General features: G+C 43.7%; 2 protein-coding genes across 2 annotated transcripts; both read right to left on the bottom strand.

Annotated features, from left to right (window-relative positions):
* Window positions 1-3,737: 3,737 nt before the first annotated feature.
* LOC115385646 (mycolipanoate synthase-like) lies at window positions 3,738-12,977 on the bottom strand. The gene is made up of 6 exons (XM_030087720.1): window positions 12,920-12,977; window positions 11,109-11,262; window positions 9,957-10,117; window positions 9,643-9,849; window positions 9,342-9,523; window positions 3,738-9,257 (listed from the first exon to the last, which is right to left on the bottom strand). Exons 1-6 carry the CDS (start codon window positions 12,975-12,977, stop codon window positions 3,738-3,740), a joined length of 6,282 nt encoding a protein of 2,093 aa, XP_029943580.1.
* A 33,145-nt stretch (window positions 12,978-46,122) lies between these two features.
* LOC115385645 (probable polyketide synthase 1) lies at window positions 46,123-69,511 on the bottom strand. The gene is given in 26 exon segments (XM_030087718.1): window positions 46,123-46,404; window positions 59,107-59,149; window positions 62,362-62,775; window positions 62,777-62,866; window positions 63,204-63,309; window positions 63,312-63,362; window positions 63,365-63,642; window positions 65,092-65,360; window positions 65,363-65,551; window positions 65,554-65,729; window positions 65,732-65,959; window positions 66,422-66,869; window positions 66,871-67,118; window positions 67,121-67,465; window positions 67,468-67,584; window positions 67,587-67,718; window positions 67,721-67,894; window positions 67,897-68,275; window positions 68,277-68,321; window positions 68,402-68,583; window positions 68,660-68,746; window positions 68,749-68,778; window positions 68,781-68,861; window positions 68,939-69,108; window positions 69,202-69,349; window positions 69,454-69,511. Coding segments are annotated over 26 exon segments (4,770 nt in total).
* Window positions 69,512-72,089: the final 2,578 nt, after the last annotated feature.

Raw genomic sequence — 72,089 nt, 5'->3', positions numbered from 1 at the left:
TGTATCAATGAAATAAAATAATGAAATTCTAAATGAAAATGTGTTTTAACAAAATATAAAATATATACAAAGACAAAAAACTAAATATCAGTCCTTTTTATGAATTTTCTTTCAAACCCTTTTTCTTATGAATTAACCCTTTTTCATGAAAACCTCTTTTAGTACCTTTTTAGATATTATTTACAAAATCCCAGATATATTTATATCACAACAACAAAACCAACATAAATCACATTTGTGGGCCCACACTCACACACTCCTCAAACATTCATTTTGCAAATAACCATGTTGCAGGCCTGATTCGAAGCTAGGGAGCGGTGAGGCCAGAAACTGTGGGGCCGCTTCACTCCAAATTGAGCAACAGAAAATAAAATGTGCACTTTTAGAAATTCTTTTGAGTACTCACGGATCCAAGGGGGTTAATAGGATGAATGGGGAAACGAGTGGTAGCAGTCACAAGGGAACAGAGGAGTAGATGGTCTTTTGTGAAGATGATGATGATGAGATGAAACAAACTCAGATCACTGAAGAAACGAAGCTGAAGATATCATTGAAGAAACAAAACTGAAGAAAACACTGAAGAAACAGCAGAAACTCCGCCAGGCCTCTGGTCGACGCTCCAACCGGCTCTCTCTCAGTCCACATCTGATGCAAGAATATTTCACTTAGTTCAACTCACACTTATTATAAGTAAGTGCTCATACAAGGCTTAAACTGAGCATATTGAGGCTCATTGAAATGCCAAAGCTAACAGCTAGTCGCTATGTAGCACCAGACACATGATTTCCTTTAGCACTGCAACCACAAGTTATAGCACAGAAATACACATATCTGTTACCTGATGCAGATCACAACAGTCACACTCTGGATCAACTGGTAGTCAATCTTCCATATAACTTGAATGTTCTCCACAAATCACGATGTTTCCTCGCCGATCACGGCTGACATGAGAGAGATCTATTTTTTCTTCCTGTTACAGCACCGTGCGCCACTTGTCCCGCCCCTTACGCAAAAGAAGATCTCTGATTGGCTATTAAGTCACAACCAAACCAGTGACAACAGAAAAACACCATGAGTGACAACTGAAACAAAATCAAGATAGTGTGCACATCTTTTAAGGAAACAATGAAACCAAAACTTATTCATCTCTTTCAATTTCACACATAAATGAACTTTATACATTTTACACTGTAAATACATTTCAAATGAATTCTATGTTTTTTAACTGAATGAACTTTGTGGCTCTTTTAACTTATTTACATACAAAATCACTCATTTTTTAAACATTTATGAAATCTGATTGTCTTTTTATGCCTTTTAAATGTCTTTTATGCATGTGTCTAATTGGACAGGGCTACACAAATAATGCAAATATAAGAGGGGCCGCACCTTACATTTCTTTAACGTACGTTCCCATTCCGCCATATAGATATCCGCGTAGGCCGGTGCATATTTACGGCCCATAGCGCACCCACATACCTGCAAATACCATTTGTCGTTGAAGATAAAGTCATTTCTCGTTAGAGTAAGATGAAGTAACTGACATATTTCACCATCAGGACGATTGGGATCCGGACTTTCAAAGAAGACTTTTCTAACCGCCTGTAAACCCAATTGTGTATCAATGTTTGTATAAAGTGATTCTATGTCAATAGAAAACAGAAACACATCCTCTGGAACAATCAATTGTTGAAGTTTTGAAACAAATTGATAAGTATCCTTAATGTAACTAGGGTGTTTCTTAGAAAGCGGGTTGATATAGAAATCAATGAATTCAGCAACTCTATAAGTTTCGGATCCACAATCACTTACAGTGGGTCGACCCGATGGGATTCTATGCGGAATAGTCCAAGAACTGGATGGTTTATGGATTTTAGGAAGGAGAAGTATCGAGGACGTGGCGGGTCCGGACCTAACAGAAATTGCATTTGTTTAAAAGAGATACACTTTTTGAAATACAAGGATTGAATAATTGCTTTAATCAGACCTTTGGTTACTGGCTGCAAAGGAACCTGAAGAGGAATATAATATTTAAGATTGTGTAGCTGTCTCTCTGCTTCTACTAAGTAATCGTGTCGATCCTGTAAAACTACCTGACCTCCTTTGTCTGCGGGTTTAATGATAATATCCCTTCTTCTACTCAGGTTTCTAAGAGCTTTTTTTTGGGTTTCCATAATAGGTGGACGTGCCTGAGGGATAGACAGAGTGGATAACAAGTCTCGATCTTTCTTAATACAATCCTGTAATGGGATGGAAAGAGGATTAGGGTTAGGGTTTAGGGTTAGGGTTAGGGTTTGGTCCTGACATTGTGATCATCTATCAATGTTTATAACAATAGCTACACGTGTTATAATGGCATTAAAATGCTTTATAAATGTACTTATGTTTTAACAGGGGGGCTTCAAGTAAAGTGTTCCCGATGTTTTGTTTACATTATCATCATAAAGTTAATAATCCGACTTATTGCCTAAGCAATGGTAAGAGCCTGCAGTATTTACATGTGGATAGTTGTTTGGAGTGCTTGGTGAATGTGGCAGTGTACATCTGACATTAGAGGATGGAAAATGAGAATAGAATTTGATATGTTGGTGATGTTGACCTCTCTGACACGACCTATCCTTTATGAATCACATTAAAAGCTGTTGATTTCACTTTTGTGTGTGGATTTATGTGACACACCTGAGCAGACATGTTGAAACTTGTCTAGGCGTGCATGGGTTTGAAAAGTTACTTCTTTAATCACGTCTGTAAAAGAGCACAGGCGCACACTTTAGCACTGCCATGCATTCACACTAGTACTACCCTGAGCAATGTGCATCCCAAGGACCCCTGCTGGTGCCTTAGCTGCCCCCAAAAGTGCCTGTTCACTTGAACCCGCTCAGTAATCCACACAACCTGTTTCCTTGTAGTACCCTCAACAAGGTGGATTAACTAAACATCACAATTTAACAATGTAAGTATACAGAAATTGAAACAACAAAATATAAATAAAATATGGGGGTGTCCACTGTTCCACACAGACACTGCTGTGGCTCTCACATTTATCATGTGTAAGACAAAACAAAATGAATATATTTACGTAACTGTCATTCTGCATAATACATTATGATGATATTTCAGGATGCTGAAAGATAAAACAAAAGCTGGCCTGAATATCAGCATGGAGTGGACTCTGTGACAGACAGAAGATTTCACAGTATTTATTAGAATTTGATCAAATAAACAATAAGACAACAAAAACCAAAACTGGACAGTTTACAAAAAATATCGTCAAAACCATCAAAACATGTCTATTATAATGTAATTTTCCTTTTGGTTTCACGATTATCATATTCATAAAACAGAGCAAGTAAAACTGTGACAAGATAGAAAGCAATTCCAGATATCCAAAAAATGCACAAAATAAAATAATATACTGTTCAATTTACCCCGTGTACCCCGCCGTCGCCCACAGCAGCTGGGATCGGCTCCAGCCACCCGCGACCCCGAAAGGGAGCAGCGGCAGAAAATGAATGAATGAATGAATGAATGAATGAATGAATGTTCAATTTAAGAGAACTATGAAATAAAATACACATTGTGCAAATGAAAAGTATCAACAGTCAATGGCATTAAGAATTCTTCTGTACAGTGCTCATCATATTTTTCAATAATTCAGGACCATGATGCTCTGATGACTGATTCTATATTGCTTCTGTGTGTGAGTTTATTATCTGGTGGAGAGAACATTTCTGTCTTCAGCTGGAGGAAACTTCCATTTCACTGTCATGCACACCCTGAGCTGCTTCACTCAGTATGGTGATCACTGTTGATATTGTGGCATCAGGATCCAACAGTTTCACCAAAGGCACATTCACACCTCTCTCCTGAAAGATCAGATTTTGCAGAGTCATGGCCTGCATGGAGTCAATGCCCAAGGAGGACAGATTTGTGTCATCTCCCAGCTCACCCTGCTCCAGGCCTATGGTCTCACTTAGCAGAGAGATCACATAGAGTTTTGGTGAGACATCAGTTTTTTTATCTTCCCACTCCATCTCTTCCGATTTTTGGAAAACCTCCTCAACTAATGCTGACAGACGCATTTTCAGGGCTCTATTTTGAGAGAGGATGTTATTGCGGATGTTCCTGAAATGAAACCTGCACACAGCTTGTTGGGGTCGGTTGAGCACAAGACATTGCTCCAAGCTTGTATGAACCTCAGCCACACCTAAAACCATTATGCCTTTGGCCTCCAGAAATCGCTGGAAATGTGTTTTGTTCAAAAGCAAGCCAAGGTTCATGGCACCCCAGTTGATAGACTGTCCAGGCAGCCCAAGCTTGCGCCTGTACTGACAAAACAGGTCTAAAAAAGTATTGGCTGCTGCATAGTTTGTTTGGGATGCATTTCCCAGAAAAGCAGAGATGGAGGAGTAGCACACAAAATAGTCCAACTCGCACTTCTGCGTTGCATGATGCAGATTCAGGACACCATTGACTTTGGGTCTAAAAACCTCCTCGTACAGAGATCTGTCAAGAGTTTCAATCGGCCCATCACGCAAGACAACTGCACTGTGAAACACCCCCCTAATCGGACAACTGGGAAACTTAAGGTTGATGGCAGAAATAACCTTGTGCACATGCTCAGAAACAGATATGTCACACTCCATGCTGGTGATGCTGTTGCCACACCGTTTCTCCACGTTGAGTATCTCTTGCTGTACATCAGGTTTTGGTTTGCTCCTTGAGAGTATTACGATGTACTCACCGCCTCTTTGAGAAATGAACTTGACAGTTTGAAAGCTCAGACCGGAAAGACCACCTGAGACTATATACACGGCTCTCTTTCGAAAAAGCAGTGTGTTTGTTGGCAACAGTGGAATGGCAGACAGCTTCCGGTCATCAGCCTTTCCGAGAGTCACTACAGCCAGTTTCTTTGCGCTAAAGTATGACTGTGGTTTCTCTGAATCAAGGCATCTGCTTCCAGACTTTTCACACTGAAAAGTATAGTTTCGAAGTGCAAACTTCCTGTCGAAATTCAGGGACCTCAACCAGTGTTGAATGTGTGGCTTGTGTGCTCTCAGGTATCCCTTTTGGAAGATAACTGATACCTGGATTGTCTGTACATGAACACTGTCCTTAAAGCTTTCAATCACTTCCTGAGTTTTCACACCCTCCGTTGGACATTCACAGACGATCACAACATGTTGAATGCCTGGAAATGTCGAAACTTTAGCAGTCAGGGATTCATCCAACGGAGGCAAGATGACACATGCCTCCATTTGCTCCATGTGCCTGACATCGAAAAAAGAGTCATTGCACTGTGTGCTAACTGTTACATTCCAGCCAGATTTGATACAAGCACATGTCAAAACCTTCACCAGAGCAGAATTACGCACTGAGCAAAGGATCCCTAAATTATGTTTGGCTCTTGGCAATGCTCGATGAACAATCTCCCATGTGAGGACAAAGTGAGAAACATTTGGTGTTTTTTCAAGATACGGGAACCTTTTGGTGCGGTAACAAACATCTTGTGGGACTCTCACCTTACTAGTAGCCACCACAGGATAACATACAGCAACACGGTCTCCAACTTTCAGTTTCCTCACATCTTTTCCCACTGCCGTAACAGTCCCACTGAAGTCAAGAGCAAGCAGCTTGTGTTTCTGAGATGAATGCTTGTTCCAGTACAATGTCTGACCAAATTTTAGATGTGAGGCACTGACAGGGAAATAATCAGATGTATGGACACACAGTTTCCTTGGTTGGATTTCCACCGATGTCTCACTCATTTCCTTGGCATCCAGTTCAAAGCGAATGGCACTGAGTTGAGTCATATTGCATGCATCATTTGTTTGAAAGACACATGTTTCAGGCATTGAAGAGTTGTAATGGCCCTCTGAACTGTCAGTAGTTTCTGGAGGGGTACGGACAACGGAGGGCTTCAATATCTGCCCATCTTTTACCACTAACTCTGGGTAGCTGCTGCAAGGATATGACCTGAGGACCTCAGACAGTGCCTTGATGTCCTTGGCAGAGACAGTGCTTATATCAATGAGCTGAAAAGAAAGCTCTGGTATCTCCGCAGCGAAAGATCTTGTCATCCCAACCAGAGCAAAACCTGGATTTATGTGGTCTGCGGTGATGTCAGATGAGCAATACGTTACTGCTCTAATTGAGTTTGGGAAATGGATTTGTTTCAGCTGAAGAACAATTTGGCGGAAAACCTCACAGCAGCTTGTCAAGTTCTGAAGAACAACATCAGCGCCATGTGAAGTGAGGTCTTCTTTTCCCCAGAGAAACAAGACCTCATCAAAGTTGTTCTCAATATCTGTGATGTTGAGATTTTCCAACAGAGAAGGAAACCCACTGCTCAAGATTTGTTCTGCATGTGTGAATGATATATATCTGGAATTCGAATCCAGATGCTGTTGCAAACCTTGAGCAATCCCAATAGGGTCACCGAAGACCAGGGCCTTTGGACGAGGAGCAGGACTGAAACCAGGGATTACACTGTAGACATTGTGGTAGAAATACTCTTCAACAACATGAGAGTGGCTACCAAGGTATTTGATCATCACATGCTTAACCTCAACCAACACTCTCCCCTCCCTGTCTGCAAAGCAACCACAGACCTCAAAGTGATCAGTGCCCACATCAGTGGCTCGTAAATAAACAATCATCTCCTTTTGCAAGGGTTCAAACACCTTCAGACTTCCTATTTTGGCAGGAAATCCTGGTCTACCAGCAAAGATGTGTTCAACTGTAACTGGAAGAAGCTGCATCAGATAATCCAACACAACGGGATGAATGTGGTAATCATAGAATTGAGACATCAGTTCCTCAGGGACTGAGATGGGTGCAAAAGCCTCCTTCAGTTCTTCCCCATAATGTATGTCTGCTTTATTTTGGAATACATCCCCATATTGGAAGCCCGCCTGAGAGAGATAACCATACAACTCCTTAAAGCTCACAACAGATGTGCATCGTTTCTGGATGGAGGTCAGTGAAATGCATGACTCCTCAAGCAGCCTCTCTTCATTCAAAACGACAGTGCCTGATGCATACACAGCAGAAGGGGAAAGTACAGTGAATCTGGTTTCTTGATCTTTTTGTTCAAGTTGCACTTTGAGTTCAGGAGATTTGTGACTCAACACAAATGGGTTGTGAAAACTGACACTCAGCTGGACGAAATTGAGGGGCACTTTTGGTTTTGCAGCTGCCATGAATGCAGCTAAACCCACCTCAGCATAGAAAGCACCAGGGATGATGGGTATCCCATTGTGCTTGTGCTCTGTCAAGTAGGAAGAGGATTCAGACTTCAGATCACAAGTGAAAATGTTGCTTCCACTTCCTGTCTGATGGAGCACTGGGTGGTCACTTTGTGTATTTGTCTGTGCTGCTCCAATGATAACATCTCTGTGTGAACAATCAAACTGGTATCGTGGGAAAGACAGTGGCATCGTCTCATAGCCCCTGTAGAAAGTGTTCCAGTCTACTGGAGCACCGAGTTGAAAAAGCTGAGAAACAACAGACCTGACTGATTCATGATCTTTCTTTGGCATCACAGAGGCAAGAACAGCTGTGCCATTTCCCAGAGTTTCCACGATGTTTCTTTGCAGTGCCCTTCTTGGCCCTATCTCTACAAAGACCACGCTCCTCTTATCTTTAGCTACTGACCTCACTGCCTGCTCAAAAGCCACTGGCTCACGAATGTTTCGGGCCCAGTACTTGCCTGTGCAGAAATCTCCCTGCTGAACTTCCTTGCCTGTTACTGTTGAAAACAGCTCTGCGTTAAGCTCATTCATATGCAAGGAGCCAATTGCTTTTTGAATATCTGATAGGATCGGGTCCATCATGTGGCTGTGGTAGGCAGTGGGAACATCAAGCAGGCGGAGGAACAGATTTGAACCGATAGCTGAGTTACTGAGCTCCTTCTGGACGTTCTCAATTGCACTTGCATCACCAGAAAGGGTGCAAGACTGAGGACTGTTGAAAGCAGCGACACAAACTTTACCAGCATAGGGAAGAAGAAAAGATGATACCTCTGAAACAGGCATGTTGCTGACCACAAGCATCGTCCCTCCTGTGACTTTCCTCTGGAGAGTGCTCCGGAAATATATGACTTTCACTGCATCTTCAAGAGACAAGAGGCCAGAACAGTGAGCAGCTGCAACTTCACCAACAGAGTGCCCAAGAACTGCATCAGGCTTCACCCCCCAGTGCTTCAGTAAGGTGGAAATCCCCACCTGGATGGCAAAGAGAAGAGGCTGAATAACATCTGGATTGTTGAAGTCACGACTCTCAGTCTCACTCTCAAGTGTGTTCAGAATGTGAAGACTGCCCAGACTTTGGAAACACAGCGAAATCTCAGCAATCTTTTCTCTGAACACAGGCTCTTTTTCCAGGAGCTGCTTGCACATACCGTGGTAAGTGAGACCATTACCACAGAAGACAAAAACCAACTTGGAATCTAAGGTGGCTGGGGTGACATTTTTTCCAACAGAAGCTCTCAGTTTCTCTTTAAGGTCAGTAATACACGATGCCTCAATGACTTTTCTGAATTTATGCTTGTGGTGGCTTCTCCTGCAGGCTGATGTGTAACACAATGGCTGCAGGTGAACTTCCTCATCTGCCTCCAGCTGTTTGATGGTGTCTTCCATAGTCATAGAAAGGGACTTCAATGAATTGGCTGACATGACAAAATAGTTCACTTGCCTTTCATCAATTTTTTGCTCAGCACATGGTTGCATGTGCTGTGTGACAATGGCGTGTGCATTTGTCCCTCCAAAGCCAAAGTTGTTTACTCCAGCAGTTCTTACTCTACTTGTTTTCCACTTTTCTGTTTTTTGGGGAATTTTGATGTTCAACGATTTGGCATCTACACTGGAACTGTCATCAGAGTAGAAAACTGAGGGAACAATGGTCTTATGCTTCATCATCAGGAGAACCTTGATGAGTCCGGCCACTCCAGCTGCAGATTCAGTGTGTCCAATGTTGCTCTTCACAGAGCCAACCCACAGTGGCTTTGAACTAGGAGGTCTGGCTTTAGCAATGACATTTGAAATGCTCCCTGCCTCTGTTGGGTCTCCAGCTGGAGTTCCTGTCCCATGTGCTTCTATATACTGGACATTTTCCAGGTCGGAAACTGAATAGACCCTTCTGAGCAGCTCCTCTTGTTGTGTCATGGAGGGCTTGGTGATTGGAGTGACAGAGTGTCCATCTTGGTTTACTGCTGTTTTACTGATGACACCCCAGATATTATCACGGTCTTGGAGAGCCTGGGAAGAAATATCATGGCAAAAATCAAGCTGAAAGTAACATAACAACTGTTACTGTTTAGTTTTTTTTTTGTATATTCACACCTTTTTAAGGGGCTTCAGGAGAACAACCCCACAGCCCTCCCCTCTGCCGTAGCCATCTGCTCCTCTGGAGAAAGGTTTGCTGGTGCCATCAGGGGAGATCATCCTGGCCTTGCTGAGTGCAACAAATAGTCTTGGATCAATAATGCAGCTGACTCCTCCACATACAGCCATCTCAGAGTCACCTGAAGAGAGAGAAGAATCCTTTTCCTCAAAAATGCTTGATGTCATGCTGTCAGTAATCTACTCCGCTGCTGGAGTGACTTTCACTCCAAGTTTGAGTTTCGTCAGACGATATACTGACCGAGTTTAATGGATTGGCAGGCAAGATGCAGCGCAACAAGAGATGATGAACAGGCACAGTCTATGGACAGCGAGGGTCCAGTAAAGTTGAAGATGTAGGAGACTCTGTTTGCTGCAATGCTCATAGCAAACCCTGTGCCTGTCCAGTGGTTGATCACACTCGGATGTACCTGTGCTGCGTTTGTTTCATAATCTCTGTTCATTATGCCTACAACAGAAAACAATGGAAAACATTTATTTCCTGATCATTTTTGACTTCACATATAATCCAAATTAATTTCATTGTTCTCTGAGAACATCTTGTCATTGTCTTACCAAAAAACACTCCTGTCCTTGTTCCACTGGCCTTCTCCATTGGAATGCCTGCATTCTCGAAAGCTCGGTATACACACTGCAGGAGCTGTTTTTGTTGGGGATCCATTTGTTGCACTTCACTGTCACTGATACCGAAAAACCTGTGGTCGAACTCATTGTACCTACAAATGTCCAGAAAACAATATATTAACTTTTTGTGTTGTGGATTTTTGAAATTCACCATAAATATTTATCTGCGCAGAGCAGGGGTCCAAGTAACTGATTGCAAATATTAATATTGTTGTAATAAGTAGCTTTTTTGTTGATTTGTTTCAAGTATGTAATCGTACAAATTTTAATTACAGTTTAATGTGTGCATTTCTCAGCTTCACTTCTAATAAATCCATAAATTATTACTGAGTAAAGTAATGAATTGAAATAATTTTTTAAAGGTTTTGATGTTTTTGCTTTCAGTAAGTTCACTCTGTTAAAGCGACACTAAGGAACTTTTCAACCTTAATAAAACATTTTAATATCTTTTGTGATGATACATCGATTTACAACTAGTTGAATGACCCTCTGTCACGGGCTGAGGGCGTCAGTATTGCTTTGACTTGGACTGAGCAGCTGTGACGAGGGTGGTAGGAACCCTGCACACTAAAAAACTCCAAATGTGCGGACTGCTTTGCGGCATGTGTCACATCATGAGATAACATTGTTTACCCACCATTAGATTCATTACTTCGTCGCTATCAATCCTTCACACAGCCACTGGAAACAAATGTAGGCGAGTTCAGTCCGACAGCATGCCACCAGGAGCAGCATTTTACTACGCCACGTGCTAGGCCTCATGGGAACTGTAGTATTCGGTCAGGCAAAACACTACCGCTTTTGTCCACTGGCGCGGCCAAAATCAACCAAAACTGAAAGTTCCTTCGTGTTGCTTTAACTGAGAAAGATAAAACATGCTCCTTTGTGTTTGTCTGAGACACATGACTTGTATGCATAAATCCTATATGCAGTCTAAAGTCAATAAAAAGTAATAAACACTTTACAGGTGAAATACTTAAAAAATATTCTCATGAATGATAGAAACTTCTGAAAACTCCAATGAGAACATGCACTATATTATGTTAAACATAATCTGTTTCCTGTCAGAGTTTAAAGACGTACCCATCAATGAGGGCAGCCTTGGCTGTGCGGGATTTTCCCGCCTTGTTGTCATCTGGGTCATACCAGCTGGATACGTCAAACCTCTCTTTGGGAATTTGCACAGCACAGTTTTTCCCCTCCAGTAGAACTTTCCAGAAGTTGTCGAGCCCCTCCCCTGCAAAAGAGCATGATTTAGTTTGAACAAAATTTAAACATGACTATCCATTCAGAAAAAAGGACATTATTCATTATTCAGACTCAGTGGTACCAGAGAGATTTTGTCCTTGACTTTTGAGCCATTCTGAAGATCCATGAAGGGTCTAGCAGCCTTGTTCATGGGACTGCATGTACAGGTGCTCATCAAAAAATTAGAATATCATGAAAAAGTTGATTTATTTCATTTATACCATTCAAAAAGTGAAACTTGTCTAAAGTATACATTCATTCTACACAGATTGATATATTTCAAGTGTTTATTTATTCTATTTTTGATGATTAGAACTGAAACCTAATAAAAAAAAAAACCCCAAAGTCACTATCTCAGAAAATCAGAATAATACTTAAGACTATACAAAAAAAAGTTGTAGAAATGCTGGCCAACCGAAAAGTATAAACATGAAAACTATGTACATGTACAGCACTCAGTTCTTAGTTCGGGCTCCTTTTGCCTGAATGACTGCAGCAACACGACGTGGCATGGAGTCGATCAGTGTGTCTGCTCAGGTGTTATGATAGCCCAGATTGCTCTGAAAGTGGCATTCAGCTCTTCTGCATTGCTGGGTCTGGGGTATCGCTTCTTGCTCTTCACAATACCCCATAGATTTTCTATTGGGTTAAGGTCAGGCGAGTTTGCTGGCCAGTCAAGAAAATTAATACTTAAACCAGGTACTGATAGCTTTGGCACTGTGTGCAGGGGCCAAGACCTGTTCGAAAATGAAATATGCATCTCCATAAAACTGCTCAGCAGCAGGAAGCAGGAAGAGCTCTAAAACTTCCTGGTAGACGGCTGTGTTGACCTTGGACTTCAGGAAACACAAAGGACCAATGAATGGTATTGAATGGTATTACTGAAATAAACCAAGTTTTTCATGATATTCTATTTTTTTTTTAACGAGCACCTGTAAGGATTAGTTTGATAATGAAAAGTGTATTTCACTTTTCCTGTTGAAATGTCTTGATTTGAATCAGTGATTTAGAAGACTGAGTGACGATTTGGTCTTATCAATCCTGTCTCAAGTGAACACACTGTCAAAATGCTTAGTTTCACATAAAAATTGTACTTTTTTTCTTGATATACATAGTGTAATGGTCACAGAAACAGACACATTCCTCTGTAATTACATTTACATTACACATTCAATAAACAACCACACAGAAAAAGTTTTTTTTTTTTTCAAAAAACTGATTTAAAAAGCAAAACTTCCTCATGTTTTAGATTCATCAGAACACACTCTAAATATTTAAAATCTTTACAGTTGGTGTCTTCTTCATTTTACTGCAATTAAAAAAAAAAACATTATCTCAGAATATATTAATGTTTTTCCCAATTTTATTTTCACTTGAGATCACAATGATCTTCTCTGAAATGTGAAAAAAAAAATATGATTTTTTTTTTGTTTATATATCGTGACTGTAGATATGACTGACAAAACAATTTAGTTGTCAATGATATTCAATATTTTGTTTTTCAATGTAAATTAGGGCCAGTATGGTGGTAGCACATTAGAGCACCTACTTCACATCAAGAATATTGAAGTTATATGAAGTTTGACTCCAGTTATCACTGTGCACGGTTTTCCTCTGATTTCCTGTTAGCTTGGAGTTCTGCTTACCTCCTGGAAAGTTACATCCAATTCCCACCACAGCAATACCATCATCAGCTTCTTCCATCATGACAGAACGTCACTGAGGAAAACAGTAAAAAATGAAAAATACTCTCTGCGTCTTCACAGTCATGATAATCATCCAGGTAATCGTAGGCTGCAGCAGAGCAGAAATAAGGCTCAAGAAAAGTAGTGTAATTAGATTAGTAACAGTTGAGTAAAGCAGCAGCGTTTCCTTACCTCCATCCTGCTTTCAGGTTCCCTGAGTGCTGGTATCGCTTCAGGACCTGCAAATGATTCTTATAGTCAGCTTCTCTTCTTTATTAAACATTTATGATAGATTGTACACGTGTCTATGGAGATGAATTACTCCAGTGCACGGCATTTATGGCATCTGGGAAATCATAAGTAGAGGTTTCATAAGTGAGTTATATGACAGAGGTCAGGTCCATTAAAGTCTGTCAACAATTTTTTTTTTAACCAATTTCCAATCCTGTCACATTTTCACATGTGATATACAAAAATGCAGCATATTTTCCATCCGTTGGAAAAAAAAAATTGATGTTGTGATTAAAACATTAGAGGTAAACGGTTAAGAAAGAAAGAGACAGAGAAAAAAATGCAATCTTGAACTCAATCTATAGTTTTCACATGACTTTACAGCTTCTATTATACAATCTGGCCCTTTGATCACAAGATGCAACAATGCACATGTGTTATCTTACGATAACACTGGGAGAATTCCTGTCACTGACAGTGGAGCAAAGTATCAAGATGAACAAATAGAATCTGATGAAAACATGTTGAATAAGAATACTGCACATTCAAGATCATTTGACCATTTTCTGTTCTCCAGTGTAAATTCAATTCAATTCAATTCTGCTTTATTTATGAAGTGCCAATTACAACATAGTCATTTCTAAACACTTTTACAGAGGAAACCCAACAGATCCATATAAGCATGCATAAGCGACTGTGGAAAGGAAAAACTTCCTTTAACAGGAAGAAACCTTTGCAGAACCAGGCTCAGAGGTGGCAGTTTTCTGCTTTTCCAATTGGGGTGAGGGGACAGAAAGAGAAGGACATAGAACAGACAATTTCTTGTATCTACATACATTTCATGTATAAACAGAGACTAGGCCGCAAGCAATCATCAGTGACACGTAGTACTCTAATGAAATTACATTGAAACGAGAGAAAGGAGCAGAACTGGGGGCCGGTTCCACATGGTAGGAGCCCGGGGTTAAGTAAACGCTTACACCCACTGGGTCTGGGTTATCTTTATCAATCAATGGATCAAATGTTTTGATTGATGTCAGATTAGAAACTGATTGCATTCATTGAGTCCAGGTTGTCTCATTAGATCAATGGATCAGCCGCGATTGATGCTCTGTATGTGATCCCTCACTCACGGCTCCAGTACGCCTAAGAGACAGCCTCTTCGTCCAGGGTTTTGGTGTTCTGACTTTTTAGTCTTCCATAGTGGAATGGACCATCAATCCCAGAGAGGGAGAGAGAGAGAGGGAAAAAGAATTAGCAGAGAGATCATTTTATTTTCATTTACCGTATTTTACGCACTATAAGGCGCACGTAAAAGCCTGTAATTTTCTCAAAATCCAACAGAGCGCCTTATAATTCGATGCGCCTTTTTTGTGGGAATCACGGTAATCACCCTGATCACATGAGCAAACAACCCCTGCTTGCTAAGCTGCTAAGCTAGCTAGTTTAAACAGAATGGAACACATGAAGCTTCAGGCACATTCTCCGCTCTCCCAAACGCGGAGCATGGCACGCGGCTGCACAGCTGGCTGACGTGGGAAGTGGCTGGATGCCGGGCGGCAGCCTGCACGCTGCGACTCCGAGAACGGCCGACCCCCGCCCGGCAGCCCGCCCGCCGGGATCCCGGGAGCGGCGGGACGGTGGGGCACTTCACTCAGGAGACCGCAGCTGGCTGAACCCCGGTGACCAAGCGAGTTAGACCAGTCGTGGCCGCGCTCTGAGCTGCACATCCGTGAAGAGGAGTGAATCTCAGTCAAACTCGCTCTGATATGTCGCTTTACTCACACATTTCAACTGAGAATGTAACCACCTACACTGCCAATATGTATTTTGCTCATACTATTCTATACATCCTATGCGCCTTAAAATGTGGTGCGCCCCATGTATGAATTTTTTTTTTTAATAAAAGTCATTCATTGACTGTGCGCCTATTAATCCAGTGAGCCTTATAGTGCCGAAAATACGGTAAGTGAACATGAGTTCACAGATTTGCACAATCAATACACGACTCCATCAAGGTCATTTCCCAACACCACCTCACAGAAAAGTTACATAACAGCTCCTGAAATACAAGATAGGGAGAGGGAGAGACGGGGAGGGAGAGAAAGCGAGAGAGAGCTAGCAAGCAAGCTCCCGGCTTAAAGGGAAAGCCTGAACCAGCTCTAACTGTAAGCTTTATTGAAAATTAATGTCTTAAGCCCAGTCTTGAAAGCAGAGACTGTGTCAGCCTCCCTTACAGACACTGGGAGCTGGTTCCACATAACAGGAGCCTGATAGCTAAAAGCTCTACCTCCTGTTCTACTTTTTGAGAACCTCGGAACCTCCAGCAGACCAGCACTCTGAGAACGAAGCGTTCTCCTGGGACAGTATGGGACTAATAGCTGTTTAAGATATGATGGGGCCTGATTGTTCAGGGCTTTATAGGTTAAGAGGAGGATTTTGAATTCTATTCTAGATTTAACAGGAAGCCAGTGAAGGGAAGCTAATATTGGGGTGATATGATCTCTCCTACTGGTTCTTGTGAGAACTCTTGCTGCAGCATTTTGAATGAGTTGGAGATTTTTAAGGCAGTTATTGGAGCCCCCTGATAACAAGAAATTACAGTAGTCTACTCTGGAGGCAACAAATGCATGGATTAATTTCTCAGCATTGCTTTGAGTCAGCATGTTCCTAATTTTAGAAATATTACGCAGGAGGAGTAGAAAGATGTGTAACACAATGACTTTAGGTGACCTCCGCAAAGAAGGAGGTCTGGCAGACCTGTTTAATGTGGGAGTTGAAGGGTAAGTCCTGGTCAAAGGTCACTCCCAGATTCCTCACAGTGTTACTGGGGGTTAAAGCAACACCATCCAGGGTCACTATTTGTTTTAATAATTTTTCCCACAGGTGTTTTGGGCTGAATAAAATAAATTCTGCTAAAAGAAAGGCAAATGAGTGACAATCTGAGTAACTGTCTTGTTTCTTTCTTGGCTGCATTCATTTTAAAATCGACTTATTATGCTATTTTTCAGTCACATCATATAGGTCACGGACGCCCAAAAACATAGTATATAAGTTTGTTTGCCCCAAATTTGTCCTATGTTCAGAGTTTGAGCGGTCTAAAAAGTGGCTCTGAGGAGCCCTCTTCAGAACAGCCTGTTTTTGACAGCCTACTTTCTGTGATGAACTTGAACGCATCTGGTCACGCCTACCTCATAAATTCACTGTCGTTGAGAAAGCACCTTACAGGAGGTGACACCGGAAGTTTAAAAATAAAACACAATGCACGACCTCATGGACGTAAAGTTTTTCCTATATGTTGTTATTAAGCCGCCTTGGGAGGCACGACAATCAGCTCAACAGGGTCCCAGACAGTAGCAAATGCGGAAATTACCATTTTAATATAGAATAAACCATACAAAAGTAACTATTGGATAAAGAAAAGCACTCATTGGAGATCGAAACATAAACCATGAACTCATCCTTGCTGGAAGTACTATAAATTACAGATCAATGTGGCTGGGATGAGCAGAGCGACCTTGCGTAAACGAAATGAGGTGTTTTTTTTTTTTTTCTGTTTATATCATGTGTTGTTCGTGTGATATCGAGAGCACGAGAGCCTCTCAGAGGAACAGCCCTCCCCATGACCCACCTGAAGACGGTGGATGAGCTGACTTTATAACACTGGCGATGGATAAAATATACAGCCGAAATGAGGGACCTCTCCAGGGGCCGGCCAAAGGCTGGATCCTCTTCTGGGGGGGAGTGGTGTTCCTCTTCCTGACGTCAGAAAGAGGAAGATTTCAGAACCGCGTGTTTGAGTGTATATTTTCTTAAAAGTGGAGTGCACAATTGAGGGAGGTGACTGAATTTTTCACTTCTGGGGGATCATACAGAGGCTCTGGGAGGCAAGATGACTGTAAAGACACCTTTTTAAAGTGAATTTTGCATAATATGACTCCTTTAAGGCTGTCACTTTAATGCAATAATTAGATTAATAAATTAGACCGCAAATTAACACATAAAAAAATTAATCTAAGATTTTCCATTGCACAATACAGTCAGCATGCTGATGCATAATGCCCCCTTTAAGATCGAACTTCGATTTTTTTGCAACTTTTCTACATCATCAAATCTCCACCCCTTCAGTTCCGTGTTCATTCTTGGGAAGAGACAGAAGCCGCAAGGTGCTAAAGGCCTCAGTATGCTCCCCGTCGCCGCGACGGCGTTCCTACGACATCTACGCCATAGCCCTACGTCGGGCTACGCCGGGGCTTGACGTGCACCTCCCGAAAATCGTGACTTCGGGCCGAGGCAACGCGTGGTGACGTGGACGTCGAGGGCTGTGATTAATCCGCTTTCGCGTTGTTTATAGAATGAAGCAGAACTCACCCCGAATGCTTTTCTGATCCGAACAGTGCTTCGGGAGAAATTTAGATCCAAAATTGAGTGGCGCACATCCCTATACTGTTAGCAGTGTTAGCACTGTTAGCAGACGGGGCTATGTGTATAGCCGCTCCTAAAATGGCTTTAATCGTCCAAAAGCTAATTAGTTTCACCAATATTTCATCATGGTCCGCTCACGCCACTCCTCCACGACAGCCCCGTGTCGCCAGATATGTCATATATGTAGATATATGTTCGGTAAATGTACGCCTGTCTAGATATGTACGTCTACAAATCTATGTCTATAGATCTATGTCTAGGTAAAGCCGGAGCTACGGAAGCCGCATTGTTGTTTTGACTGCCTAGTGGCTTGGCGGTGAAATTGCGGAGGAGGGTGTTCCCTTGACGCAGAAGCAAGATATGTTCAGTAGCGGCGTAGGGTTGCCGGCGTAGGGTTGCCGGCGTAGGAACGCCGTCGTGGTGACGGGGGAGCATACTGAGGCCTTAAATCGAGGGGATACGGCGGATGGAGCAGCAGGGCCATGTCGTTTTTCATCAGGAACTGTTTTACGCGCAGAGCCCTGTGCGTAAAACACTTCCCACTCTCCCACAGCGCTGGCCGCTTCAGCCTGACCGCCTCCCGGAGCCGCAGCAGCAGGGATGATCTTCCCAAACAGCCTCCATCTTCCTCCAGCTGCCTTTTCAGCTCCTGGCACATGTCCACGCCAGCCTGTTTCTGCTTCGTGGTTAAGAGGCGCGGGACCATTTTTGCATTTTTCGAAGGAGGGGGCGGGCCTGTAATAACATAAACACTGCCTGTGAGCTGTCTGTGTGTCTTTGGGAGGTGAAATTTTTCAATTATCCTTTTTTTTTTCAGTTGCTATAGCGACATAGCGGCCAAAAGTCTGAAATCATTCTTGTTTTAATTTTATAAACACAGTCCGGTTACTTTCCGGTTCCCCCTCATACATATAAGTGAACATATACACGAGATGGATCACAACTTACATCACTGTCTAAAAACAAAACAAGTCAGTAAATCAAAGCCGCTGGCTCAATGCTAAATATTAATGGAAACGCCATTAACATGCTAACGGTATTAGCATCTGCGTTGAAACTTCAAAACAAACTGGCAAACTCACAAGTATCAATTTCACCTCTATCCTGAACATCAACTAAGTATACTCGAGTACATACAGGCAGATATTTTCGATGCGTTGTTTGAAATGAACCTTAGAAAAACAAACACCAGCCACACTGCTCAGTCTTCTTCTCACACTGCTGTAGGCTTACACTCTGTCCAACTCACTATCTCCCCCTAAGGGGCGACTGAACCACTGCATGCAAGCAGAGGCAGCTCTTGCGTTATTTTAAAGACACACACTGTTAAGCGACTGCCAGTCTCGCGATACCCGGCTTATGTCTGCACAATCGATTCATCCAAGGATTCATGGCAGATTTGTATCGATTGATGAGGCTGATACCGACGCAGCCGCATCGCTCTCTTGTCAAACCGGATATCCGGTCGTATCGGTTTATCTTTCACAACACTAATGACAGCACTAATATATATATATATATATATATATATATATATATATATATATATATATATATATATATATATATATATATATTAGTGCTATATATATATTTTTTTTTCTTTCTTTCTTTTTGAGGTTATTCTGATGGAAATTACAGAATTATGACTGTGCAAGTACTGAACTGTGTGTGTAATATGTAACTTGCGAGAAAATAAAACAACTATCAAGTGAACATTACAAATGATTAGGTAGTGAAATCCAAATAACTGAAATCACGTTTTCTTTTCAACAGTGTGCTATGCTGAAAAATATTGGTTGCAACTTAATACCGAATAAAAAAACAAAAGAGCTGGATATTCTTAATGATTTCAACTGACAGCAATATCCAGTGGGAAAACAATGCCTCTGCCAACGTGATATGATGAACTCACAAAAATTATAGTTACTAAATGTAACTCCAGTTCTACGAGTGTGTGCATGCCCACCTGCGGGCTTCGCTATTGGTACTCTCCCTGGCGCCAGCCAGACACTGAGACAGATCAAAAAAGCTACCGCGCTAATCCCTGGCACACTGCCACGCCCCTCACCAAGGGGATATAAGCAGCACGGCACCACACAACTTTCTTCTTCTGAACAGCCCAGCAGAAATCAGAATCAGAATCAGAATATGTTTATTGTCATCATACTGGTATAACGAAAAAGCTTACGCTTCCACTGGGCGGTGCTGCGGAAGCAGGTCAGCTGGGATTGCAGGTAGGTGGGCACGCACACACTCGTAGAACTGTAGTTATATTTAGTAACAATAATTTCTATTTCGTGTGATGCTTAGCCCACCTACGGGCTCTGCTATCGGTACACTACCAAGCTGAGGCCGTAGGGGTAAATGTACCCCCAGCTGGACAGGTTGACAAGATTGGCGTGAAAAAGGAAGCAAGCAGGCTGAACTATCAGTACCACCACACCAAACCTCCAAGACACCGGCGGCAAGCAGCCTCGCACTGAGGCGCTGACCACAGACGTGTCTGATGACCACTGTAACACAATGGCACACATATGCCGGCCAAGACTCCCAGAGTCACCACGGCAGGCAACAGGACCACACACGGCCTGAATTCCCCCCAGGGAAGCAGCAGCCGGCCAGGTCAAGAACCAGCAGAATTAAGCAACAGAACCCCTGTTTTCACCGAAAAGTGACATGGCCACAGAATCTGCGCACATATCCATCAGACAGGAGTGCACAAAAGTGGATGCAGAGGCCCAAGAGGCAGTCTGGCAGATGTCACCCACTGTGACACCTCTGCACAGAGCCGCAGAAGCGGCCACGCTACGTGTAGAATGACCGCGAACCACTGCAGGAGGCGGGCGGTTCCGTGCCTCATAGGCAGCCACGATAGCGCCACCGACCCAGTGGGCAAGGCGCTGGGAGGACAGCAGGGCACCACACCCCCTGGCTCCAAATCTCACAAACAGCTGGTCCGTAGTATGGAACTCGCTGCAAGCTCAACATAGCAACGCAGAGCCCTGACCGGACACAGTAACCGCAGCCGTGGATCGTCCACAGACGAACCAGGCGAGGAGCAATTTGCCATGGTCCGGATTAACTCTCGACCGAAAGTCCGAAGTGATCACCTTGGGATGAAGAGCCGGGTTAGGCCAAAGACGAACCAGTCCCCCATCCTGGTTAAAGGTCATGTAGGAAGGGTGAACCGACAGGGCGCAGAGATCCCCAACCCCTTTGGCAGAGGCCAGAGCCAAAAGAAGGGCAGCCTTGAAGGAGAGAAAACAGAAGTCTGTCTGCTCCAAAGACTCGAAAGGGGGCCCCCTCAGACCATCCAGCACGGTGTGGAGGTCCCACGGGGGGAACTACATGCCTAGGCAGATGCCTCAACCTACACGCCCCTCGCAGAAAACTGCTTCACCAGCTGGTGGCTGCATGCCAAGAAAAGCCCAAAAACCTTTGTGGCCTGTCGTGATAGCCGATCCACCACCGTGGGAGTGAATGCAGCATGACCGCTATCCAACAAAGTCTGCAGAAATTCCAGAACACTGCCGACAGTGCAGGAGACCGGGTCCATACCCCTGTCCGAGCACCACGACGTGAAGAGGCGCCACCGAGATCTGTAAGCCTTGACAGTAGAGGGGGGCCCTGGCGCTCTGGATGGTGGACACCACAGCTGGGGGGGAGATCTACTCCAACTTGTCTCACCCTGTCAGCATCCAGGCCAGGAGTCTCCTGCCCAAGACGGGTGGGACCGAAGGGCGTCCATCGCCTGAAGTAGGGCATCGGGCTCATCAGGAATCGGCCAAGGATCCCCGATTGCCAGCTGAACCAGGTCCGGGTACCACCTGGTGCTCGGGGTGTCCAGGGCCACCACTATCACGTGGACCCTGGATTGACGCCCTGCACCCTCACCCTGCGCAGCAATGGGGTGAAGAGGCGGGTTGGAGGAAAAGCGTACAGGAGGTCCGGAGGCCAGATCCTGTGCGCAAAAGCGTCTACCCCGAGAGGGGGTTCGTCTGACAACCTGAGCGAGAACCAAAGTGGGCACTGTGCATTCTCTGCACTGGTGAAAAAGGTCCACCGCGAGGGGGCCCGAACCTGTGCCAGAGTCGGGCTGCCACTCGGGGTGACAGGCTCCACTCGTCGGAGAGTGGGTCTCCCCAAGACTGTCTGTCTGCGCCAACATTGAGAACCCCGGGCACATGTCGAGCTCTCAGAGAGGACAGGTGCTGGTCTGCCCACAACAGGATCTCCGCCGCCTAGCAATGCAGGGGGGAGATCTCGTCCCTCCCTGCCTGTTCAGGTAAGCCACCACCATTGTGTTGTCTGACCTGACCAACACATGACTGCCCTGCAGTCTGGGCTGGAAATGGCACCTGCTGCACCGCAGTCATTTCCAGCACATTGAGGTGAGTGGGTGTGGAGTCCCAGACACCGCCCACTGCGAGGTGGCCTAGAGAGCTGCCTGCTGAGCTGGAACGAGCGCGCTCTTGTCAAATCAAATCAAATCAAATCAAGCTTTATTTGTATAGCACTTTTTCACATTAATAAAAACAACGCAAAGTGCTGAACAGTAAAACAATAATAAAAACAAGAGTAAAAACTGCACCATCAATAGGTATACACCACACACACACACACACACACACACACACACACACACACACACACACACACACACACACAAACAGACACTCCCAATTCTTTGTGCACAGCAAAGCAGAGGAGACATGGCATGGCACTAAGCATCATGGGAAAACACTACCAGTGGGGCCGTCCACACCAGGAGAAGGCAAAGGTCATTAATACTGGGGCCCCAGCGCTCGACCGCCGACCCCGTCCAACCAAGGGGAACCCGCACACCGAAGTGTGGAGACCCCCAGGCCAGCCAGGACCAGAGGAGTTGAGCGCAGTGACCCCAGCACCGGACCGGGACGAACTCCCAGTGTGAAGGACCCCGCTCAGTAAACACTGGAGTTAAGCAGCTAAAAACATAAAAAGACATGATACAAAGCTAATAAAAAATAAGTAAGATAAGATTATAAAGTAAAAAGGAAAAATAAGTTAGAACTATATAATAAGAATAGAAGAATAAATAGGATAAGTATATTAAAAATTTAAAAAGACAAAAAGTAAAAATAAAAATGATGGAAATAGGAACTATAAAAGGTCAATTAAAAGCCAGATTAAAAAGGTGTGTTTTCAACCTCCCTTTAAAAATATCAACGGTCTCTGCGGTCCTGAGGTTCTCCGGCAGGCTGTTTCACAGGCAGGGACCGCAATGGCTAAAGGCCGCCTCACCATGGGTCTTGGTTCTGGCCTTTGGAACACACAATAAGGCACTGCCAGAGGACCTCAGGGCCCGCGAGGGTCGATAGGGTAAAAACAGATCAGCTAAATAAGAAGGCACAAGGCCATTAAGACATTTAAAAACTAATAGGAGAACTTTAAAATCGATCCTGAAGCGGACAGGGAGCCAATGCAGCGACTGTAAAACCGGTGTAATGTGGGCCCGCCCCCTGGTCCTCATCAGCATGCGTGCGGCTGAGTTTTGTAATAATTGCAGGTTTGAAATGTTCTTTTTGGGAAGACCAGAGAGCAAGGCATTACAATAATCTAATCTACAGGAGATAAAAGCATGCATTAGGACATCTGTACTGGCCTGAAAGAGAAACGGGCGGACTCTGGCTATATTCTTAAAATGATAAAATCCAGTCTTCATCATTTTTTTAATGTGTGAAATAAAATTTAGCGCAGAGTCAAAAATCACGCCCAGGTTATTCACTGATTGTGCTGGTTTAAAATCCCGTAATTTAGGTCAAATTTTCTCTCTCTGACCTTCGGGACCGATAACTCAAACCTCAGTCTTGTCCTGGTTGAGCTGTAGGAAATTCACTGCCATCCATGGCTTGATGTCTGAAATACAGTTAAAAAGGGTTTCTATTGGCCCTGAGTCATCAGGAGAGACGGCGATGAACAGCTGAGTATCGTCAGCGTAACTATGGAAGCTGATGCCGTGTCTCCTGATGACGTCCCCAAGTGGAAGCATGTAGAGATTAAAAAGTATGGGACCTAAAATTGAACCTTGGGGAACCCCACACCTAATTTCATGGGTTCCTGAGGAACAAGTATCCATACCTACATAAAAACATCAATCTGTGAGATAAGAACTAAACCAGATAAGAACAGTACCAGAGAGGCCCACCAAGTGACTCAATCTATTTATTAAAATGTGATGGTCTACTGTGTCGAAGGCGGCACTTAGGTCCAGTAGAACCAACACTGTGAGTTTTCTGTCATCTGAATTCCACCTGATATCATTTAAAATCTTTAAAGGTGCCTTAAGGAGTTTGCACGTTTTATGCGAAACAGCGCCCCCTGCAGGCCTTGGGCGTAACGCAGCTTAGTGAAAAACTCGTCCCTGTGGCTCCCGTGCACGGAAGAGGGGGACTCCGTCTTCGCTCGTTTAGAAGCGCTCAAGTAAGATTTAAGTTTCTTTTACCTGGTGGAGTCTGTGTGGAGCTGTGGCAATGCTAGAAGCCAGTCTTTTCTTACTTTCTGGAAGATCCTGCTCAGTTGTTGCTCACTAAGCATCTGGCGGAGTAATGGCGGACATAATGAAAACTAACCAGTCGGAGCACGCATTACGTCATTCCTTTCAAATTCTCCCCCCAAAAAATGTGGTGCCAGAACGGCACTGCAACTTTCAAGTGACAATTTAGCGCTGTTACAGGTACTTGTAATGAATATGTCAGGGCACATTGTACACATCATTAAAAATGTGGAACATATTTATGGTGGAAAATAAGTATTTTTAAGGTTGTAAAACTCCTTAATGCACCTTTAAAAGGGCCGTCTCGGTACCGTGGTTCACTCTAAAACCAGACTGATGTCTTTCTAAAACGTTATTGATCATTAAAAAGTCATTGACTTGGTTAAAAACCAGTCTTTCTAAAACTTTACTTAAAAATGGTAAGTTGGATACTGATCTGTAGTTATGAAGAACATTGGGGTCTAAATTGCTCTTCTTCAGAAGGGGCTTCACCACCGCCGTTTTAAAGGCAGTGGGGAAGACATCCGTCTGAAGAGAGCAATTCATGATATTTAAAATCCGTTCCTCAAGGAATCCATAAAGTGATTTAAAAAGTGGTGTGGGAATGGGATCTAAAAGGCAGGTTGTTGATTTTACTTGGGAGAAAACTAGACCAAGAGTCCTCGCATCAACCAGGTCAAAACTGTCCAGTGTTTCCTTCGGCATGGACAACGGTTCAGCTGTGTTCACTGATAAAACCTGTTGGGGTAAAAGACTAGACCTGATGTCCATGATTTTAGTTCTGAATTGTGTTGAATAATTATATTGTATTCTTCATATTATGTTTATCTAGTATTCATTATCTCATGTTATTTAGTATTATTCATATTATGCATGTTTTTGGTAGTGTGTGTACTCATGTGTGGAAAAAACAATGTTTTCTTTCAGGTTTGCCTGCCTGTCATTTTTCATTTTTATGGCAGCCTCTTGGCAGCTGGACAGTTTGCTTTTTTCTAAAGCTAAGACTACAGGTCAATTGCCTCTCTGTCTCCCTCTTGCGCAAATGAGGCTCATTGGACAAGGAATGTGACACTATGTGAGTTGTTGCACAACACCTGGCATTTGGGAAGGATGGATGGAGACTTGATGGAGACTTGATGGAGGCTGATAGGGCCTCCCAAGGGGTCACGGACATTGACCTTTGTAGGGAGGGGGGAAGAGAGTCAATTGAGAAGCAACGAATGGTTTTGAGCAATTGTGTCTTGACGAAGAGTCAATTAAGAAGCAACGAACTCCCACAAAATAGTATAAATAGATGGAGCGGAGAGCGATCGGCGCGTCAGTTCTTTTTGGTCTGCCTGACTGCCGGAGGGTTTTTTTGGAAATAAAGTCCTCTTTTTGCATCCTGACTCCGACTCTGCCTGATTGTTCTGAGGAGAACTACGATTGAAGACTTCAAGAACCAAGTGGATATAATTGAGGATTTTACTTTTTTTCTGGAATATATGTTTGGGGTTTTTCTTTTGCATCGTAGCTGGCCTAGGATACTTTTTAAATAAAAATCCACAACAAGTGGTCTGCAAAGTCTTCACAGAGAGCGTCTGTCGGCTCCTTAAAAGCTTTATTAAAATTAGTGCCAGTTAAAATGTTGAAGGTAGAGAAGAGGAACCGGGGGTTGTCTTTATTGTCTGAAATAGGCTGAGAAAAGTGGGAAATTCGGGCCTGTTTAACTGCATTATGGTAAATTTTGAGTTGTTGACGTAGAATCTGATGATGTACAGTCAACTTGGATTTCCTCCACCTTCTTTCAGCTCTCCTGCAGTTTCTTTTCAGTTTGATGATTTTATCGTTTTTCCTCCACGGGGGTTTGGAATGGCCCTTGATTGTTTTAGTTAAAAGTGGAGCTACTGAGTCCAGGCTGGACTTCAGTTTACTGTTAAAATCGTCAACGATAAAATCACAGGGTGCAGGTAAAATCACCGCAGGAGTGCTCTGTAAAATCTCTTTAAAATCTGCAGCCACTTCAGAAGTAAGGTAGCGTCTCCTCACTGTTCTCACCGGGGCTTCCTGCTGGTTAAAACTGGTGATGTTAAAAAACACACAGTAGTGGCCAGACACAGCCAGGTCAACAACAGAGGACACACTGATGGACAGACCGTGGGTTATAACCAGGTCCAGGGTGTGTCCTCTATTGTGAGTTGGCTGTGTGACATGCTGTTTAAAATCTAAACATTTTAAAAGGTTTAAAAAGCCTCTGGACATAGAGTCTGAGTTATCATCTACGTGTAAGTTAAAATCACCCGTTATTAAAATTCTGTTATATTTAGAATGAATTATTGATAAAAGTTCTGAAAATTCAGTGATAAAAAGACTAGAGTAATGAGGGGGTCTGTACACTGTTAAACACAGGATCGGGGGACTGCTAAAAACAAAGGCGTGGTGCTCGAAAGAGGTAAAACTATTAAAAGCTACAGCACACGCACTCATAAAGTTTTTTTTAAAATGGAAGCAGTCCCTTCACCCCTCTTACCCTGTCTGGCTGAAGATAAAAAGTTAAAACTCGATGGGGAAGCCTCAGTGAGGATAACAGGTGCATCAGTGCCAAGCCATGTCTCAGTTAAAAGCAGACTGTCTAAATTATTGTCTAAAATGAGATCATTAATAATAAAAGATTTGTTTAAGAGAGAGCGCACATTCAGCAGGGCCATATTAATGGTGGTGGGTGGGCTGGATGTGCACTCTCGGTGAAGTTTCACTGTTAAAAGAGTCCTTTTTCGTTTAAAAACAGTCCGGGGGATGTGGTGTCTGGAGGAGGTGATGACAGGGATGCTATGTACAATGTGTGGTGTGTCCGGGGGCAGTGAAGGTGTGTGAGGGGTGTGTGCGGCGTGTGGTGGATGGGGAGGGCTTGCAGGTAGTCAGTCAGCGGGGGATGTGTGGACTGCGTGCTGAATGTTACCCGCTAAAATGGAGCTGCCCAGCGTGCTCGGGTGGAGTCCATCCTGGTGATAAAAAGCTGGGCGGTTCCAGAAAAGATTAAAATTGTCGATGAAATAAAAACTGGAGGCTGTGCAGGAGCGCTGAAACCAGGTGTTAAGGCTGAGCAGTCTGGAGAAGCGTTCAGCACCCCTGGAGAAGGTCAGCAAGGATTTCAGGAAAGACAACAAGGCACAACTGGATGCAATGCAAGAGAATATGAATGGCATCGGCAGGAGAATGGACGAAGCAGAGGAAAGGATTGAATCCATGGAGACACGCGTCCAGTCAACAGAGGAGATGCTAATGGGGCTAGCTAAACTCCACGCTCAGACCGAAGCTAAGCTGATAACCCTGGAGGGACAATCGCGCCGTGATAATGTGAGGATATACGGCGTAGAGGAGGGAGCCGAAAGCAGTTCGCCATCTGTGATTCATTTTGTGACAACTTTACTCGAAAACGGCCTAGGTCTCTCTTCACCATCAGGGCTTGCTATTGAGAGGGCGCACCGGGCACTAGCAGCAAAACCACCAGCAGGAGCCCCACGAGATCATTCGTGGTCACGTTTTCAAGTTACACAAAAAAGGAGTGGATCCTGAAAAAGGCATGGGAAGCAAAGGATTTTGACTTTCATGAGAAGCGGGGGTATCTGGATAACGATTATGCCCCAGAGGTGCAGCAGAGACGAAAGGAGTACAACGCAGCTAAGGCAGCGCTCTGGGAAAAGAATATTCGCTTCCAAACACCGTTTCCATCCAAGATGAGAGTGTTCTACAGTACAGGCACAGTGACATACAACTCTGCACAGGAAGCGACTGAGGACATGGTGCAAAGGGGGATATTAGACACTCCCATCAAAAAACCGATGTCACTTTTCGATCAAATCCGACAATCCACTTGGTGAAGGAGCGGAAGAAGAGGGCTGTCACGCGAGGATCCCAGCATTGAAAGAGTTAAGGAGAGGCTTCAGGCTTTCCGACACCAAGAAGATTTGCCATAAAATCTGACATTGGATTTTTTTTTTTTTTTTACGAGGTAAACTTTAAGATAGTTTTAACTATAGTTTTAAGTTTTATAGAAGTTTTAACATAAACGCACTTCGAATATTTTGGTTTTGTATTTTTTGATGAACACTTTGCAATTTCTGCTGTTATTATAATGACTGGGGGCGAGGACATAGTACTCCGGTAGTTGGGAAATCACAACAACATGATCCCTTCAGACTCATGTGGTACTGGCCTACTGGCTGAAGAGGGCGCTCCTGTACAACAAGACGTACTGGCCCTTCCCCTTCCCTTGGCCAACTTGATGGCCTTCTCTTTAGAAATCCGTGGACTTTATGTTTGTGTTTTATTTTTTGTTCTGATGTTCTTAAACTAGTTTGGTTCTGAGAGGTGTACTTATTATACTGGGTTTACATACAGGAATGATCCCTTACACAAGTAATGCAGGGTGTCAAGCCAACTAAAATTGCAACTTACTGTATAATGTAAATGGTTTGGGGAACCCTATTAAGAGAGGGAAAATTATGTCAAAACTTAAAAAAGAACAAATTGAAATTGCTTTACTCCAAGAAACTCATTTAAATCAGGTAGAGCATGATAAATTAAAAAAATGGAGATTCAAACAGTTTTCTTCTTCTTGCCCACAAAGTTCTAAAAGAGGTGTTGTAACATTGGTTTCAAATAGATTAAACTTTGAGTGCACTCAAGAAAATAGAGACCAAGAGGGTCGGTATGTTTTGATTAAAGGATATTTGCAGGGTGTTTAAATCACTATTATAAATGTGTATGTTCCCCCAGGATCAGAATGGAAATTTTATAAACAAATGTTTTAACCTTATTAATGTAGAGTCGGAAGGCATTCTGGTTTTAGGGGGAGATCTGAATATTCGATTGAACCCGTCCACAGACTCATCTAATCCACAGATTGGGGGGTTAAATAAAACTACAAAAAATATCAAATCATTAATGACTGAAATTCGACTCTTGGACGTTTGGAGAGAATTTAATTTAACGAAAAGAGATTATAGTTTTTCCCATCCTCACAATTATTATTCTAGATTGGATTCTTTTTTCATGTTCCGAAATGATATGCACAGAGTGTTTTCTTGTAAAATAGGCATTATGGATCTCTCAGATCATGTCCCAGTATATTTGGAAATAATTTTTAGCAAAGAAAAAAGGGATACTTTTTGGAGGCTAAATACAAGTATTTTACATCCAATGAGGGAGAAAATTAGGGATGATATTAAAAATTATCTACTTGACAATGACAATGGCCAAGTGTCTCCCTTAATATTATGGGATGCACTTAAGGCAGTTATGCGGGGTAAGATAATTGGATGTAGTTCAACTTTGAAAAAGAAACAAAAGGAACATTTAATGGAGCTTCAAGCACAATTAAAGAACATGGAAAATGTTCAAAAAATAACTCCAAAGAAAAACTTAAAAATTGAACTAAAAAAGATAAAAAATCAAATAAATGAAGTTTTTCAAGCGAAATTAATGGAAAAATTACCTTTTTAAGGATAAGTTTCTACGAGGCAGGAGGCAAATCAGCAAGATTATTGGCATACAAACTGAAAAAACAGCAGCTAGAAAATACAATTCATAAAATAAGAAATCCCCAACAAATATGGTTATGAATAAATTAGATGATATTCAAGAAGCCTTTTTATTGTTTTATAAGACTTTATACAGTCAACCGAAAGTGGATGGAAACAATATGGCTGATTTTTTTTAGACACAATTACTTTATCAAGAGTGACTGAAGATCAAAACAAAAATTTAACTTCTGAAATCACTGAATCTGAAATTAAAGGGACTTAAGGCAACTTTTCAAAATTTACCTCAGTTCTGCCGCGATAGGTGTTGTGGGGAACTGCAGCCACCAGCCAAGGCGGCACGGGAGCGCGCACAAACATTTTACAGAATGTCCGTCTTCACAGCGCTGCACCAGGGATACTCATGCTGTTTACTACGTCGCGGATTACTGCAGGACCACAGTGCATATTATGTGATTTTTGTAAGCATCCATTTTCACTCCCAAATGCAGCTGAAGTTCCCTCCATGAATCAAACGCATATCCAATATTTATTCGGGTGCCTGCCCGGCTTCGGTCATATTTTTATTTTTTTTTTATTTATTTTTTTGACTCACGAGATAACGCTGATAATAGGGCTGCGTTAAACGATTACTTTTGTAATCGATTAATCTAGGAAATAGTTCTTCGATGCATTGATTAATCTAACTATTCATTTTTAAATCTGTCGCGGAGCTCCTCTCCGCCTCCGTGTTTATGCGGCGGGTCCCTGCACGCTCCGCGGCCGGCATGGAGCGCGTCTCCGCCCGGTAGCAGAGATCCGGAGCTCTCCCGTCAGCCTCCGTGGGGCAGCTCCACTTGGCCCGTGGAAGCCGCCTCCTGCTTCACGCGCCTCCGTGGAGCAAGCCGCGGCGCGGCAGCTCCGGATCTCCGCTCCCAGGCGGAGACGCGCTCTGTATCGGCCGCGGAGCGCGCGGGGACCCGCCGCATAACCACGGAGGCGCGTGAAGCAGGCCGCGGCTGCTGGAGCTCTCCCGTCGCCGCCGTGGAGCAGCTCCGGGCCGTTTACCCAATCGGCCCCAACTCAGCAGGGAGCGCTGCTGAGACTGGCCGCCTGTGAGTGCTTTGTGACGGGGGAGAGGCTCACGCAGCACCCGCTGCTTGCTGAGAACAGCGGAGACGTCCTGTCACGTCTCCAGAGCACCAGAAAAAGCCGCTAAATTTGTTGCTAGTTACTTTTGACAAAAAAAAAGTCGAAAAGAGGCTTTGGAAAGTTGCCAGATTTAGCGAGAAAGTCACCAAGTTGGCAACACTGCCCGCCCCTGATCCCAGCAGTGTTTGAGTCCGTGTCCACGGCGGCCATGTTCTTCCTGTTCGGCAACGCGCATACAGCGTCAATTTACGTCACATCCCCACGATTGCGCGGGAAACTCGGACCCCGAACAGCAACAAATTATTTGGCACACAGCATGTATAAGGCAACAGACAGATACGCGGATTATTTATTCTGTTATTTTAGGTTTTTGATGCTTCACGACCCATTAGCATTGAATAAAGTGGAAATGCATGTGTAGTTTTTCACAAATCTTGCCTTAAGTCCCTTTAAAAAAGCCATCTCTGACTGTAAAACAAACAAAGCACCGGGGCCTGATGGCTTTCCCTCGGAGTGGTATAAAGAGATGAAAGACCTCATTGTTCCAACTATGAAAACAGTTTTCAACTATGTTTTAAAAAAGGGAGAAATGCCTCCATCGTGGAATGAGGCATCCATTTCATTGATAGCTAAAGAGGGTAAAGATAGGCTTGATTCTGGTTACTATCGGCCCATAAGTGTGTTTAATCAAGATTATAAAATATTTACTCACATTATATCCAAACGGTTAGAGAACGCACTGCTTGAAATAATTAGTTTGGATCAGACTGGCTTTATTAAAAAGAGACAGACACAGGACAATATTCGCTGGACCCTGCACATCATTGATCATGCTGTTAAAAATAAAAATAAGATGGTACTCCTAAGCCTAGATGCCGAAAAGGCATTTGACCATGTCAACTGGGAATATTTATACAGAGTCCATCCATCCATCCATCCATTTTCTACCGCTTATCCGGAGCCGGGTCGCGGGGGGCAGCAGTCTCAGCAGGGATGCCCAGACTTCCCTGTCCCCAGACACTTCCTCCAGCTCCTCTGGGAGGATCCCAAGGCGTTCCCAGGCCAGCCGAGAGACAGTCTCTCCAGCGTGTCCTGGGTCTTCCCCGGGGTCTCAACAGATGTCCGAGCCACCTCAGCTGGTTCCTCTCGATGTGGAGGAGTAGCGGCTCTACTCCTCCCTCCTCCCTCCTCACCCTATCTCTAAGGGAGCACCCAGCCACCCTACGGAGGAAGCTCATTTCGGCCGCTTGTATCCGGGATCTTGTCCTTTCGGTCATGACCCAAAGCTCATGACCATAGGTGAGGGTGGGAACGTAGATTGACCGGTAAATCAAGAGCTTCACCTTTCGGCTCAGCTCCTTCTTCACCACGACGGACCGATACAACGACTGCATCACTGCAGCCGCTTCACACTTGGCTGCGAACCGCCCCAGTGCATGCTGTAGGCCCCTGGCTGCACCTAGAAATTCTGTCCATGAAGATTATGAACAGAACCGGTGACAAAAGGCAGCCCTGCCGGAGTCCAACATGCACCGGGAACAGGTCCGACTTACTGCCGGCAATGCGGACCAGACTCCTACTCCGGTCATACAAAGACCGGACGGCCCTTAACAAGGGGCCCCGGACTCCATATTCCCGGAGCACCCCCCACAAGACACCACGAGGGACACGGTCGAATGCCTTCTCCAAATCCACAAAGCACATGTGGACTGGTTGGGCAAACTCCCACGAACCCTCGAGCACCCTATGGAGGGTATAGAGCTGGTCCTCTGTTCCACGACCAGGACGAAAACCGCATTGTTCCTCCTGGATCCGAGGTTCGACTATCGGTCGGATCCTCCTCTCCAGTACCCTGGAATAGACTTTCCCGGGGAGGCTGAGGAGTGTAATCCCCCTATAGTTGGAGCACACCCTCCGGTCCCCCTTTTTAAACAGGGGGACCACCACCCCGGTCTGCCAATCCAGAGGCACCGTCCCCGACCGCCACGCGATGTTGCAGAGACGTGTCAACCAAGACAGTCCCTGCACATCCAGAGACTTAAGGTACTCAGGCCGAATCTCGTCCACCCCTGTGCCTTGCCACCGAGGAGCTTGCCAACCACCTCAGTGACTTCAGCTTGGGTGATGGACGAGTCCACCTCTGAGACCTCAGCCTCTGCTTCCTCCACGGAAGACGTGGCGACGGGATTGAGGAGGTCCTCAAAGTATTCCTTCCACCGTCCAACAATATCCCCAGTTGAGGTCAGCAGCTCCCCACCTCCACTGTAAACAGTGTTGGCGGAGACCTGCTTTCCCCTCCTGAGGCGCCGGACGGTTTGCCAGAATTTCTTCGAGGCCGACCGATAGTCCTCCTCCATGGCCTCCCCGAACTCCTCCCAGACCCGAGTTTTTGCCTCCACAACCACTCGGGCTGCAGTTCGCTTGGCCTGCCGGTACCCGTCAGCTGCTTTGGGAGTCCCATGAGCCAGCAAGGCTCGATAGGACTCCTTCTTCAGCTTGACGGCAGCCCTTACTTTCGGTGTCCACCACCAGGTTCGGGGGTTGCCGCCACGACAGGCACCGGAGACCTTACGACCACAGCTCCGGGCAGCGGCTTCGACAATGGAGGTGGAGAACATGGTCCACTCGGACTCAATGTCTGCCGCCTCCCTCGGGACATTAGAGAAGCTCTCCCGGAGGTGGGAGTTGAAAGCCATGCTGACAGAGGGTTCCGCCAGACGTTCCCAGCAGACCCTCACAACACGTTTGGGTCTGCCAAGTCTGTCCGGTTTCCTCTTCCGCCAGCGAATCCAACTCACCACCAGGTGGTGATCGGTCAACAACTCTGCCCCTCTCTTCACCCGAGTGTCCAAAACACGCGGCCGGAGGTCAGATGACACGACAACAAAGTCGATCATCGACCTCCGACCTGGGGTGTCCTGGTGCCAAGTGCACTTATGGACACCCCTGTGCTCGAACATGGTGTTCGTTATGGACAAACTGTGACTAGCACAGAAGTCCAATAACAGAACACCACTCGGGTTCAGATCGGGGAGGCCGTGCGATCCAATCACCCCCTTCCACGTCTCACTGTCACTGCCCACGTGGGCATTGAAGTCCCCCAGTAGAACAATGGAGTCCCCAGTCGGAGCACTGTCCAGCACCCCTCCCAGGGACTCCATGAAGGCCGGGTACTCTGCACTGCTGTTCAGCCCGTAAGCCGAGACAACAGTGAGGCACCTATCCCCGACCCGAAGGCGCAGGGATGCAACCCTCTCGTTCACTGGGGTGAACTCCAACACATGGCGGCTGAGCTGTGGGGCTATAAGCAAACCCACACCAGCGCGCCGCCTCTCACCGCGGGCAACTCCAGAGAAGTGGAGAGTCCAGCCCTTCTCGAGAGGTTGGGTTCCAGAGCCCAGGCTATGTGTGGAGGTGAGCCCGACTATATCTAGCCGGTACCTCTCAACCTCCCTCACAAGCTTGGGCTCCTTCCCCGCCAACGAGGTGACATTCCATGTCCCTAGAGCCAGTCTCTGTGTCCGGGGATTGGGTCGCCGGGCACCCTGCCGTCGGTTGCCACCCAATCCACACTGCACCCGGCCCCTACGGTTCCCTCGGTGGGTGGTGAGGCCACCGGAGGTCAGGCCCACGTCGTCCATTCGGGCTGAGCCCGGCCGGGCCCCGTGGGCAAAGACCCGGCCACCAGGCGCTCGCTTACGAGCCCCAACCCCAGGCCTGGCTCCAGGGTGGGGCCCCGGCTGCGCCATACCAGGCGACGTAACGACCTTTGTTGTCTCTCTTCTCATAAGGGCTGTTGAACTGCTCTCAGTCTGGCCCGTCACCCAGGACCTGTTTGCCATGGGAGACCCTACTAGGGGACATAAAGCCCCCCGGCAACATAGCTCCTGGGATCATGCGGGCTCTCAAACTCCCCCACCACGTTAAGGTGGCAGTTCTAGGGGGAGTTTATACAGAGTTTTAGAGAAATTTGGATTTAACCAATCATTTATAAAAGTTGTTAGAACAATGTATAGATGTCCAAAAGCAAGACTTAAGGTTAATGGGGCTCTTTCAGACTCATTCAAGCTTGAAAGAGGAAGTCGTCAAGGGTGTCCAAGTAGCCTTCTGTTATTTGCCATTTTTATTGAAGCATTAAGCCAGGGACTTATTCAGAATGCCTCTATTACTGGTGTACAGATGTTCGGACAAGAACACAAGATTTCTCTTGTTGCGGACGATATTCTGATTTATTTGACAAATCCAGATGCATCTCTCCCTCATCTCCTCTCTTATTTGGAATTGTTTGTTTCAGTGTCCGACTATAAACTTAATATTTCTAAAACACAATTGCTGAGTTTTAATTATACCCCTAGCCAGACACTGATTTCTAAAATGAACATAAATTGGGAGCGGGAATATATAAAATATCTTGGTGTCAATATACCTATGATTTATCAAAATTTTATGATCTAAATTTAAAACCATTATATCAACAAATTAAGAATGATGTTAGAAGATGGGATTTATTACCTATATTTAACTTTGAATCACAAGTAGAAACTGTCAAAATGAAAATTTTACCTAAGTTGTTATATTTTTTTCCAAACACTTCCTATTTTTATTGCGGATAAACAATTTAAAAAGTTGGACAAGATAATTATGAGGTTTATATGGCAAAGAAAAAGACCAAGAGTGCGACTCAAAACCCTTCGACTGGCAAAAGAGAAAGGTGGTCTGGCATTACCTTGTTTTAAAGATTATTACGGTATATGTCAGCTCAATTCCGAACTTTGGTCGGTTGGTGTAAACCAGAATATTTGGCTAAATGGAAGGCACATAGAAATGAGTATTTCGGGAGAGTGCCTGATTCAAGCAAGACTGGGAGATAAAAAGCTTATCAAGGAGCGAATGCAAAAAAATAATCAGTGGATCAATTTATCATTAAAACTTTGGTTAAATTACATAAATAAAAATCATTTACAGTCTGAGATAAAAGTGTTTCGCTGGCCCTATCATGATAGCGATTTTATACCGAGCAAAACGGATGCGAGTTTCAAAGTTGGACAAACCAAAGTTTATCATCTTACTGCACCTATTTCTATAATGGGACAATTAAACTTGCTCGAAAACATCAAAGGACCTTTGGACAAAGGCTATGTTGTTGGCGCAGTATTTCTTGACCTGAAAAAAGCGTTTGACACTGTGGACCACAGCGTTCTACTCAATAAGCTTCAGCACTTCAAAATGTCACCATCAGCACTAGAATGGTTTAAATCTTACTTAGATGGTAGACAACAATGTGTTAAGGTAAATGGGGTGAAGTCAGCTCTTTGTTCCAATGACATGGGGGTCCCGCAAGGATCAGCATTGGGTCCATTGCTTTTTACCATCTACATTAACGACCTTCCAGACTGTTGTCACGGTGTTAACTGCCAGTTATACGCTGATGACACAATAATCCATGTGTCTGCTAAAACTCCAACTCTGGCAGCGCAGCAGCTGACACGTGCTCTAGTGAACATCTCAAATTGGCTTGAGCTGTCTCACCTCACTTTAAACATCAAAAAAACAGTAGCCATGTGTTTTTCGATTACAAAAAGGTCATCTAATAGTATGTTTGAGGTCAGACTAGGAGACGAAATAATCCAAGAAGTCAAAGAAACAAAGTATCTAGGAATCATTCTTGATAACAATTTGAAATTTCAAAGTCAGGTATCTTCTGTGTGTAAGAAAGTCAAATCTAATTTGAATTGTTTTCGTTTAATCAGAAGGGAGCTGTCCCATCAGGCTGCCCTGGTGTATATGCATGCAATGATATTTTCGCATCTGTCCTATTGTATCACATCTTGGTCACAAACCTCCAACTCTGTACTCCAACCAGTCATTTCATTGTATAAGCAGGCAATTAAGGTATTCGACAGAAAGCCAGCGAGATGGCATCATTGTAAAATCATTCAAAAGCATGATCTTTTTACATTTGAGAATTTTGTAAATTTTAGCACATTGAAACTGGTTTTTAAGTGTCTCAACAATCATGTGTCGCCACCCTTTTCTGCTCTTGTCAGAAGACAGGCCTCTCTAAGAGCAAACACCAGAGCAGCCGACAGTGGAGACTGTGCACTTCCATGTCTTAAATCAAAGTTTGGAAGGTCTTGCTTCTCCCATAACGGAACAACACTGTGGAACTCTCTGCCCACTGGCTTAAAACTCCAGACTGACTTGAACACCTTCAACAGAGGTTTGAAACAGTGACTGAAATCAGGCCAAAGCTGCACACATGACAATGTATGAAATGCACATGATTTTTATTTAACGTGGACTTATTCTTATGTACGTAATTATGTTTAATTTGTTAAAAGCCTCCAATGGACTGGTGTTGAAAATTAGCAGTCCTGCTATAACACTGGAAGCAATGCATCTGGTCTGTCCAATGCTTTTGTGAAGTCCATATCAAATAAATAAATAAATAAATAAATAAATAAATAAATAAATAAATAAATAAATAAATAAATAAATAAAGCTTTTCAATCACTTAAGAGAGACCACCAATTGCATAACAGTGATTTCTTTAGGTTTTGACAAATACGTCACCATATACATATTTTTATGCCAAAAAATAAGAATGTTTTTGAAATACCAATTCTAAAGATTTTTACAAACACTTAAATAGCAGATTCAGGTCTTAAATTGATTTCAAGATTGTATAAAGGTTTCCAAGAGCTAAATAAGTCAAATACAAATTATTTAAAGCAAAAATGGGAAAAGGAAGCAAATGTGCAAATATTGGACGAGATTTGGTTAAATCATTGTGCCTTTCAATGGAAAATTACTAGTTCTAATCTATGGAGATGCTTTGGTTGGAAGAGCCTTTGTAGATAGTTTACAACTCCAGCACAAACTGCTCATTTTCCAGGTTCTTCAAGCTGTTGGAGACATTGTGGTGCACATGATGTAAAACAACACCAATTGTTCTGGTCTTGTCCAATAATACAAAGTTTTTGGAAGTTGGTTCAAATGGAGATAAAATCCATATTAACTTACGGTCACTACATTGGGATGAGTAACTATTTGGATGTTTACATTCCGCTGATATACAAAAGGAGACTAGACATCTGTTTGGCATACTGAGTTTGGCAGCTTGAAAAGCAATCACTAAGAAATGGCTAAATTGTGTTTGCTCAGACCTGAATGATTGGCATGATGTTATCTATTCAATATTTGTAATGGAACGAATAACGTTTCATAAGAAACCCGAATTGAATAAGTTTAATAAAGTATGAACAAAATGGTTAATGTATATTTTACCTAAGAGACCCAAATTTGTATGATCTCCTGTATTGTTGTGTACACCTCTGGTTCTTTGTTGTTACTGTTTCTGTTTTAAAAATGTGTGAAATTTTGAAAAATAAAATTGAAAAAAAAAAAAAAAGAAAACACTGATCCCCCACGGTGAATCTGAGGAACTTCCTGTGCCTCATCAGGATGGGAATGTGAAAATAGGCATCTGTGAGATCAAGTGACAACATCCAATCCCCGGGGCGGATGCTCTCCAGGAGGTGTCTGACCATCAGCACGCGGAACCTCCTGGTGGCCACGTGAGTGTTCGGGACCCTCGAGTCCAGAATGGGTCTCACTCCTCCCCTTTTCTTGGGAACCAGGAAATAAGAGGAGTAGAAACCCAAGTGTGCCATCTCCGCGCTCAACGCCCCGGCGTAGGAGTGAGGACACCTCCTCCTCAAGAGCGGCAGCCCCCAAGGGGCATGAGAGCCGTGTGCGGAGGATTCCGTTGAAAGGAGGCCCTGGCTGTCCAGGACTACATCTCAGCGTCCTGGACAGCCAAGGTGAGAGCAGACCCAGCATCTCGCACCATGTCAGTAAATGAAGCATCAGTGGTTGAACCACATTCATCCTCGAACTGCCGGCCCTGCCAATGCTCCTGGTGTCCAAATGCTTGACAGCGGGGACACCAGCCAACATGACCACCATGATCCTCGTCGACCACCAGGAAAGGGTCGCTGCTGCGCCCCGCCAGGCCTGGCGGTGCGGGCGCGGTGTGACGTAGAGGATGCAACTGAGTGGAATGCCGGGGGCGCCCGGTCGCGGTCGACATGACCTGGGCTGCTCTCCTGTCAGGAGACTTCTAGCAGCGGGGTTCCACCGCAGGTGGGCTGGTGATCATGGAGGCGGCCGGGCCCGGGGAGAAAAAGTGTAGGAGACGGACGCATAGTGCTACTCGCCGGGAGGCAGACAGGAAGCGCGAGCAAACGGCATTGTACACTGCTGCGGGGGCCAAACTGGGACGCTTGGGAACCAAACCACCATGGGCGCCCGTCTTGTGTGCCTCACAAGCGCCGGCGGCCCGGCTCACCACTGCCACCGGAGCAGGAGTGAAAAGACCCGCATCCAGCCCTCCAGAGCGGGGGTGAGAGGACCCGCGTAGGCCGCCGCCGACGGGGAGGGGTCACACAGCGATGCGAGCACAGTGTGGTGTAGAGGATGTTGCTCTTTAGAATTTCTGGGGTGCTTGGCCGTGTCCACTGCGACCCCGGTAGCCCCGGTGCCCCGCGACTCGTGATGGCAAGGGGCCATTTCAGGTGGACCGGCCGTCGTGGGGGTGGGGGGGTTGACGCTTGGCTCGACACGCCTGACGTCAGCAGGAGATCGCAGGTAGAGTGGCCGCGTTGGCGGAGAAGAGGTCACCTCCGCACTTGGCACGGCCCTGCAGCACAAGCATGGTGTCTTGTGAGGGATTTGCTCTTTTAGAAAGCCCGGAATGTCCGGGTGCAGCCAGAGCATCTCCACTCGTCCTGACACTCCACGTCTCATGACGGCAAGGAGTGAACGCCTTGGAAGGGGATAGGTCACAGCCGGGATCGGCATGGCCCCGCAGTGCAAGTGCGGTGTGATGCGAAGAATTACGCTCTTTAGAGATCCCAGGATGCTTGGCCACGGCCACAGCATCCCCCGCAGCTCTGATGTGCCGGGACCCACGTTGGCTGTCTCAGTGTCGGGCTGGCACCAGGGAGAGTACCAATAGCGAAGTCCGTAGGTGGGCTAAGCATCATACGAAGTAGAATGTGCAGATCATGATCATGCAGGTTGCAAGTTGAATGTTTATAGCAGTGATCCCCAAACTGCGGCCCGCCTCCACATTTGGTCTGGCCCCCAGAGAGCAGTTAGATGTTTTTTTTCATATACCATATGCTCCACACCTAAAAGCCTCTAATTTTCTTAAAAAACAACAGTGTGCCTTTTTTGTGGAAAATACGGTAATAAAGACCGCCTGGTTGTCAGTCCGAGGTTTTTGACTACGGTTCCCATAATGCTTACGACATGATCACATGAGCACACAGCCCCCGCTCGCTTGTAGCTACGCTAGCCAGTTCAAACAGAATGGCGAACTCAAAGCTTCAGGCACATTATCCGCCTCTAACCTGTCAGTCACCATAATCAAATCAAATCAAATCAAATCAAATCAAATCAAATCAAATCAAATCAAATCAAGTCACCATAATCACACAGTTGTCCTCCAGTCTCCCAATTGGGGAGCACAGCGCGTGGATGCACAGCCCAGCGAGCCGCCCGTCGCGGGCCGCCACAACACTGGGAGCAGCCTGTCGGCCCCAGCTGAGGTATCGGTGGGGGACTTCACTCAGGAGATCAGCCGGGTTCACCAGCTGGCTGGACCCCGCTGATCAAGCAGGTTACACCAGTCGTGGCCGCGCTGCGCTGCATGTCCGTGAAGAGGAGCATCCACAGTCAAACTCGCTTTGATATGTCACTTTACTCACTATTGAACACATTTCAACCGAGAGTGTAACCACCTAGAACGCCAATATGTATTTCGCTTATACAGAAAGTGAATTAATTTTTTTCTCCCCTTTTATATTGGACTGGACAATATCTCGATGTTTGCAGAATGTTCCTCTTCAGCAGTGTGGCTGCACACATCTTTAAAGATACCTTTAGTGTGGACAGGGCAATAATAGTAAAACTGGCTATTATCTGAGTGTCTGAACAAAAGAAACAATAGTATATGCATCGTTTAATTGTGAGGGGGGCGTGGCCAGGCGACTCTCATTGAAATGTATTACGGGTAGTTTACAAAGAGGTTGGGACACAAAAAACTGTGCAAAGCGCTGCTCCTGGACAGGATTCAATAGGTTAATTTGCCTGGCTCATAGCACGAATTGCCATGAAACTGGGTTGTCTATTCTATGCGCCTTACAATGCAGTGAGTCCTATATATGAAAAAAGTAAAAAAAAAAAAAAAACAAGCTATTAATTGACAGTGTACCTTATAGTGCGAAAAATACGGGTTGTGTATGGGTATTAGATAATAAAGTTGGACTTTTGCAAACTGGCCCCGGCCCCCCATTACATAAGGGAAAAGTTATGTGGCCCTCGCAAGAAAAACTTTGGGGACCCCTGGTTTATAGGGATGACAAAACAAAACAAAAAAATGATGAGATTTTTCGTTTACATTATTATCATGAAGCTAATAATCTCACTTAAAGGTCGAATACACGATTTTCTCGAAAAGACGAAGCCCCAAGTCTGTTACTCACTTTTTGAACAAGTGTAAGAGCGCGATCTCCTCTTCTCCGGCGTGCACGGCTGTGTTTACAGTTTCTGCGATCCGCCTCGCTCATAAATAAAGCTTTTTTTCCGAAACAGTTACGGTTTCATTATGTCAGACTCGCCATCGGTAAGGACTAGCTCAGAAGCTCACCGGCTACATAAACACTCTGAATACGCATGCACAAAAGGGAGAAGCTGATTGGGCGCAAGCACGTAGAACCGCCTTACAAAAGCAGCTCGTCAGAATGATTGACAAACAGACCCACCAATTGTTTAGGTGATCCACCCGGAAATCAAAATCGTGTAATATACCTTTAGTGCCTAATCAATGATAAGAGCCTGCAGTATTTACATGTAGATTGTTGTTTGGAGTACTTGGTGAAGATGGCAGTGTACTTCTGATGTTGGAGGATGAAAAATGAGAATAGAATTAGATTTTGTTGGCGATGTTGACCTGTCTGATTTGAATCACATTAAAAGCTGTTGGTTTCACTTTGGTGTGTGGATTTATGTTGCACACCTGTGCAGGCATATTGAAAATTGTCCAGGCATGCATGGATTCAAAGTTACTTCTTTAATCACGTCTGTAACAGAACACAAGAGCACACTTTAGCATTGCTATGCAAACACACCAGCTCCAGCTACACTGAGCAATGGGCATCCCAAGAACCCCTGCTGGTGCCGTAGCTGCCTGCAAAAGTGCCTGTTCACTTGAACCCGCTCAATAACCCACACAAATCATTTCCTTGTAATGCTCTCACCAAGGTGGATTAACTAAACATCACAATTTAACAATTAACAATGTAAGTATACAGAAATTGAAACAACAAAATAGACACAGACATTGCTGTGGCTCTCACATTTATTATGTGTAAGACAAGATAAAATGGACATATTTAACTGTCACTCTGCAAAATACATTATGACGGTATTCTGGATGCTGAAAGATAAAATTAAAGCTGACCTGGAGTGGACTCTATGACCGACAGAATATTTCACAGTATTATTGAGAATTTGATCAAATGAAAAAAACAAATAAACTAAAAACAAAACCAAACTGTACAGTTTACAAACAAAACCATTAATACTATCAAAACATGTCTGTTGTAATGTAATTTTTCATGATTATCATATTCACAAAACAGCAAGTAAAACTGTGACAAGAAAGAAGGCAATGCCAGATATCCAAAACATGCACACACAAAAAACAATAACATGCTGTTCAGTTAAAGGTGCATTAAGGAGTTTTCAACTTTAAAAATACTTATTTTCCAGCATAATATGTTCAATAATGTGTAAAATGTGCCCTGACATATTCATTGTAAGTACCGCTAACAGTGTTAAATTGTCACTTGAAAGTTGCAGTGCCGGTTTGGCACCAGAATTTTTTCGGGGGAGAATTTGAGGTGATGTGACGTAACGCGCGCTCCCGTTGGCCTGATATCCTTAGGTTTCGTTTTGTCCGCCATTACTAAGCCAGATGCTTAGCGAGCAGCAACTGAGCAGTATGAGGATGGATCTTAAGGCCCGTCCATGCTTCACATGTCCGCGTGGGTGCGCGTTGCGCGTTGGTCCGCGTGACGTAAAAATCGTCATGAATTCCTGTCTGCTAGGGTCAGCGCGGACCGATCCGCAGACGTCTGCGCAGCAGCCAGATTTTGAGACCACGTTGCGCATTGCGCGCAGGTCGCGGAAGTGTTTGCATGTGCCAGAGCGCCATAGCAAACAAAACATGACGATAAAAGTGAAAGTAGACGGAGATACAGCCTGATGGCTCCACTTAAAGACACCGGAAGAGTGAAATACTCGTGGAAACAGAGAGCAGACTGTCTGGAGGGAGGAGAAGGTCTACAGACAGAAGTGAAAGTAAATAATCGCTCCAGCGCCGCCCCCACGATTCAGAAACAGGAAAAAAAGGCTAAATAAACTTTAATACTTAATGATAATGTACTGACAATGTATGTGCTTAATTTTCTCTAAATAATGCGTAATAAAGGAGCAGATAACCAGTCTGTAGTGCCTGAAAAGCTTCTCGAGGCTGCGTGGATCACTGCGCCTGCATGAGACGCGCACAGCTGAGCTCAAAATGTAGTATGGGAGAAAGCGCGTCCGCATCGGTGGTGCGCAGACCTCCCAAAGTGGACGCAGAAATGCGTACATGTGAAGCATGGACTAGCCTTTACAGAAAGTAAGAAAAGACCGGCTTCTAGCACTGCCACAACTCCAGCACAGACTCCACCAGGTAAAAGAAACTTAAATTTTACTCAAGCGCTACAAAAAAAGGGAAGAAGGAGTTCCCCTCTTCTGTGCACGTACATGGACGCAAGCCACACACACACGAGTGTTTCACTAAGCTGCAGTTACACCCAAGGCCTGCAAGGGTCGTTGTTTCGCATAAAACATGCAAACTCCTTAATGGAAACTGTGAGATAAAATACACATTGTGCAAATGAAAAGTATAAACAGTCAATGGCATTAAGAATTCTTCTGCATCGTTGTTGTACGACCTTCTGGGTGCTGTATGCACCCCCCCACCCCCACCTCTGGCGGTGGAACTAGTGGCAGCTGATGGAGGGGGGCTGCCGGGGGCGGCCGTCCCTCTCCGGGATGTGACTCTGCCAGCTTGCTGAACGGTGATTGAGGTTGATTGTGCAGGTGGCACACACCTCCTCCCTCTGCTTCTTGTATGCTGCTGTTTCTTCTGGCCGGGTACCGCCCCGACAGCACAGCAATGAGGGTGCTGCTGCGCGGCTGTCCCCTCTCCCACGTACGGCCTCAGCTGGCTTTCATGGGCTTGATCACATGGCGTCCGCCCCTCCCCCAGCTTGTTGCACTGCCATTGTACTGACTTGTTGCGTGCACCCACCGTTCCAGCGGGTGGCACCGCGAGGAGGGCAGACGGTGCAGGAGACTGCTAAGCACTCCACCTGGGTTGGCTCTCTGAGCTGCTTGCCCGGTGATTTGCGCTGCACCTCCGCTCTGGTGGGTGGCGCTGCTGTGAGGGGCTGATGGAGGAGGGGGCTACTGAACAGCCCTTCCCCCTCCTGGACGGAGCTTTATTCGTGTGCGCCTCGCTTGGCTTGTCGGCATGATCTTTGCTGATTGCGGTAGGGCTGGCGTTGGCTAGCTCTGGGGTATAGGCCGCATGTGCTGCTTCCCCTGCGGTTGGACCCCACGGTGGCGATCGCCACGCGACGAGTGCTGGTTGGGCACTGCCAGTGGAAGCACTGTTGTGTTCTTCTGGCTTATTGTTGCCTGCTTTGGAGCAGGGTGCCTCTGGAGAGGGGCCGGAGGGACGGGGCACTGTTGTGCCACCGTTCCCTCCTCTGAGCGTAGTGCAGCTACCCCCTGTTGGCCTTGTCGTTGTGCACCGGCTGTGTAGGCGGCGTATGCCCCCTTCTTCAGCGTATTGCACTGACCTTGACTCCTGACCCTCTGACCGACACTGTGGGTGTTGGTTCAGCTGTATCCTCCCCTGCCTCATTCCCAGCAGGTGCTGTCTTGTGAGACGGAGGATAGTGGGGCTGCCATGAGGCCACTCCCTCTCTCAGATGGGGCTCTGCTACCTTGCTGACGTGGTGATGTGGCATCGGCTGTGCAGGTGGCATGCACCCCCTTCCCGCAGCTTATCACCCTGGCCCCGTCTTGTCCTCCCTCTCCTGTTGGAATCCTCCACCAGGGGGGTGGTGCCTCCATGGGGGAGATGTGCGCTGGGGGTCGCTTAGGAGGTGGCCTCTTTCCACCTGACCTTCCAAGAGCCGTGGGCTCTGGGCCACGGGGCGCTCGTGCACACTTGGCCACAAGTCCTTCGGTGGACGTTCCCGCTGGCCCCTCTCCTTGGTCAACGCCCATCACGGTGCTTCAGAGGGGCACACACACTGCTGCTGGTGGCCCCCTACTGGCCGGCGTGGGCTTGGTTTCCTCTGCTCCGCCAGTTGTTCCGTGGCAGACCATGGTGCCTTCTCAGCAGAAGGGTTCTGCTGTCTCAGCACGGTGGCCAGGTGGGACACCCCCGTCCTCGCCGTCTCTGTCTTGCGCCTGGCAACGGAGGGGCCCGACTCACTGCTGAGCTGTTCGGAGCCTGTCGGGCGAGCCGCCTCGGATGCTAGGGCGCCATCTACTGGCGGCTGTATGGTAGTGGTGGAGCTTAGTTGCATGGTGGTGCAACAGCCATGAGGAGGTCCCGGTGCCCTGCCCGGTCCCCCGTGGTCCTGGAATTTTGCAGTCTTTTAAAGTAGACCGGTCCCCGTTCACCCTGGGGGTGTATGTGGCGGCGGGCCAGCCCGCCATGCATGGGTGCAGGTGGTGCTATTGGGGACCACACTCACAAGGTGTGGGTTTTCCTCAGGGGGGCTGTGGCTCACCCCCTCTGGAGCCCGTGGGCACCCGCCTCTGATCTACTTCTGGTGCTGGAGAGCTTGTGTCAGCCTTCCTTCGAACCTCTGGCAGCAGGCAGAGCTGCAGTAGGTGTTACGTAGACGGCATTTATGCTGGCCGTTGCCACAGCGTAGCATGTAGGGGAACTACGCACGCTGTCTATTCGCCCAGCATACCTCCGGTGGAATCCCGGATGGGGCGGGCGGTGAGCCGGCCAGAGCTCTTGTGTGCAGTTAGAGCTCTGAGAAGCTGCATGGCTGCTGCGGCAGATGTTCAGACATCTGACCAGCCTGTTGTCTACGGTGGCCCTAGTCGGGCCTCTGCTCTTCCAGGTAGTGCCTGTCCCACTGGGTTGTGGGCACCGTTTGCCGTTCCTATTAGGCCGCAGGGCGGCCTCTGCCCGAGGGTGTGTATTGCCACTCCACCAGGGTGGTGTCCATGCCATGGGTCGCCCTAGAGGGGGTGTCCCTGGGCGAGCTATGGGCTGTTGCCATCAGGATGAGGCCTGGCACCTTTCCGGGTCCTACAGGTTGGCCATTGTGCCTCCGCATCCACTGCGGTTGGTACTGGGCCCTGCAAAGGCTTTTCAGGGCGATTGGTCTCTGGGATTCCTCGTTACCAAGTTGGCATTCGTCATTCCAGTGCTTTAAGCACCGTCTCTGGCGATCAGTAGGGATGAAATAGAACGAGAGTTACGAATGTACTACGGTCTATGAATCCCGGATGACCGCCAGAGCGCTCTGTCACTTGGAATCCTCGTGGTCACGCGAGAAGATTTCGTAGGAGACGATTGTGGGTGGAGCCCTGAACTTATGCAGTTCCTGGGTCACCCAGGGGTCATGAGTGACTATTGTTGGTGTACATACTCGAACTACGCATGCGCAAAGGGAACATTCCAGTGCTTTAAGCACCGCCTCTGGTGGTCATCCGGGATTCAAAGAACCGTAGTTACATTTGTAACTCTCGATCAGTGCCCACATCAGTGGCTCGTAAATAAACAATCATCTCCTTTTGCAAGGGTTCAAACACTTTCAGACCTCCTATTTTGGCAGGAAATCCTGGTCTGCCAGCAAAGATGTGTTGGAAGAGCTGCATCAGATAATCCAACACAACGGGATGAATGTGGTAATCATAGATTTGAGAAATCAGTTCCTCAGGGACTGAGATGGGTGCAAAAGCGTCCTTCAGTTCTTCCCCATAATGTATGTCTGCTTTATTTTGGAATACATCCCCATATTGGAAGCCCCCCTGAGAGAGATAACCATACAACTCCTTAAAGTTCACAACAGATGTGCTTCGTTTCTGGATGGAGGTCAGTGAAATGCATGACTCCTCAAGCAGCCTCTCTTCATTCAAAACGACAGTGCCTGATGCATACACAGCAGAAGAGGAAAGTGTAGCGAATCTGGTTTCTTGGTCTTCTTGTTCAAATTGCACTTTAAGTTCAGGTGATTTCTGACTCAACACAAATGGACTGTGAAAACTGACACTCAGCTGGATGGAGGTGAGGGACACTTTTGGTTTTGCAGTTGCCATGAATGCAGCTAAACCCACCTCAGCATAGAAAGCACCAGGGATGATGGGTATCCCATTGTGCTTGTGCTCTGTCAAGTAGGAAGAAGATTCAGACTTCAGATCGCAAGTGAAAATGTTGCTTCCACTTCCTGTCTGATGGAGCACTGGGTGGTCACTTTGTGTATTTGTCTGTACTGTTCCAAAAATAACATCTCTGTCCGAACAATCAAATTGGTATCGTGGGAAAGAAAGTGCCAACGTCTCATAGCCCCTATAGAAAGTGTTCCAGTCTACTGGAGCACTGAGTTCAAAAAGTTCAGGAACAACAGACATGGCTGATTCATGATCTTTCTTTGGCATCACAGAGGCAAGAACAGCTGTGCAATTTCCCAGAGTTTCCATGATGTTTCTTTGCAGTGCCCTTCTTGGCCCTCTACAAAGACCACACTCCTCTTATCTTTAGCTACTGACCTCACTGCTCGCTCAAAAGCCACTGGCTCACGAATGTTTTGGGCCCAGTACTCGCCTGTGCAGAAATCTCCCTGCTGAACTTCCTTGCCTGTTACTGTTGAAAACAGCTCGGTGTTAAGCTCATTCATGTGCAAGGAGCCAATTGCCTTTTGAATATCTGATAGGATCGGGTCCATCATGTGGCTGTGGTAAGCAGTGGGAACATCAAGCAGGCGGAGGAACAGATTTGGACCGATAGCTGAGTTACTTAGCTCCTTCTGGAGGTTCTCAATTGCACTTGCATCACCAGAAAGGGTGCAAGACTGAGGAGTGTTGAAAGCAGTGACACAAACTTTACCAGCATAGGGAGGAAGCAAAGATGATACATCTGAAACAGGCATGTTGCTGACCACAAGCATCATCCCTCCTGTTATTTCCTCTGGAGAGTGCTCCGGAAATACATGATTTTTACTGCATCTTCAAGAGACAAGAGGCCAGAACAGTGAGCAGCTGCAACTTCACCAACAGAGTACCCAAGAACTGCATCAGGCTTCACCCCCCAGTGCTTCAGTGAGGTGAAAATCCCCACCTGGATAGCAAAGAGAAGAGGCTGAATAACATCTGGATTGTTAAAGTCACGACTCTCAGTCTCACTCTCAAGTGTGTTCAGAATGTTAAGACTGCCCAGACTTTGGAAACACAGCGAAATCTCAGCAATCTTTTCTCTGAACACAGGCTCTTTTTCCAGGAGCTGCTTGCACATACCGTGGTAAGTCACACCGTTACCACAGAACACAAAAACCAACTTCGAATCCAAGGAGGCTGGAGTGACATTTTTTCCAACAGAAGCTCTCAGTTTCTCTTTGAGGTCAGGAACACATGATTCCTCAATGACTTTTCTGAATTTATGTTTTTGGTGGCTTCTCCTGCAGGCTGATGTGTAACACAATGGCTGTAGGTGAACTTCCTCATCTGCCTCCAGCTGTTTGATGGTGTCGTCCATACAGTGTTGTCACTAACGCGTTACTAATTAACGCGTTATTTTAATCTGATTACTTTCTTTCCGTAACGAGCAATCTAATGCGTTCATTTTTCCAAACCAGTAATCTGATTAAAGTTAGTTTCCTAAGTGACTGTGCGTTACTGCCTCATAATCGTGTAAAGTCACCCAGGCAGGGCAGGTTGAAAACAAAAATAAATCTTCCATAGAGAAAAAATGAACTTAAAATAGACTCTTTTTTTTTATCTCTTTCTACTATTTTCTCCTCTTTTTCCAGCAGGAATCACAGACTATCGTACGGAGCCCCGGACATGACATGGTAAAAAAAAAAATTAAATTGTGGCCACGAATTACTAATTCGTTCCCACGAATTAATAAATCGTGCGCACGAATTCCTAATTCATTCCCTCGAAATAATAAATCGTGCGCACGAATTACTAATTCCTTCCCACGAATTATTTATATCATTCATATGCTGAACAGTTCAGTAAAGTTGGCAGCATACTGACAGATACGGACTTTCAGTCTCAATAACTCTTTAACAAAACGTCAGTAACTTACAATGGGCGCTGCATCCCATCGTTGTGAGGTGGACGATATGCTACAAGCTCATTTTTATTAAAAGTATCTCAAGAATGTTGTGTTTTGTTGATCATGTGTTAATTAGTAATAGACATTGTTAATAAATGCTCATTAAAGCTGGGCTTGGCGATCTTGGAAAACTGGCGTTGGCATGTAGCATCTCCCCAAGGCTCTGCCTAGCTAGCTCCGCCCAGCTCCCACCCCATTGGAGGAGCTCCCGTTGGGAGCGCAGACGTGGAGACGTTCGCGGCGCGTGAAGTGCGCGCGGCACTTCCGCGTCCAGTGCGTTCCTGGCGTAACCTGTCCTCAGCGCTTCGTTTCTTCGTTTTTCATTTGCACTACGCCAAGGTATGGCGTACTCAACGGTAAGTAAACCCCCAAACATTCGTCTCCGCCATTCTGCAACGACGCTCCATCCTTCAACGCGCGCACTGAAACAGGGTCAGTGCACACGGGGCAAGTCGAACTTTTTTTTGGTTTAAAAAAAGGTGTGCCCTCAAGACTATTGGTTGCTGTTTGTCCCGTTTTACTCCTGCTGTAGATAACGGATATTTTCCAAACTACTTTAAACACACGCTATGAATTGCTTCCCATGGGGTCATAAAGATCATTTTAACCAGTATTTTAAAAAATTTATCTCATTCAACTCGCCAACCCTAGCTTTAAAGCTAGGGTTGGCAATCTTGGAAAACTAGCATGTAGCACGAATGTAGCATCTCCCCAAGGCTCCGTCTAGCTCCGCCCAGCTCCCACCCCATTGGAGGAGCTCCCGTTGGGAGCGGAGACGCGGAGACGTTGAGGCGCGCGCGTCACTTCCGCGTCCAGTGCCTTCCTGGCGTAACCTGTCCTCGGCGCTTCGTTTCTTCGTTTTTCTTTATTTGCACTACGCCAAGTTATGGCGCACTCAACGGTAAGTAAACCCCCCAAAAGATTCTTCTCCGCCATTCTGCAACGACGCTCCGTCCTTCTACACACGCACTGAACCAGGGTCAGTGCACGCCTTTGACATGTACGCGCAGGGGGCAGGTCGAACCGGGTCGAACGGCGAAGGGATTTGATTGGTTTAAAAAAAGGTGTCCCGGCAAGACTATTGGTTGCTGTTTTTCCTGTTTTACTCCGGCTGTAGATAGCGGATATTTTCCAAACTACTTTAAAAAGACGCTATGAATTGCTTCCCATCGGGTGATAAAGATCATTTTAACTAGTATTTAATAAAATGTATCTCATTCAGATCGCCAACCCGAGCTTTAACTGAACTGAACGATTCATGCTTCTCTTTTGGTGGTCTTGTGACAAATGCCCATGGTTGGACAGTCTATGCTCGATCTCACACCTTCTCTGATAATTTAACAGTTGCTTATCCAAAGATTAACATCCAGCTTAAATTACTTTTCCGTCTTTGAGACTGAAAATTGGTAATGAATGTTCCTCTGATGAGATGGTGCCCCGGAATTATTAATTAAATAACCCAAAGGTTTACTTAATGCGTAATTCACAACTTCCCTCAGCTCATTTTCTGTAATTTACCCATTTCCAGTAATTGGTAATTTGTGGCATTATTGATTAATTAATAACACCTTGTTAATCAATAATTTGATGGTTAAATCACTCTGTTGTCTACTCCATTCCCAAATAGCTGATTATTTAACATTATTAACCTATAAATAACCGTTTATTCTGATTAATAATAATTGATGTTGAGTTAAATTACTTGGTGCTTCACTTTGAACAGTTTATTATGCCGTAATTGACTGTTATTGGTGAGCCACTGTTAATGACCTGCAATTATTAATTGGTAAATCAAAATTTACTCAAATTAATAAGGAACTAAATTACTTAAAGTAACCAATTGCTCCCAGTAATCAATACTTTAGTAATTTATTCCCAATTACCAATCGTAAACCCCAACACATGATTAAAAAATATTCTCATGAATTACTGTCACTGATACCAAAGAACCTGTGGTCGAACTCATTGTACCTGCAAATGTTCAGAAAACAATATATTGTAGCGACCGCGGGGGTCGATAGGGGACGCCAGAGGGCCGCTGTTCCAGGACTGAGAAGTTCCTGCAAAGGCTCATGGGAGGCGGGACTATTTGGGCCAGTTCGGCCGTCTTATGTGTGTTTTATGTGTTTGTGTTCATTTATTATGGGTGTGTTGTGTTTATTGTTGTTGTGCTGTTTGCCACTGTTTTATGTCTTTTTATGTTCATTTTATGTGCACCGTGGGTCAGGGAGACCTTTGTGGGAGGGACCTGGCCTGCGCCAGTGTGCTCGGGTTGGTTGTTGTCACAATAAACCTGCTGCTTGTGAAACTAAAGAGCAGACTCTGAGTCCTCCTTTGTTCTTGCCGCCGCTCGCCACAATATTAACATTTTGTGTTGTGGGTTTTGATATTTACCATAAACATTTCAATGTGCAGAGAAGGGGTGTTGTTGTATGTTTAATTGCAGTTTAATGTGGGCATTTCTCAACTTCACTTCTAATAGATCCATAAATCCTTACTGAGTGAAGTAACAAATTGAAATAATTCTGGTAACACTTTACTTGAAGAACCCCTGTATAACACAATATAAGTACATTATAGCACTGTATAACTATAGTTATAAACACTCATAAATGATCACAATGCTTTATAACATCAGGACCGAACCCCAACCCTCGACCTAACCCTAAAACTATGCTGTGTAGTGGGTTATAAAGCATTGTGATCATTTGTAAGTGTTTATAACTACTTATGTGTTATACCAGGTGCTTCAAGTAAGAGCTACCATAATTCTTAAAGTTCTTGATCTTTTTGTTTCAGTAAGTTCACTCTGTTAACTGAGAAGATAAAAACATGCTCCTTTATGTTTGTCTGAGGACACACAAATTGTACGCATAAATTGTATATGCAATCTAAAGTCCCTAAAAAAGTAATTAATGCTTTACAGGTGTAATGATTAAAAATATTCTCATGATGAAAGGAAATTCTGAAAACTCCAATGACAGCATGCATTATATTTTATTGAACAATATAGTTATGGCTATCTGAATCTGTTCCTGTCAGAGTTTAAAGACGTACCCATCAATGAGGGCAGCCTTGGCTGTGCAGGATTTTCCTGCCTTGTTGTCATCTGGGTCATACCAGCTGGATACGTCAAACCTCTCTTTGGAAATTTGCACAGCGCAGTTTTCTTCCCCTCCAGTAGAACCTTCCAGAAGTTGTTGAGCCCCTCCCCTGCAAAAGAGCATGATTTAGTTTGAACAAATTTAAACATGACTATCCATTCAGAAAGAAAGACATTCTTCATTATTTGGGCTCAGTGGTACCAGAGAGATTTTGTCCTTGGCTTTTCACCCTTTCTGAAGATTCATGAAGGGTCTAGCAGCCTTGCTTATGGGACAACATGTAAGGATTAGTTTGAGGATGAAAAGTAGATTTCACTTTTCTTGTTGAAATTCTTGATTTGAATCAGTGATTTAGAAGATTTAGCCAAGATTTAATCTTATCAATTCTATCTCAAGTGAACACACTGTCAAAATGTCAACTTTCAGATATGTCCCAAATAAAAATTGTACATTTCCTTGATATACATTACACAGACTGGCAAAACAGACCTTGTAATTCATCCCTCTGTAATTCCATGCATCCATCTGTTGTGTTCATTTAATAAACAACCACACAGAAAAAGTGTTCTGCTTCCCCCAATAACTGATTTAAAAAAGCAAAACTTACTCATGTTTACATTGTCAGAGCACAATGTAAATATTTCAAATCTTTACAGTTGATTTCTTCTTCAGTTTACTACAAAAAAAGTACAGTCTCTCAAAATATTTGAATATTTTTCCTATTTTTTGAATTTTTAGATCACAATGATCTTCTCTGAGAAAAAAAGATTTTTTTTTTTTTGTTATATGTTGGACTATAGACATGACTGACCAAAACAATTCAATTGTCAATGATATTCAATATGGTTTTTTTTCAATATAAATTTGAGCCCGTATGGTGGTAGCACGGTTAGAGCTCCTACTTCATACCAAGAATATTGAAGTTATATGAAGTTTGACTCCAGGTATCACTATGCACGGTTTTCCTCTGATTTCCTGTTAGCTTGGAGTTCTGCTTACCACCTGGAAAGTTACATCCAATTCCGGTAACACTTTACTTGAAGCCCCCCTGTATAACACATTATAAGTACATTTATAAAGCATTACAATGCCATTATAACACGTGTAGCTATAGTTATAAACATTCATAGATGATTACAATGCCAGGACCCAACCCTAACCCTAATGCTATGCTGTATAGTGCTGTATAGTGAGTTATAAAGCATTGTGATCATGTATGACTGTTTATAACTACTTATAATTTGTTATACCAGGTGCTTAAAGTAAAGTGTTACCCTATTTTCTGTTTTGTCATTATTAGTGTTCTGTGCAAGTTGTGTGTACATGTATGTGCACATATGTGTCTTTTGGTGCAGGTCTACCAGGGGTATATTTCACCAAGCAGGTTGAAAAACTCTGAGTGACAGTCCTGAACTCTGTGTTGATGGTAACGCTTCCTTTTACAGTACGGTAATCACCATGTATTAACGTGGTAATTGCAAGGTAAGTACCATGTAATAAGGAGAAGTTACTGTAAAATTACCATGTAATTACAGGGTAACTATGTTGCTAATTACCTAGTACTTTTAGAGTAATTACCAAGCCAATTCCAGGTAAATACCAAGTAACTACCTGGTAGTAAGTAGAGGTCGACCGATATGGGTTTTTTGGGGGCCGATGCCGATGCCGATGTTTTCCAAATTTGGGCAGCCGATGCCGATATGCATAGCCGATTTTTCCAATTTGATAGTTAGGCTGATTTTTTAATAAAAAAAAAAAATATATTTATCACATTTTTGTGAAATGCAGCAATTTCTGGGGCAACTAAAAGAAATCTATTACAACAAGTCGTGTCCAGTCCTCTGAACATTTATTCAGCTTTCAAAACAATGAAATATGTTGTCTGAGTAAACACACAATGTAACAAGCAGTAGTAAAAATTCACAACACTTCATAAAGTGTCAAAAAAGAAATTTAAACTTTTAATGTAATTTGAACAAAAGCAGTCAGAAACAAGGCTGTAAAAAAAAGCATACATACAAATAAAACATAACTCCGGTCATGCATTATGTGGAGGAATTTGCGGGTGGCTAATACATGCTTCAGAAAAAGCCCCATGATTGATTATTACTCTTTCATTACTCTCGCCATTTCCTCCTATTTACTTTGTTCTGTTGTTAACTACAGTAGTGATGTGTTCTCACCAACACGGTTGAACACGCACAAGTAAAGTCAGTTCAGACCACGCTAATCTCTTACTGCTAAAACTTATCACAAAGTAGCATTGAAGTTAACAATATGCAGGTGTTCTGCCAGACCTTTTCAGTCTGGGCGCCCTGCCCACGCTTAATTGTGCAGCGACCGGACAACGGAGAAAAAGAAGAAAAAAAATAACTCTCCGACGGTCGAACACGGCAGCATTAGCACGTTAGCACCGCGGCGCGACGCGCTCCCCGGCCAAACTTTTTTCTGCAGTGAACACTGATAACCTGCAGACTGGAGAGCCATAGAGCCACAAAAACGTTGAAATGTTCAACAAATCCATTCTTCATTGCAGATGCAACAGATGCAGGTTTTTCCCACACTTGGATTCCACAGGCACGCTCCGCTCTGACGTAACTGAATGCAGCAGCGTGCCACAGGGGTCCTTCTTGAGCGGCAGCTTTAGCTGCCCGCACATGTGCCTGATCAAAATTGCGTCTTTATACAACGGATCAAAAATCGGCTTTTTAAAAGAAAAACCGCCGATGGGCCGATGGAGAAAAAATGTCAAATATCGGCCTAATATATCGGCCGGCCGATAAATCGTCGACCTCTAGTAGTAAGTATTAATTACTGGGTAATTATAATGTATATAGCAACTATGTCAGTAATTGCTAAGTACTTACTAAGTAATTGCTAAGTAATTACCATGTAATCATTGGGAAATGTAGACTTTTTACTAGGTATTACTTGGTACTGCTAGGTGGGTACGCTATGTATTTCCCTATTAGTCAAGTGATTTTACTACTTACCTGGGAACTTCCCAGTAACTACAACATTTACCTGGTAATTACGGTTGAACTGTAGACTACTGCAAAAGGAAGTGAGGCCTGTTTCCACACTATTACCTGGTAACTACTTATTCGTTACCCAGGAACTGCAAAAATACCTACCTGGAAATTACATAGTTATTAAAGGGGAATTTGTACTGTAAAAGGAAGTGAGGTCTGTTTCCATGTTATTACATGTAATTGCTTATTTGTTACCTAGTAAATAGAAAAATAGTTACCTGGAAAGTTACATAGTTATTAAATGGATTTGTACTGTAAAAGGAAGTGAGGTCTGTTTCCATTATTACATGGTAATTACTCATTTATTACCCAGTAAAAGAAAAATATTTACCTGGAAATTACATAGTTATTAAAGTGGATTTGTACTGGAAAAGGAAGTGAGGTCTGTTTCCATGTTATTACATGGTAATTACTCATTTATTACCCAGTAAATAGAAAAATATTTACCTGGAAATTACATAGTTATTAAAGTGGATTTGTACTGTAAAGGAAGTGAGGTCTGTTTCCATGTTATTACCTGGTAATTACTCAGTATTTAGCCTGTTACTCGGAAACTTTCACATACCCCACAAACTTGCACCAAAAATGCAGCAAACCCCATCAGTGTCTGTGATACAGTCTCTGAACAGCACACTGTATCTGTCAGGAGATCAGAGTTTCCATCAAAACCACCATCACCAGCCATCACATTACATGAAGATGAACGCATTATTATTACACTTCCTCACTCCAAACACCTCACTGTGACAGACATGCAAAAACAAGAGAGCTGCCAAAGATAAACATTTTAATCAAATGGAGTTCAACTTATCATAAAACAATTTACAAAACAGTGCACATTTTTAGCAGTCAGGCACCTTTTTTTTTAAGAAACAGAACAGATTTCTTTTGCAAAAAACAAAATACAAAAAACATTGATAAACAATCACTATAAATCAACATAAGCCAACTGCTCCAGTCGTGTGAATTCACATCGTCATGTGTTTTCTGCAGACCCGTCTGGTCTACAGGAACCCTTGATCTCCATCATCTCGAATACCAAGGGCCGTCGTCGCCAGGTGTTGTCACGTCGTCCACGTCCAGACTTGTACCTCCCTCGGCGTGATGGAAACGAGGACAGCACAACAGTTCCTTCTTAATGCTCAGGGTTTATTCACTTTAACACCCAAACCCCAAACGTGAGAGCTGAAAACATACAAATATACATATTAATAAACAGAAACTTACACAATAAACAAATATACACATTGCACAAAACACAAATATCTTTAAACTTTCAAATATACACATGAAACCGACATTACACCCGAAATATCCACCCAAGCCTGGACATGAGACCACAGCCAACCAGCACCAGCTGCAGAGCTCCACACTACCACCACTATAATGATCAATAAAACACCAAGAAAAACGAAAATATACACACCTCACTGACTGCTTCACATTGTAAAGGAGGTAAGCCGTTTGTTTTTGCTCTTTTCACGGAGTTTTTTGTTCTAATTTTCTCTCTCCGCATTTATCTGTGCATCACTTAACGTGGTCCTACCCGGAACGTTCCGCCTTAAACATGCTTTCTCTCATTAGAGTAGGAACCGAAATTTAATTAAATATAAATATCACCATATCACCAAGTGTCTGCAGACGTTCTGCCATAAATAAACTTTCTCTCAGTCGAGGTAGAACCGAAATTTAATTAAATATAAATATCACCGATTGGCGGAACTAACCCTCTGCAGACGTTCCGGGTAGGACCACATTAAGTGGTGCACACAAACGTGGAGAGAGAAAAAACGCTCCAGAAAGTATGTAAAAAGAGCAAAAACAAACGGCTTACAATGTGATGCAGTCAGTGAGGTGTGTATATTTCCTTTTCTTGGTGTTTCATTGATCATTCTAGCGGTGGTAGTGTGGAGCTCTGCAGCTGGTGCTGGGTGGCTGTGGTCTCATGTCCAGGCTTGGGTGGATATTTCGGTTGTAATGTCGGTTTCATGTGTATATTTGAAGGTTTAAAGATATTTATGTTTTGTGCAATGTGTATATTTGTTTATTGTGTAAGTTTCTGTTTATTAATATGTATATTTGTATGTTTTCAGCTCTCACGTTTGGGGTTTGGGTGTTAAAGTGAATAAACCCTGAGCATTAAGAAGGAACTGTTGTGCTGTCCTCGTTTCCATCGCGCCGAGGGAGGTACAAGCCTGGACGTGGACGACGTGACAACACCTGGCGACGACGGCCCTGGTATTCGAGATGATGGAGATCAAGGGTTCCTGTAGACCAGACGGGTCTGCAGAAAACACATGATGATGTGAATTCACACGACTGGAGCAGTTTGCTTATTAATGTTGATTTATAGTGATTGTTTATCAATGTTTTTGTATTTTTTTTTTGCAAAAGAAATCTGTTCTGTTTCTTAAAAAAAAAAGGTGCCTGACTGCTAAAAATGTGCACTGTTTTGTAAATTGTTTTATAAGAAGTTGAACTCCATTTGATTAAAATGTTTATCTTTGGCAGCTCTCTTGTTTTTGCATGTCTGTCACAGTGAGGTGTTTGGAGTGAGGAAGTGTAATAATAATGTGTCATCTTCATGTAATGTGATGGCTGGTGATGGTGGTTTGATGGAAACTCTGATCTCTGACAGATACAGTGTGCTGTTCAGAGACTGTATCACAGACACTGATGGGGTTTGCTGCATTTTTGGTGCAAGTTTGTGGGGTATGTGAAAGTTTCCGAGTAACAGGCTAAATACTGAGTAATTACCAGGTAATAACATGGAAACAGACCTCACTTCCTTTTACAGTACAAATCCACTTTAATAACTATGTAATTTCCAGGTAATATTTTTATTTACTGGGTAATAAATGAGTAATTACCATGTAATAACATGGAAACAGACCTCACTTCCTTTTCCAGTACAAATCCACTTTAATAACTATGTAATTTCCAGGTAAATATTTTTCTATTTACTAGGTAACAAATAAACAATTACCATGTAATAACATGGAAACAGACCTCACTTCCTTTTACAGTACAAATCCACTTTAATAACTATGTAATTTCCAGGTAAATATTTTCTATTTACTAGGTAACAAATAAGCAATTACCATGTAATAACATGGAAACAGACCTCACTTCCTTTTACAGTAATCCACTTTAATAACTATGTAATTTCCAGGTAGGTATTTTTGCAGTTCCTGGGTAACGAATAAGTAGTTACCAGGTAATAGTGTGGAAACAGGCCTCACTTCCTTTTGCAGTAGTCTACAGTTCAACCGTAATTACCAGGTAAATGTTGTAGTTACTGGGAAGTTACCAGGTAAGTAGTAAAAAACACTTGACTAATAGGGAAATACATAGCGTACACACCTAGCAGTACCAAGTAATACCTAGTAAAAAGTCTACATTTCCCAATGATTACATGGTAATTACTTAGCAATTACTTAGTAAGTACTTGGCAATTACCGACATAGTTGCTATATACATTATAATTGCCCAGTAATTAATACTTAATACCAGGTAGTTACTTGGTATTTGCCTGGAATTGGCTTGGTAATTACTCTAAAAGTACTAGGTAATTAGCAACATAGTTACCCTGTAATTACATGGTAATTTTACAGTAACTTCTCCTTATTACATGGTACCTACCTTGCAATTACCACGTTAATACATGGTAATTACCGTACTGTAAAAGGAAGCGTTACCGTGTTGATCTACTCTGAAAGGGAAAACACTGGGTTTTCAGTTACACAACAGCTAAGTTGAGTATATTGCTCAACTCGAAGTAGTTTCACCTGGAGTTAAGCACGTGCACGACGACTATAAAAAGCCAGCATCAATGGGGCGCCGATTGGATGAGTCACCATGGCAACAGAGAAGCGCAGAGTGACATATGGCGAGCTGGAACACATTTTTAGAAAAAAATGCAACACCGCTGCAGCAGCGAAAGAGAGGGAGATGGTGTGACAGAAAAGTGCTGCCCGTGTCAATGTGTAAGTTTAAATGTAGTCTTTTATATCAGAATATTATTGAATATTAACTATTCCCACTGCGCAAAAAGACATTGAATCAACGTCTATTTAAGGTCATTGTTGGACGTCCCAGCAGGGTACCCACAAGGTGCAGAACGTTATGCCAGATGATGTCTTTTTTTTACGTAATTTCGACGTCGGGTATCGATGTCACCAGGACTTGAGACAAGGGCCAAAAAAAAATGGGGAAAATATAAATTAAGTTGACCAAAATCTAATCGCCGGGTTTGCAGTCTGAGCTTCCATCTTATTCTCTCAGTCATTTCAGCATTTCATTGCAGATGAGTGACACACGAGATTCGAACTCAGGACTTACTGTCCCGCGATCCTCAGCCTTACTTTTTGAGCTGTTAAATTGTTGAATGAACAATCTGTAAACGGGAGGGTGACGACTAGTTTGCAGAAAATTATTTATCCTGAACTACAGTGCAATACACACGAAACAAAGTGGGGGTTTAAAAAATGTTTTTGTGTTTCTCCAAAGTTCACAATTTGATGAAATTACGTACTAAATTTAACCGCTTGGGCGGCTCTTTTATTAGACAGAATTCTATCTTTAGGAGACAATGAAAACAAACAGACTCAAAGAAAAAGAATACAAGGCGGGGTTAACATTCACATAAACACTTTTCCAATGGTAAATTATTATTATTTATACTGCTTACTGCATAAAGTCCCATTGTAGAAGGTGACATGCTTGCCAAGGTTATTTTCCTATTACTTCATTTAAATCAATCACCAGCAGATGCTAACTCGAAATGCATAAAGACAGCATCCAACCTGCTGACAAGCCAAAATTCACAGGTACAGGAAACTACGATCACAATCCAATCTTTTTAAACAGATTTTATTGCAAAAACTTCACAGTACTCAAAATACGGACCAGTGATGAATCTGCAGCTAACTCTTCCTCCCATCTGCTGTGCCAGCATGCTATGGTGCTGATTGCCCTCAAAAGGGACTGTGACCGGCCAATCCAAGGTGGCTCCAGACTACCGTGGTCCACAAAACAGGAATCAGGGTTCCCGACAACACTGGACTAGCGATCAAGGGAAAAACACTTAATTAGCCCGACAGCAGCGTCTCCCGCTCAGTGGCTTTCGCAGTAAAGTGTACACATCTGACACGCCTCCACTTCCGGGTTTACTCAGTCAAGTTAATATACACTATGGCAGCCAATAAGTGAACACAGACACAGAACTTCCTGTCTGTCGCCCTTCAAAATAAAACAAAAATAAATACATCAAACCCATTTCATACATAATACGTCATTCCTCATCTCGTTCAGATGGTAAACATTTTTAATCAAGGAACATAAAGTTTCCCCGACTTTCAAATGTTCAACCGCATCAAGACTCGAAATTGGGTAATAATAAGACGTCCAAATACCTCACCTATTTTGGACGTCCAAAATAGGTCTATAATTGGTCTTGGACGGACGGACGCAATATGGACATGATCTGGACGTCCATACAACGTCCAATGTTTAAGGGGTTATAACAGGGAAACTGTTTGAATGGTCACCAATTAAAACTCGTGTCCGGTGTTTTGAACGAGAGAGGTTTTTTTTAATCCAATGTCTCAGGTTCCACCTCCCTCTGCTTTCATGAACGACTAAGCCACACCCCTTTAATTGTGCACGCTGTTATCCGTCGGGTGAAAATGAGAGCCTCTGAGTCCTACAGCATCCTACATGTTTAGCTGTTTACGGTGGATGTTCAGCAGACAGTGGATATATCCGAGGTAAGCGGGCCGGCTGCTGCGTTGCTAACTCTCCTCTGCCTGGGCGAGCGGCCGTGCTCTCTGGCTGCGTGCACACTTTGATTCACAGCACGAGAATACGGAAGCTCGAAATCTATTGGCTGACGCTGACCGGCACTTTTTCAGATAACATGGGGGTCTATGAGACGCAGGCGGGGCTCATAAATAAATTTTTATATTGCTTTATGCTAATATTATATTGTAGTATCGAACCAGACTGACACATTTAAGCTCTGTTGAAAAATGATACATACGTTGGAAACGAACGGAAACGAACGGACACGAGCTTTAAGGTATTTCATTTAGGTGTAATCCCGCGGGAAGAAGCGCACATGGCAGCAGCTAAAGATGAAATATAAAAACTTTGCTCAAACAGGTAAGACCTCGGCATAATCTCGGCATAAAGGATCTTTTTTTCCACTGTATATGGCAATGTAGAAAAATAAGTCAATTTTGGGAAGAGGTGACGAAGACAATATAAAAATTATCTCAAAGCAAATTCCAATAAACCCAAAATTTTACCTCCTGGGACTGTATCCAAAAAATTCCAGGTATAAAAAACATGAAAGAGCTTTTATAGACCTCAGCTTGCTCACTGCCAAGAAGTGTATTGAATTACTGTGGAAATCAATAAGTAGACCAAGCATAGGCCAGTGGCTGAGACAGATGCTTTCAAATCTCCCAGTAGAAATAATAACTTACATCATGAAAGGCAAACAGCAGGTCTTTGAGAGCAGTTGGGGACCCTTTGAGAAGGAAATTTCATTTTAGTCTGTTTATAATTCTGATATGTTTTTTATTATGTATACAGACATTCATAATGTTGCTCACCAGACATTTAAAAGATATCAAGCAGTATTATTCGAGCTCTCTAACACCTTTCAAAGGAACTAATTATGGCAAAGAGTTACAAACTAAATTTGATCAGGCTTTACATACGAAAACCTAAAGTAAAACACATTTGTGTTAGCTAAGGTTAATCTTTTCAGAGAATTTCTTGATTAAAAATACTGAGTCAATCATATTATAATCTCTCTTCATCAATACATGGAAAGTACGCTGTAAAACAAGGAGGCTGATTGACAGGTGCTTTATCTGTAACTTTACAACTACTGTAATTTCAAAGAGCTTCTATCACCCACTCTTTGATACATCTGCTGCCAACTTGGCCAGTGTACTGTTTGGGTCCAGTATAGTAATCAAAGGTACATTTACTCCTGTTTCCTGAAAGATGTTGTTCTGCAGAGTCATTGCTGACATGGAGTCAAACCCCAGTGCACCCAGAGTGGAGTCATCCAGTTCATCCACACTTAAATTGGTTATCAGACTAACCATTGCCTTCACATTTTCATATGTACAAGACACATGATGAGCTGGTGATTCCTTGCAAACATGGTATTTGAGTTCCACCTCTACTAAAGCTGACAGTTGCTCTCTTAGAGACTTATTTTGTGAAAGGACATGAATGTTAAGATTCTGAAAGTTGAATTTGCATATCACTTGTTGGGGTCTGTTCATTACAAGACATTTTTGAAGAGTCTCGTGAACCTCACACATTCATTGTCATCATGCCTTTTGCTTCCAAGAACTTTTGGAAATTGCTTTTATTCAGCAGCAAATTGGTAAATGGTAAATGGACTACACTTGTATAGCGCTTTTTACCCTGCATGACAGAGCCCAAAGCGCTTCACACTGCAATATCACATTAACCCATTCACACCATAATGGGTGGTGGTAAGCTACTATTGTAGCCACAGCTGCCCTGGGGCAGACTGACGGAAGCAAGGCTGCCAATCTGCGCCATCAGCCCCTCCGACCACCACCAACCATTCACTCTCACACTATAGTCACACTTAGGCAAGGTGGGTGAAGTATCTTGCCCAATGACACAATGACAGTTTTACGCCTGCGGGAGCAGGGATCGAACCGCCAACCTTCCGGTTATAAGACGACCTGCTCTACCAACTGAGCTACTGTCACCCCCGATTCATAGGACCCCAGTTGATGGACTGTCCAGCAAGTCCAAGATTTCTCCGATAATGACAGAATGAGTCGAGAAAAGAATTGGCTGCTGCATAATTACTGCATAATTACCGATGAATGATGAGATGGAGGAAAAGCACACAAAGAAATCAAGTGAAGTGTTGCATAGTGAAGATTCAGTGCACCAAGGACTTTGGGCTGCAGCACCTTTCTGAAGAGAGGCTCATCAAGAGCTTCAATCAGTGCATCATGCAACACCGCCGCACTATGAAACACTCCTTTGACCAGACAGGACAGGAAGCATCGTTTGATATTTGAGATTGCGTCAACTACCTGCTTTGACACAGACACATCACACTGGACATGCATGATTCTGACCCCATACCTCTTCTGCAGCAGATCAACTTCATTTTGCTTTTCATCAGACAAAGTACTTCTTTAGTTAACAAAGTTTTATTGAGCATTTCACATGGTACAAAATAATGTGTACGATTTACATGGAGCTCAGATATTTTAGCGAAATGACAAGAAAAAGGAGAACACACAAAAACAGAACCTTCAACGAACAGTGCGGAGACGAATACAGAATTCAAATGTTTATAATTATTCATATAGATACAACGTAGTGCTTAGCTCTCTTAGCCACATTTTTACAGTAGGTATTGCTGGTCCCTTCCATGACATTAGAAGTAACTTTTTTGCAATGACAACAGAGTAGGAAATAAACTTTCTTTAGGCCAAAGTGAAATTTCTAAATTCTTGAGATGTGCCCAAAATGATTAATAGAGGTTCTGGTGTAAGTGTTGTTTTCAAAATTTTTGACAATGATTTATGAATGAAGTGAGTTTGCATCTGTTTCCAAATGCGAATTAAATTGTGCATGACTGGATTTCGATTGTACAAAGATTTATCGAGGGAAGTCGGAGAAAGTATTACAGTGGCTGGTGAGTATGGTTCACAATCTTCTTGTTCTATGTCCAGCCAGGTAGGGGGTGTCTCAGGGATAATGGTAAAAAAGTTTGTTTTTAAAAGCACATGCCCAATAGTACAAGATCAATCAATCAATCAATCAATCAATTTATTTTTGTATAGCCCAGTATCACAACAACAGTTGCCTCAGAGGGCTTCAAGATGTTACATTGATTGGTAAAAATTTCAAAGACTGAAAATGACTTTGATAATAACAATGAATCACAGTGTAGTGTCTATATAAACAGTCCACAGACAGAACAGAGTGAGAACGTTGACATCAGACCAATAAACATAGTGGCATGAACAGTCCACAATAGCTCGTCAAGGTCGTCAAGGTCGCTAACGTGCTAACAGCGGAGAAGAAATGTAATTCACGAGAGATCACTGGTCAATCGGGGGCGTAAATAACCCAGAATAAACTAATCCCAGATGTGTTTAATAAACAGTCAGTTGTAAATGAGCACTATGGTAGTAATGAAGCTGTATTATGAAGGGCCGCGGAGGTTCGGAGGACTCTGGCTGCTGACGGAGAGCCCTGTGGGCTCTGTCAGTGAGTGGTGTCTCTGTCAGAGCGAGCACATCTTTCAGCAGTGAGGCCATAAAGTCCCGTGGTTTAGGCATTTCCAGCCCTTCGCGGATAATCCGGATGTTGTTTCTCCGCGATCTGCCTTTATAGTCTTCACATTGTTCACTTGTTGCTCCAGCTGGCTAATGCTATCTGAAGGACTGGTAGTAGCTTCCTCGATGTCTGTAACTTTACTTTGTAAAGCGTTGGATTTAGCTTCGAGATTGGCAATTGATGCCTGAACGTCATTTTTAGCATTGGTTATCTCTCCTCTCAGGTCAATGTACACTCGTTCAATGCATTTGTCCAGATTTTCACAAATGTCGTTCTTCACTCTAGCCATTTCACCCCTGAGTTCCAATACTTGGCATCTCAGCTGCACAAGCCCTCAACATACCAGAAAGCACGAAACCGGAGTTAACATGGTCCGCAGTCTTCCCTGTAGATCTGTAAGTTATCACATGAACAGTACAAAGATGCTTGCTCTCTTTCAGTCCTAAGACTGTCTGGCAAAATATGTCGCAGCAAGTCACCAAACCATCCAGGACCTGTTCACATGACAGATGGCTGAGGTCCTCCACACCCCAAATGAAAAGGATGTTTTCAATATCCACATTATTTCTAAGTGACTCAAGCACAAACTCTCGAATTTGGTCTGCTTTCCCGTCTTGTTTCTCTCCACAAAGATTGACTCTGGGGATACATGAGGCCTGAGTCTTCTAGCAATGCCAAGATTATCCTCAAACACAATTGCCTTCATTTTGCAAGTATACAAGTGTCGCTCCACAGCTATTTCACTTGTTTCATGTGGAAGAACAATGACTGAGGAACATTGGAGGAGCCTCGCAAAAATGAAATTCTCACCCCTTTGAGTTCTACCAAAACATCCCCCCGTGGGGACGAAAAGCAACCACACACATCCAGGTAATCTGGGCCCTGCTGGGTGGCTTTCATGTATATGATCATTTCCTCCTGCAGAGGCCTGATATGGTAATGCTCCCGATACCTGAGGGGAATCCTTGCTTTGCTGTCATGTATCCCATTGCTAGCACAGCAGTCATTTGGGGAAAATAGTCCAGTAGCACAGGGTGAATATAATACTCATGGAGATGTTTGAGAAGTTCACCAGGGACTCGAATCACAGTCACAGCTTCCTTGAATTCACTTCTAATGCACACACAGTCAAGCTGTTTGAATAACGGCCCGTACTGAAATCCTGCCAGAGCAAGAAAAGAGTAAATCTCTTCTCTCTTTAAAATCAATTTGCACCGTTGATTTACCACATCAACACAAATTTTTGATTCCTCTAGCAGAAACTGACTCTCTGTACACCTGTATGTACCAGAGGCATGTGTCGCAGCAGCAGACTGTATTTTGAAAGAGACTTCTTATCTTTGTGCTCAAGAATCACCCTCAACTTTTGGCAATTGGAGTTGAGGGTGAGCACGCTCTCAAATCGAACACTGAGATGGAGCTGGGAAACAGGAATCTTTAGCTTCAAGTTCGTCATCACTGAGGCAAACACCAACTCAACATAAAATGCACCAGGATGGGAACATGGTTGACTTTATGCTCCCAAAGATATGGTTCCTTCTCTGCAGAGATAGTGCACACAAAGTCTTTATTGTGTTTATTTGATGTATGAGCAGATGTGGTTCAACAGGAGAAAACTCCTGACCTTTTCTCAAGGCTTCAAAGTTCAGCTTCCTCTTGGTGTTGTCAAACTGATAAACTGGAAGAGGCGTGAGCAATGCCTCACAACCCTTGTAAAGCTGGTGCCAGTTAACATTAACTCCAAGTTCAAACAGTTTTGCCACTGTTGGGAGGGTTATGTTGCAATCATTTGAATCAGCAGAAGACAGAACTTCAGTGTCAGCTCCAAGAGTCTCACATATGTTTCTATAAAGAGCTCTACGAGGTCCAATCTCTACAAAGACCATTTTACCCCTCGATGGTTTGTCTCTGATGACAGCTGTTATTGCTTTTTCAAACAAAACTGGGTCTCTCGTGTTCTTCACCCAGTATCTGCCTGAAGTAAAATCACCATCTGAATACTTTCCTCCAGTTACAGTTGAAAAGAGTTCACACTTCATGTTGTTGGCTTCCAAGACATTGATACCTTTTTTCAATATCATCCATTACTGGATCCATGATGTGGCTGTGATATGCTGCTGGAACATCTAAGACATGAAGGAAAACATTTTGATCTGAAAACATGCTTTTCAGCCTCTTATGAAGGTCGTCTACAGCCTCTGCATCCCCTGAAAGAGTGCATGACACAGGGCTGTTGAAAGCAGCAATACACGCTTTTCCAGAGAAGACTGGAAGAATATCCACTATCCTTTTCACATCTACATTGCCAACTACAAGCATTTTCCTTCTAATACTTTACTCTGGTGAATACTGCGGTAGTGCAGCACTTTCACAGCATCCTCCAGGGATAAAAGACCTGAGCAGTGAGCGGCGGCAACCTCACCAACAGAGTGGCCCAGTGTTGCATCGGGTTTGACGCCCCAGTGCTTCAGGAGAGTTTCAATGCCAACCTGCATGGCAAAAAGAAGAGGCTGCGCCACATCTGGCTTCCTGAAATCCTTGTTTTCAGGTTCACCAGCCAGTGCTTCACTGATACCAGTGGTATTGTATCTCTGGAAGACAGTCTCTATTTCTCTGACCTTTTCTCTGAAAACAGCAAACTTCCTCATAAGGTGCCTGCACATCCCCTGTAGGCAACCCCACTTCCACAGAACACAAAGACAACCTGAATGCTAAATGTTGTTGATTCAACCTTTGTTTTCAGTGTAGAGCTCAGATTGTGTTCTAACTCGGACAGAGAGGAGGATGGAAGATTTTCCTATATTTGTGTTTGTAATGACTTCTTCCACAGGCTGAGGTGTAGCACAGTGCCTGTGTGTCAACTCTTTGATCACTCCTGAGTCTTTGTTGAGTGTCAGTCATGGTAAGGATTAGTGATCTTTGGCTGCAGATAATACAAAAACATTTGGACAATGTATTTGTGTCTGAGTGGTAAGTGTGGTGTGATTACACTCTCTTAAAATCACATGTGCATTTGTACCACCAAACCCAAAGCTGTTGATCCCTGCCATCCTTCCCTGTAACACATTTGTCTCCCACCTTTGAACTTTAACTGGATATTTAGATGTAGAGATTTAATATCTATACTTGTGCTGTTTTCTGAGGAGAAAACTGAGGGAACAATAGTCTCATGCTTCATCATTAGAAGTACCTTAATGAGTCCGGCCACTCCAGCTGCAGATTCCGTGTGTCCGATGTTGCCCTTTACAGACCCAATCAGGAGTGTCTCTGAATCAGAAGATCTGTTTTTGGCGATGGCATTTGAAATGCTTCTCATCTCTGTCAGGTCCCCAACTGGAGTTCCTGTCCCGTGCGCTTCAATGTACTGGACATTCGCAATGTCAGAGTCTGAGTAGATTTGTCTCAGCAGCTCCTTTTGTTGATCCATGGATGGTTTGGTGATCGGCGTGGCACAGTGTCCATCCTGGTTGACGGTTGATCGTTTTGCTGATGATTCCCCATATTTTGTGGCCATGCTCTTTGGCCTATATGTAAAGAAGTAGGCTTCTTAGTATTCCACCATATGATTCATTAGTCACAGAAAAACGATGAGTATCAAACTTACTTTTTTCAGAAGTTTGAGAAGCACAACTCCACAGCCCTCTCCTCGGCCATAGCCATCTGCCGTGCGAGAGAAAGGCTTGCTGGTCCCGTCAGCTGAGATCATCTTCGCCTTGCTGAGAGCAACAAAAACTCTTGGCTCGATGATGCAATTAACTCCTCCACACAGAGCCATGTCACAGTCACCTATTTGAAGGAATAAAAAAATTCAATGTGGAATATTTAAATATGCTTGAATTTTTTGGCAAACAGGACTACGTACCTTGTTTTATAGCCTGACAGGCTACATGAAGAGCGACCAACGATGAAGAACAAGCACTGTCGATGGCAAAAGAAGGGCCGGTGAGATGAAGGTGAAGGAAATTCTGTTGGCAGCAATATCATTGCTGACCCGGTGCTGTTGTAGTGGGTTATTGTGCTCGGACTGTTACTTCTGAGCATCTCGTAATCTCTGTTCATGAGACCTGCAAGGAGCACAATCACAATTAAAGCATAGCAGGCAACAGTATGATGAACTCAGGAACAAGATTAGAAATGAAACATAAGCTGATTGTGAAGTGGATTCCGATGTAAACGCCGGTTCTGCTCCCGCTGATGGTTTCCATAGCAATTCCAGCATCCTCCAATGCTGTGTATGAACACTGCAGAAGGAATTTGTAGTCAGCCTCCACCTCAGAAACACCAAAAAACTTGCAATCAAACTCATCAAACCTGCGAAAATGAAAACAGTGCATTTGTCATTGCTTAAAATCTTTCAAGAGAAGAAAATTGTTCTCAATCTTCCTGTACTGATCTAATACTTACCCCTCTGTAAGAGTTGCTTGGGTTGTCTGTGTCTTTCCCGGTTTGTTCTCATCAGCATCGAACCAAAAAGCGGTGTCAAACCTCTCAACTGGAATATCGACTGCACAGTTCTTTCCTTCCAGCAGAAGCTTTCAGAAACTGTCCAACCCTCACCTAATTCAAAATGGACCACAAGAACTGTTGTTCATCGTCATTTAGACAACACAAAAAAACATGGTGTATCCTTGCAACAACATCAGAATTAAGCCATACCTCCTGGAAAATAGCATCCAATCCTAATGACTGCAATGTCCTCCTCTGCCTCTTCCATGATTCTTCTGAAGTGATTTTTTCCCCCTGGAAATTTCACTTTAAAAGCCAAATCAAAGCGTAAAGCCTCTCCATGATGAAGTATAACACTCTGTGCTGGTTACATCTGGTGCTGCTGTATCTTCACAGCCCTTTATAAAGTGTGAGCCAGCTCAGAAAACAGAAGAGGACAATGAGAAGGCTTGTTTCATGCAGCTGGCATCAACTAAAGATACTAATTACAGGATCATGTTATTCAAAGGCAGCTGTGGAAAGACCTGCTCACAAGACGTGCATTCAAATTCCTTTATTTTCCAAGATAAAAAAAAAAACTTTGTTGCAGCCACTACTAATCTACGAAGACATCTTCTTTTGATCACAAAAAAATATCTAGTATATTTATTTGAATCTGTTCTTGACACCGACCATAAACAACTTTTCCCTTTGTTTTGTTCGGAATTTTTGTGAATATTGTAGGAAAGTGTGATACTGTAATCCTATAAATACATTGACCCTTGCTTGTAATGCTTGCAGTCGTTGCGAATTTTCTGACATATAACCTAATTACTGAGGGTGTGATTTAGTTTTAACAACAGTGTTTAACAAAAAGCTGTCGAAAGCAAATGTAGGTCATCTTTAAATCAAGTTCCTTATTACAACTTATTAGGGTTTAAGAGATCACACCACTGACAAAAACACAACCTTGAGCTTTACTTTATGACCGTCCCAATTCGATAAAGCAGCTTATAGGAAGCGCTTCTGCTTTAGTCAACTGATACTGTTCTAATTACATTACTTTTCCTGACCCTTATTTCTGCTCTGCTTCAGCCTACGATTACCTGGATGATTATCATGACTGTGAAGACGCAGAGAGTATTTTTGATTTTGGTAACACTTTACTTTAAGCACGCCAGTGTAACACATTATAAGTAGTTATAAACACTCATACATGATCACAATGCTTTATAACTCACTATACAGCACTATACAGCATAGCATTAGGGTTAGGCGTGAAAACATAAAAGAGAAAAGCATGGGCAACAGTATCCTTCCTTGTAGCAACAGCGATCATTTCGTCAAAATCCCAATGATTTTCTGTGCAGTCTGATAACTTTTTGAAATCCAAAAGAGAATGGATGAGAAGGGAAGCGAGATAAAAATATTTGATAGAGAAACACTCTGTGAAGTATAAAAAAACAGAAGATTGAAATTTAAAAAGTAAATCTTCAAAAGAAGGAGTCCTACTGTGGGGGAACCCAAAGTGGGTTTCTGTATGAGATTGTATTCGGATAAAGTATTTAAGAAAGATTCGTCCAAACAAGCCCATGGATATTATCAGACCACCTTCACAGCTGCAAGGCTGGGGATTAGACAGAAGAAAAAAGAGAGGGAAATAAAGGGGGGAAGGGGGGGAAAGGGGGAAAAAAAAAGGAGGGTTAGGTTCAGGGTTAAGGAGGGGAAGGGGGTAGGATCACAAAGATTAATTAATGTAGAGGGGGAAAAAAAGGTGGGGGGGAGAATTTAGGCTGAGGAAAAGGAGAGGATTTATATAAGGATCAGAAAATCAATGAAGTAAAATACAAGGTGGAAATAAGGTAGGATTCGAAGGGGGGGGGAGGGGGGGGGGTTGCAATGGCCACATTCTATGGCATAAATCAAATTCCTTTCTTGTAATTGCCAAGAAGTTTTGGTGGGAGCTCCCTCACTCGAGTAACTGTTAAACAGGCATGAAGGAGCTGTTCGAATGTGGGTAGGAGATCTCTTCCTACTCAAAGCTTTAAATTGAGAAAAAACTAGAATGTCCTGAAGGTTCCTGTTCCTCCGATACGCAGTGATCATTTTAAATCTTTGAAGAGGTGGACATGACTCCAGCAATTGATGAAAATTGATTCGAAGATTTCTATTAAAAACATGAAGTTGTTGGTTGAAAGTAGTGATAAATGGGATCAGCAGGGGGCTCTCTCCGGCGCGGGGAGCTGGGGAGACACTAGGAGGGTTATTCTTCACCTCCATTTTGATACCTCTCAGAAATCGTTTAGAATATCCTCTGAGTCTGAGCGCTCTGAACAGGATGACTGTCGCCTCCTCAATATCTTTGTGGTAAGTGCAGATTCTATGAAATCTTATCAGTTGGGATTTAATGATACCCCTAAAAGTGTGTTTTGGATGATAACTGGATTTATGGAGTAATGTGTGTTTGTCTGTTTCCTTGAAGTACACTTTCGTAGCCAACTGTTTTGTATTGGTTTTGTAATTATGAAAAAAAAACAGTGGTATCGAGAAACTCAATCTTATATTTTTGTCTATTATGTTTTATTTTTATATTTGGATGATGAGCGTTAAGAACTTCAAGAAACTGCTCAAACAACTCAGTGGAGTCATTCCATATTCCAAAATGTCGTCCAAATGTAACCCGGATCTCACGTAACTGTGGGATGGGGCCTGAGTTCGGTATGAACTAGTAAAATTAGCTAACACAAATAAGGGACACAACAACTGAACTTTTAAGACAATAATCCTCCAAACAGGGTTTATTTTGTATCAATGAAATAAAATAATGAAATTCTAAATGAAAATGTTTTAACAAAATATAAATATAT

The sequence above is a fragment of the Salarias fasciatus genome, unplaced genomic scaffold, assembly GCF_902148845.1.
Source record: "Salarias fasciatus unplaced genomic scaffold, fSalaFa1.1, whole genome shotgun sequence".
In the NCBI taxonomy this organism is placed as follows: Eukaryota; Metazoa; Chordata; class Actinopteri; order Blenniiformes; family Blenniidae; genus Salarias; species Salarias fasciatus.
Note: the sequence above shows the minus strand (reverse complement) of the source record. Positions and strands in the feature narration are given on the sequence as shown.

Bases quoted from the DNA above. Each gene is read 5' to 3' on its own strand.
- LOC115385646 (XM_030087720.1), bottom strand. From the start codon at position 12,977: ATGGAAGAAGCTGATGATGGTATTGCTGTGGTGGGAATTGGATGTAAC. The intron at 9,850-9,956 runs GTAAGACAATGA...TTTCTGTTGTAG, and splicing joins AAGGACAGGAGTGTTTTTTG to GCATAATGAACAGAGATTAT. The intron at 9,524-9,642 runs GTCAGTATATCG...CTCTCTCTTCAG, and splicing joins CTGCCAATCCATTAAACTCG to GTGACTCTGAGATGGCTGTA.